This window comes from Pavona decussata, unplaced genomic scaffold, assembly GCF_977016875.1.
Source record: "Pavona decussata unplaced genomic scaffold, jaPavDecu1.1 SCAFFOLD_29, whole genome shotgun sequence".
NCBI lineage: Eukaryota > Metazoa > Cnidaria > Anthozoa > Scleractinia > Agariciidae > Pavona > Pavona decussata.
This window is the reverse complement of record NW_028145452.1, coordinates 166,199-237,969: the sequence shown is the minus strand read 5'-3', so window position 1 is coordinate 237,969 and position 71,771 is coordinate 166,199. Positions and strand designations below refer to the sequence as shown.

Here is a 71,771-nt window from a genome sequence, read left to right as displayed (position 1 = left end):
TCATGTAATATTCCATGAGACCTGATATATGGTTGCCAACCAAATAATCGATGGAGAATAGCTGTTAACCATCCATCTCCAGGTCCAATTAATCCGATTCCATCATGAATTAACTCTTTGTAAACTTCATCAGGTAAACCTGTGTTGTAATATTTTTCATGCAAATATGTGAATATTACGATACTTTTTATCTTGCATTCCTGTCTGGGCAATATTGGAAGACTCAATTTACGGTGAAAATCTATCATCGATGTTCGAATGTGTTCTTGCAATTCTGACAATTCTTTCATTATACAATTTGATTACAATATTTTTATTTAGTTATTTTATAAAATAAAGTAACGGAGTCCACGACCTAGTGGTTATTATCAGGTAATTGTATCCTAATATATTCAACAAAATACTTCATTGTCCAATCAGATGGATGATTGTTGAAGTAGCAATAATAGTTTTCAAATGACACATCAAAGAAGAATTCCAATTGATCAAATGATGATGACACCAAATCGGATTTGGAATGATGATATCTGTCATTTCTCCTGATATATGTGTTTGTCACAATAATCTCTTGCAATGTATTGATTCCTTTAATGTCATCTTTACTCAATAATTTTATCCAAGTGTAATTTGTTTTTGGTATTGTACCACTTTTTCTTCCTATTCTCATTGCAACTTGATTGTTGAGAAACGTTACAGCTTCCTGAGCTTGTTGAGCTTTAAACTGAGCCAGAGCTTGTTGTATTTGTGTTTCAACATATGGTTTGATGATGTCTTCATTGTTGTTTATTAATTGTTGGAGTGAAATTGCATGATTTGAATTAACTCCATCTTTTATCACCAAATGTCTGTTTTCTGTATCCAAATGACCATCATCATTCAGATGTATTGGTTCTCTATATTTGAATCCATCTGGTAAGTTGTCATAAGTTACTGTGTATTCTATTTTATCTCCATTTTCATCTTCAATGTATGGCATTATATTAATAGTGTTGATAAATAAATTTCAAAAGTTCTTGTGACTTGTCGGTTTATAACTGGATTATTAAACCCTGGATTTCTTTTAGCAATCCCCATTTGAATTATCATGGGTTTGATTGTTGTATTTGTAGTTACAAAATTTCTCCCAATTTTCATATTAAATTGTATTAAATGGGAAAATAAAGTTTTACTGTTAGCAATGGCGACAAAAGAAACTTGGTAATGATTTTTTGTATTAATTACAATATTTTTTATTTTAACCGGGCCTAATTTTCCAAATTTGAAACCATGAACATTTTCAAAAACTCCATTTTTTATGTTGCCGTTAACAACACTTGAAGTTTCAATATTTGACAACCAACTTTTATCGTCAGCATGATATCTTACAAAAAAATCAGAGTATAATACTTTCAATTCAAAAGTTCCATTAACAGCAGTTCCTGCTCCAATATTATCCAATATTGACATAGAATCAATACTGACAAATTTTGTTGATTTGGGCAAATCAAATGTATTGCTTCCACTTATTATGTTCCCGATTCTGTGGTATGTGTCAGTGTTGGTTGTTTCACCTTGTTTTTTCCCATTTATCAAAATTTGTGCATTTGCAACTTGAATATTGCTTACCAAAACAATGGAGTATAGATTGAAAAAGTTATTTCCATCAGCAGCGATTTGAAAATTATTTGTTGGATTTGTTCTTTGGAAAACACCACTGGCAATAGTTCCAGTGTATTTCGTTTTGAATAAGTTGGTAAAATAACCCAAATTCATTGCTTCAGAATCATATAACGGATTTATTAAACCAGAAATAATCTTATTATTCATATCCAAATTGACTTTCATCTCCATATCTCCATTTTTATATTCAAACATTACATTGTCCAAGCCATCATACACTCCTGGATAAACGCTATCTGACCAATCTTTCACCCCATAAACAACCAGATGACATTGTACTGGAGTCGCTGTAGCTGTTCCATGCATCGTCAAATAAATGTAATTTGGAGTTTGTTTGCTGTTGTTATTGAATTGAACCAATAGCTTGCTATAAGCAGTGAAATCACGCTGTACAGCTTTGTGGATGTATGCTTCAGATGCAGTACATGATAATTGAATATTAGTCATTTCTGGTGGGTAGAATTCAAACACAATTGTGTATGTTCCAATAGCAAGAGTATAAATATTGAAACCTATCCTTGATCTGTAATCATTACTTCCACTGTCTTTAATCAATGTGATATCATAAGCTTTTTTATTCTGATGTGGGGATTGATTGAAAGCAGCTATTCCATTCACTGTGATATTGTATTCTGAACTGCCTTCATCGGTATCTGTAAGATATTTGAATTCATTTGTTTTATGGCTGCTGACAAGATGACTTTGCTCCAATTTGTCATCAAAATATTTTTTGGTAGTAGCATCATTATCATCAGTTGGTTGAGCCATATCTTTGATTTGTTTATTATTCATATCAAGGTTTCCAGTCATTGCAACACTTCCATCTTTTTTCAAATATACACTCAAATCACTTCCAACAGATGGTATTTTAGCTATTTCTGTATCAACATATGCTTTAGTGGAAGCATCATTGGGATCGGAAGGATTTCCAAGAATCATTATTTTATGACCTCTCATATCTAAATCACCACCAATAGCATTGGGTGTTAACCTGTTGAGAAAGTTATGATCAACGTAGTGTTTATTAACAGCATCGTTATCATCAGTTGGTTGAGCCATATCTTTGATTTTATGATTGTCCATATCGAGGTCACTATTGGAGACTTTTTGCAAATATTTAGTATCACAGAAACCTAAATTAACGACATCATATGTATTTTGTATATTGGCTCCAAGATTAGTAATTTGTTGATTACCCATATCCAGATTTCCAGTCATTTCAACAGTGCCATCTTTTTTCAAATATGTAGATAAATCAGGTGATGGTATTTTTTTAATCTCATCATCGACATATTTTTTATTCGCCGCTTGATCGTTATTATCGGGTTTTAAAACACTAATATCAAAAAATGTTTTCCGTCCAGTAATATGTTGTTCTGTTGATGTAACCATTATTTCACTTTTAGCTCGTCCACCATGGCCATCAAAGTTTTTCAAATCTGGTATATTAAGATGAATGTTTTCATAAGACTGATGCTCAGTCAATAATCGAACATCATTGGAGCTGCCAGCACCGTCTGGTGTGTCTTGTAGATAAATACTATTGGTATGAACACTACCACTGTTGCTGTAAATTACTGCTTTATTAGCTCGCACATCAGCAGGAGCATTATCCAACAATTGTATTTGGCTCTTTGTGACAACATCATTGGGATCAGCTCCTTGTTTAACATTAACAAGTTTTTTGTTTTGTATATCATAATTTCCATTTTGGGTCAATTGAAACCCTATTCCTTGAGGCCCAGCGGCTCCTTGAAGAGGAACCGTTGTGAAAGAAGACAATGAACTATGTTCGTTGAATATTCCCATTTATATCATTTGGTTATATTGTTCCATAAAAATTCCTGTTAATTCTCTTCATGGGTTTATCAACATATAGAAATGAAAATGGCTCTTTGGTTGCTTTGATGTATTTATCCTTGTCGACTCCCAACTCACGGGATATCAGACCTCTTTCATTGCTGCTAGGAAAGTCATAGACACAGAAATGAGAGCAATTGAGTCGAATATCTTTTGGTGTTTTGTAGAACGATTGGCTCAGATAAATAACAGAGCAGTTTTTGTGTCTGCCACGAATGAAATAATCAATCAATGGTTTCTGGTTTTTTTCACAAATAAAGTCATCAAATATTACTATCTTCTGGGCATCATCATCCTTCAATTCCTCTCCTGGAATTATATCATCATTGCTACAAACAAGGACATTATACCCGACACTATTTGATATATCAGTCAATGTTTGTAGCATATCCTTGTATTTTGTTGCTCCAAATTTTTGGCATATAAATGTATTCTATCATAATACAAAAGTGGTTTCATCAGCATATGGTACAATAAATTTGTCTTTCCAGATCCTGAATTACCACATATTAACATCCGAAACGTGTCACTTGGCATGTAACCATACAATCTTTTGAAATTAGTGTTTTTATCATGTCTGTCATAATTTGGGATTTCCATGTATATCAATACATTATATAAGTTGAGAAAAGTTAATATAAGTTAATAATATAATGGATCTACAAAGATTAAAACAATTATCTGAAGCCAAGATTAAGGCTGGAACAATAACCAAACAAGTTAGAGATACATTGAAGGAGTACAAGCATGATAAACAAGATTTACAACAAGGTTTATCAGAAACTTTCAAACCAATTATTAAAGCTCAAGAGGAAACAAGACAAACTGATTGAACAATTGGAGAAAAACCAAAAAGCGTTGACTTCAGGTTTGGAAGACATTGCTATGTTAACTTATCAACCAGAAACAAAACCACAACCACAATTACCAGAAGCAAAGCTACCAATTGGCTATCAACCAGCAATGATGTCACCTGATGTTGAATCAAATTTGGATGCTGGTTTTGATGATGATGAGTTCCAAAAATTGATTCAATACGATCTTGCACCTCCGAGTTCTGTTCTCCAAGCTTCTATGCAAGGAGATATTGACATCAAGGATTATGATGAAAATATTGGCAAAATGTTGAAAAAACTTGGAGCAAAGAAGGGCCCCTTATCCAAGGGGCAAGGAAAGACCAAGAATAAAGACAAAATTGATAAAATAGATGAAGATATAAAATTATTGCAAAAATACAGAGGGCGCATTAAAATAATCCCAGAAGGAATGAAAACCATCAAACAAGGTTCTGGTTATACTCAACCAAAGAGAAATGCATACAAAATATCATCTTCTGGGAAATATGGTGGACTCTTGATCGATATTCCAAAATTAAAGGGACAACTCAGACTTGTGGCAACAAAAGATAAACGCAAAGTTATGGACAAAAAGGTTGATTTCGATACAATCGATTTATTGACCAAGAGATTTAATTCAAAGAAGAAATACAGTGATATTGCCAAAATGGTATTTGATGAATTGAACCAACTCAGTGAGATTCCAATCCATAAATCCAGCAAAAAATTCAAGAAATTGGGCTCTGGTGTTGTTTATTTCAATGATCCTAATGATTTGATTGACAGAATGGAATTGCTCGGTGGATCCATTTTGGCTGGCAATAATGGAGTCAAAGATGAATTTTCACAAATAGCCCATAAATTGAATCAACTTGGCTTGATAAACAACAAACAACTCATTGATTTATTGCAACAATATATAATCAAATAATATATGCAAGAAAGGGCGATACATATTTCATCTGTTAACCGACAAAAAATAGGCCGAAGTCGGCCTGAAGACTTTATTATCAAATTTGATCCACCATTGAAGCTTGACACAACAATGAGACATGAGCTAGCTGTTGATCGAGTTTCAATGACATACTCGTGGCATAATGTCAATGCAGGATACAACAATAATACAATAAAATACAGCCCAGATAATGGTACAAAATGGAAGACAATCACATTCGTTGATGGAATGTATTCATATGATGATCTTGATGATTATATCACTCAATCAATAATTCAAAATGGAGATAAACCATCTTCCAGCAAGGGCATCAATCTATATTTTGTGCTTTCATCATATAGAGTTGTCATTGAGCTGGACAACCAATGGAAGCTTGATATTAGAAACTCTGATTTTGGAGCGCTTATTGGATTTGAACCAAAGTTAATTAACCAAACTGAACATGGGACAAAATTGCCAAATATTACCAATGATATTGACGTTTTGAACATTAATTGTGATATAATAACTGATAGCCTCAGTGATGGACGATTCACAAATACACTGATAATGATACCCACTGACAATTTAACAAGGAGTTATCCATTTACTTTTGAGCCAAAAAGAGCATTATTCAGCCCAGTTTCCAAATCAATTATTTCAGAAATGGGGATAACAGTGACTGACGCTTTGGGTCGGCCAATTGACTTGAATGGCATTGACTGGTTCATGAGCTTGATTCTCAGGTCTAGTTTAATATAATATATCAATATATGGTACGACAAAGTGAATTTAAGCCACGTTTTGACCCAGAATTGGGTCGTTATGCGATGAAACATATCCATGGTGAAGGAATTATGGATGTTTTCAGATCAGTTGGATCAAAACTTTTCGGAAAAACAGCAAAAGAATTAGCTAAGAAAGGAGCCAAAACTGCAGCTGAAAAAGCAGTCACCAAAACTGGTGAGTTTGCTGGTAATAAAGCAGGTGATAAAATAATTCAATTATTGAGCAAAAAACAACCTTCCAAAACAAAATCAGTGACAATGAGCCAACCAAAAATGGAGCAGCCACTGACTGATTTTCAAATAGCTGAGAGAGTCAATCAGATGATATCCGGTGGAAAACTCAAAAGAAGGAGAAAATGAAAATAATGTAACATATCTGTATAAATGAAATCATTCAGAAATCCAAAATACATTGAGAGATACGAAGATGTCTTCTTTCAATTGGAGACACCATTGAATACCGGTAATCCAGGGAATAATAGGTCACAAAAGAAAGATGGTTATCGTTTTGTTGTCGATAACACAGGAGAAGTAACACCATGTGATTGGTATAATGCAAGAATATCAGTTGGTTTTAAAGTCCAAACAATGGAGAATGCAAATCTTGCAGATGAAGACCATAATGGTATTGTTAATGGTTCACACAGTCTTTTACATGATTTCGATGTAAGATTGAATGGTAAAATGGCATATGATTGTAATGATGCAAATCATTGTGTAAATATTAAGAATCTATTGGAATATAGTCCAGGATATGCTCAATCGACAGCAACAAATGAGTTTTTCTATCTGGATACAAACCGAAGTGCTGAAGAGAGACCTGCACAAGCTTTGTTCAACAAAGGATTTGCTGCAAGAAAAGCACTTTTGGGTCTATCAGTGGTTGTCAATACAGAAATACCATTGAATCGATACTCATTCTTTGAAGCATTGATGGATGAGTTATTACCATCAACAAGATTGGAATTAAATTTGCAGATTGAATCTGATACTATTCTAATATGGCAAGCTGGGGCTGATTGTCGTGTAATTATTACCAGAATGGAGCTTATTGTACCACGAATCACTTTCAATTCAGAGGGGCAATCACTATATATGAGTCAGTTTTTGAAGCCACATAAATGGGTTTATTTGCGAGAAAATATTGAGAGAAGTAATTCTTCAACACAAAGAAGTGGCCATTTTCAGATAACAAGTGGGATTTCAAAGCCAAGACATGTGTTTGTTTTCATTATCAATGATGCAAATCTTGCTGCACAAACAGTAAATCCATTTTTGTACAATACATTTAGTGTATCAACAGATCCCAGAACATTGCTAAATTGTCATTTATCTGTGGCTAATGGCAATGAATATCCTGATGTACATTACACTCCAGAGGCTGATTTGACTCGAGTTTACAGAGATGTCCTCAAATATGTGCATGCAAATAATGAATGCAGTCAGGGGACTTTGTTGAATATCAATAACTTCAAAACACTATTCCCATTCTTGTATTTCGATTTAACAAAACAAAAAATGGATATCAAAGATGGTACCACAAAGCTGACATTCCACTATGAATTATCTGGCACAACTGCAACTGCATATTCAGTTTATGCATTGACATTATACGAGCAAGAAGCTGAACTCATCCAGAAGGATGGCAAACTATTGTTTCGATAAATGGAACAAATTTTTAATGTAACGTTAGTTATATAAAAGATATGACAACTTATCATTCACATGGAGTAAACCTATCAATTGGGCAAAAAGATAAACTAGCAAAAGCATTAAAAAACAATTCAGCAATAACAATAAGATTATCAAATTCTGAATTAACTGGACCGGATCAGCTGATGTTAACCAAAACACAAATAAATAGGTTGAAAAAGGCAATGCAAAACAAAACTGGAGCAGATATTAAAATAAGCAAAACACAGATACGAAAAGCTGTACAACAAGGAGGCAGTCTTTGGTCATCATTATTCAAAATTGGCACAAAATTACTACCAATGGCAGCAAAAGCAGTTGGACCATTAGCTACTGGAGCACTTTCTGGGCTTGCAAATGTGGGTGTCAATAAAATATTTGGTAGAGGACAAGTTGGTGGTTTCCTCATTCCTCAAAATAAAATTGATCAATTAATTTAAAATACAAAGATTGGCTCACTGAAGCACAAAAGAAGCAAATTGTCAATGCAATACATACTGGTGGACAGATTGTAATTAAACCAACTAAGACACAATCAGGAGGTTTTTTGGGTACTTTACTGGCTTCAATTGGCATTCCAATGGTTTTGAATGCATTAATGGGTAAAGGCTTGCAGGTGGATAGAAGTAGATCCAGAAGATCGGTCCCAGTTTTTGTTCCAAACACAACCAAAAAAGATGGTGGTTTGGTCCTACCAGTTAATTATAGGCCGCCTCCATTTTTCGGTACATGGGATCAATATGGTAAAGGTAAAAAAAAACCAAAAAAGGAAAAGGTCTGTTGTTAGGCAAAAACAGTCCATTCAAGGGGATTCCATTAATCGGAGACATTCTGTGAAATTCATAAATAACCCACTCAGTAACTTTGAACTCATTGATTGGGTCAAAAAACTCAAAATAAAACACTTCAGAGGCATTTACAGCAGAGATAATCTACCACAAAAGATGAAAAAAGATGAAGTTGGTATCATTAACCTGGATTCACAGATTGGACCAGGTACACATTGGGTTGCGTATCGAAACGGAGACAAATATGTAGAATATTTTGATAGTTTTGGGTTAATTATGCCAAAAGAAATCATGCAATTCATGTCAACAAGTGGCAAACGATTAATGTATTCAGGTGATGAAATCCAGGAAAGAGATTCAGTATTATGTGGCTATTGGTGTTTGTATTATTTATTTGAGAGACAAAAGGGTACAAGTATATTGAAAACAATCCACAATGCACATTTTGACATGAACAATCAAAGTGTCAATCATAATTTTATAATCCAATATTTTAAAAAATTATCTAATTAATTTGTATAATGGTTGATATAAGATATTGTGAAGAGTGTGATGAATACACAGAATTTTCAGGAAAATTATGTTTATGGTGTACATTGGTAACAGATTCTGAGTCAGAGGATTATGAGACGGATTATGAGTCTGACTCTGAGTCTGACTCTGATGATAATTAATCTAATATAGTGATATAAAATGGTCAAATCATATTGTGTTAAACAAAAGAAAGAAACTGAATGTGTTCAGCCTTCAGGTTACAAGCAAGCCAAAAATGGTCGGCTCATGTTCTTCTGTACATGTGCTGAATGTGGTATAACTAAAACCAAATTTGTTAAAAAACAGGGAAACTAAATAGCCCCTCCGAAGGGGGGGGGGGGGGGGCATAATGGATACTTTAGCATCAACTGGTGCTGATATGTTAATTCAACATGCATTACCATGGATGGGAAAGAAAGCAGTTGAAATGGGTCGATATTATGGGTCTGAAGCACTTAGAAACCCTAAATTGCAGAAAAAAGCTATTGATTATGCTATCTCTAAAGCAACTCCGTTTGTTCAAAAGACTGGATCAGAGATGTTTGATAAATTATCAACCAAAGTAAGACCAAAAAGAAGGTACAAAACTGACCGAAAAGAACTTGATGGTGGTAATTTGAATACAATTTTGGAACAACTCGGTACACCAGGTAAGGTTGCGTCGAAGTCAATGGATGTTGTTGGAACATTAATTCCATCAACAAATGAAGTCTTTGATAGATACAAATCTGGAGACATTGCCAAAAGTGCATTTAGCACAGATACTGGCATATTGTCGAGTCAATTTTGGTCTGGCAAGGCTGGGAAAAAGACATTAGAAAAATACAAAGATTATCCTTGTGAAAGCATGGTCAAGATTGGAAGCAAATATCACAACACACCGAAATGCTCAAGTTATGATTCAATTGGTTGGCACCCACCAAATTGGGATGAGTATGAAAAGGGAATCAAAGGACGACCCAAAAGCGGTGGTTCAATTGATATACACAAAATGATTGGTAAGCTCCCAAAACCCAAAGCTGGGTGGGTATTACCTGGTCATAAATACACTGGTCCATACAATGATTTGGAAAATCAAAGCAAATATAACCCCAAAACAGGGCAAATATTGGAAATATACGATAAACCAACAGGCAAAACAGATGCAATAGCCATGCAACATGATGTTGATTATTCAGTCTGCAAAGATGACAAAAAATGTAAATTAAAAGCTGACAAAAAGATGGTAAAGTCATTGGATGCTGTTCCATATTCTGAACGACAATGGGGACATTGGTTGGCAAGAAATGCAATAAATACAAAACAGAAACTGGGTCTTGGGGTTCCAAAAAACGTCAAAAGCCGTCGGGTAAAGAGGAAAACTGGCAAGAAAAATTAGCTAATGAGCTGCATAAACCCATAAGACGTAACTTTACTCGGCGGCGTGTTATTGTAAATAATATTGATGAAATATGGGCTGCTGACCTTGTTGAAATGCAACAATTCAGTAAATGGAATAAAGGTAATAGGTATCTTCTCACGACTATAGATGTTTTCAGTAAATACGGTTGGATTGTTCCATTAAAAGATAAAAAAGGTGAGACTATAACTAAAGCATTTCAAAGCATATTCAAAGAGGGTCGAAAACCAAATCTGTGGACTGATAAAGGCTCAGAGTTCTACAACAAACATTTCAAAGACTTGCTCAATAAACATAACATTACACTGTATTCGACTGAAAATGAAGAGAAGTCATCAGTTGTTGAGCGCTGGAATCGAACGATTAAAAATAAAATGTGGAAACGATTCACTGCTCAAGGCAATACAATGTATCTGGATATTTTGCCTAAAATATTGAATCAGTATAATAACACTAAACACAGTTCAATAAAAATGACACCGACAGAAGCATCCAAGAAAAAGAATGAAGGGACTGTTTACTTCAATCTATTTGGCAATTTAACACAATCGTCATCCCAAGCAAAATTTAAAGTTGGTGAAAAGGTTAGAATATCAAAGTATAAAAGAAAGCTGTTTGATCGAGGTTATACAGAAAACTGGTCAGAAGAGGTCTTCATTATCGATAAAATACAATACACGAATCCAATCACTTATAAACTGAAAGATCTCAATAATGAAGAGATTAAAGGGGGTTTTTATGAACCAGAATTATTGAAAGCCAAACAGGAGATATTCAGAATCGATAAAGTTATCAGGAGAGATTACAAGAAGAAACAAGCTTTGGTAAAGTGGAAAGGATACAATGATGCCTTTAATTCTTGGATCCCAATCAAGCATTTAGTCGATGTGTAAAAATAAATAAGCTCATTCTATCATACAGTCACGGTTTCACGAATATTCGGTAGCGAGTCGATCCAATAAAAAAATCTATTGTTGTGTGCAAGATAAATGATATTCTTACCTCAAAAAGCGTCTACAAACATCAGAACGATGAAAGTGGAGAAATAAATGTTCAAAAATCCCAAAACAGGAACCATAAACATGAAAACACAAGCTCTTCACAAAATGGCAACAAAATGGCCGACACGTGTATTAACAAACTAGTGTCCAGTCCGCTTTGGGTTGTCTCATCGTGAACATGCATGAAAGCGCATGCGTGTTAATCCAAATCAAGCAATATTACGCAATATACAGAAAAATAGCACCACAAGTGTAAAAATTTCAGAACTGAGTGTAATATATAGGTAATCGGGCCATTATTATATTAGTTCACAAACTCTGGTGAAGCTTTAGGGTGGTGTCAGTTGGCCCCTGACTGAAACCTGTTTAACGGCTTGTGCAGATGGTGAATTACTGAGTAGTGTGGGATGTCTTCCAGTAGACGGTACCTCCAGGGTGAGCCCGCTCAGGCCCTACTGGTTTACAGCGGGGTGCTCAGAGTTCGTCCCAGGACTCAACCTCTATCCCAGAGGTAAACTGGGAAGGGACAGGCGCCTTGTCAGCGGCGGGAAAATGACCTGGCTGGGGCCAGGCAAGTAAACAGCCAACCGAGCACCCCACGTTCAGGGTTTTGTCCATTTTCGTGACAAGTCACACAACGTCACGCGTGACAGTAACGGCATCCAGTCACACAACATCCATAAATTTGAATTATTTATGATTATTTTTTTCTTCATTACAGGTTAATTATATCCAAATTGGTGTTCAAAAATATTGTATTCATCATTCAAATCAGCGATTGATGAGTTGGTTGGATTTAATCGATGATTGTTTGTGAGTTGGGGGTCAGTTGGGTGTCATTTATGAAAAACGTAAATTTAGGTTTTTGAGAAACCGAGGATAAAAATTTAGGTTTTTGAAAAACCGAGGATTTAGGTTTTTAGGTTTTTGACGTCTCCGTTGCAGGAGTTAGGTGTTGAATTCAAAGACTGAAATAGTATTTTATGTAGTTATTGGGGTGAGATAATGTGTGGTTTATGGGGGTTTGGAAAAATATTGAATTTATAAGGATTTGTATGGGATTTTTTATCATTTTTTGCAACGTGAGTTGATACCCTCATATATCTAACTACTCAAGTTAGTGTCTTTAATAAAAAAAGCAAAACAAAAAAACTTCTGTTTATCACAGGTTTAATTACGTCATAATATATTAATTTCGAAATTTTAAAATTCTAGCTCGTTTACGAGGCTTACGGAAATAAAACAAAATAAATTAATTATTCATCTCTTAGCCTCAATTTTATTTCTGTCGTTTTATTCCCTTAAGCCTCTTAGCCAGGTACGAATTTTATTGCATAGAAATTGGTCTATTCATTACTGTTACAACTGCCATTTCCTCCACTCTTTATCAGTTGATACTACAACAGTGCAACATGAAGCAGACAGCTCGGAACATTCGTTCAACGTGAGTCAGTCATATTTCCACCTGTAGCTGACCACTACTGATTGGTTTCAATTGATCACGTGATGTGATAGGTTTCATCCAAGGAGAGATACTGTCAGTCCAGAGTGTCCGGCGGGAGAAAATGTCTGGATGGATACTGACTCGTCCGCGCAAACATCTCCCATTTATTTTTTCAGTTCACTAACAAACAGGCTGTTTTCATGGCATTTTATTCTGTATGGTGTTCATACGCCTTGTTCTGACCATTTTAACCTTTCGCCCTAAAGTTTCAAATTGTTGAGCTGCAAATTCGAAATGCCAGTCTCAATGACTTCTGTTCGAAAGAAAATTGAGTGATGAACGATAAAAACAATAGAATGCTTCTGTCTTAGGAACATCGGTCTGATGGTTGCCCCTCGCAGGGCAACTATCAGCCGATAGTCGCTCGACAAAAACACTCGATTATTTAAATAGTATCACTGTAATGATCTGTTATATGAAAGGAACAAAGAAATCGGGTAAAAGCAAGATACAACGTATTTGTGAAAATATGTTTAGTTGGCGAGGACTCGAACCTCAGTATCCTGCATTCAAGACAGAAGTGACAACTGATCACTACACTGCAGGCGAATCTACAGTCGGATGTGAGCGAAATAGAACAGCTAAACCTTATTCCTTCAACGAGAAAATTTAAGTTGCGTTGTCTGTCCCCACCCTGGGAAACTGCAACGGCAACCTAACGAAAGAAGATAAACCGACCGGCATTTCATCCAGGAGGGGGAGGGGGGGGGGGGGGTATTCTACTTTCTTTATATACGTAAAAAACTGAAGATAAAATGCCGGAATCTCTTAGCCTCTAAGGTTGAGAAGTCAGTTGTTTCAAAGACGTTATGAATCCCTTGCAGTAAAGCCAAATGATTTCTTTGATCAAAAGTTAAACAATGTTTTGAAATTCAACAAAAGTTTTTTTTGTCTGCGAATGGAAGTGGATCAAGATCACCTAATGCAATATTATATCATCCTCAACTGAAACTGAGGCATATTAGCTTTTATCAAGCTAATAGCCAACGAGGTGCGTAACACCTAGTTTGCTGTAATCATCACACTTTCAACGAACGAACGGACGAACGGTTGGCTCAGTTGGTAGAGCACCGGGCTCCCGTGCGGGAGGTCGCGGGTTCAAACCCCGGCCGGACCAACACTGAGGGTCTTTAAATAACTGAGGAGAAAGTGCTGCCTTTGTTTTGACATCTGCAAATGGTTAGACTTTCTAGTCTTCTCGGATAAGGACGATAAATCGTAGGTCCCGTCTCACAACCCTTGTTCATGATTAATTTGTGGGACGTTAAAGAACCCACACAATGTTCGCAAGAGTAGGGGACGTAGTTCCCGGAGTTGTGGTCTGGCCTTCTACCTTTCACACTCATGCTTGGGTTAAGTGGGTGGGTGGGTGAGATCTAATATGGACCGATAGCGGCTGCCAGAGGCGCCTTCACATGCTGACGTCCGATCTCACCCCATAGTAATGTAAACCGCCATGAGACTTGGTGATATGTGCGGTATATAAGAATTCATTCATTCATTCATTCATTCATTCATTCATTCATTCATTCATTCATTCATTCATTCATTCATTCATTCATTCATTCATTCATTCATTCAACTAGACGACGAGTAGTCCTGTATTACGCGGGATGCTCTCAGGGCAGACCATGTCGAATTCCTTTTTTTTTTCCTTCATCGTAGTCGCAAATGTGCATCTTTCAATTATTAACTCGGTGAACATGTATCAAATTCAGTTTTCTCCTAGAGGGGATATTTTTGTCTCCTATTGTCCTTATTGTCTTTAACGAAAACGGTCCAATAAGGATGCAATATCTTGGTGTATGTCACTGAGGAGGGAGCAGATGGGTTTTTTTACTATTGTGACGTCAAGTACCTGGAACTGAGAAGGAGCAAGCGGCCATATTGTTGTAATGTTTTAGATTCAAATGTGCTGTTTGCAGAAAGAATAATAACCCTTTTGAAGCGGTAAATCGAAAGGATAAGTTCTAAGAAGTACTCGACAGTTTAACTGATGGAAAATGGACAGCTCGCGTCGAAGAAATTTGGTATTGACTGCGGACAAGATTGTGTTTTGCAGTGCGGAGAGGAAAGGTCAAGCTTAAGCTTGAAACATTACCTGCGCTGCAGACTTTTTGGAACTGATGCCTAAACGTTACTGGAAATCCACTTCATAAAAAAATTAAAGGTTTAATTATAGATTTGTACTAAAAGTTTTCGTGTTCATTTAGGAAAGCTTTATAAAGGTTAATTTTCTTTCTGTAAACAGCACAAAATTTAGGGATGGAACGGGGTCACCCAGTAAGAACATTGAAGTAAATACTTTAAATTTTGTCGTTCTTTTCCCTTTTCTGAAAGAAATATTTGTAAAAGATAACACAGATTGATCTATTCCAGCGGATGCCTTAGCCTAGGAAACAGAAAGAAAACAGGATTTTAACCTTCAAATTGCCAGCTGTTGTTTGTTGCTCGAAAATGTCGAAAAGAACTAGCTAGTTTTCCAGGGTCACGAAATCTTCCACTGATAATTTGCCGAAGAAAACTGTAGACTTCAGTAGTGACTAAATCCGAACTTCTTCGTTGATTGAGGCCTTCTGAACAGATATCCACTGAAACAAACTGTTGGATTCCCCTGATGGAAGAGGGTTTACTGTGGGAAAAAGTGAGGGATGTCCGCAGACAAACATCCATCTACATTTCAATTACTCAGTGCAAAAACCCTAAACGGGCATACGCCAAGTTACAAAAAACAGCTGATAAGAATTCCCGACACTTGAATTGTATTTTCGTATCATTTACCAAGAGATAAAAATTGTTGAGTCCGGCAATGAGTATTACTCGAGCTCTGGCATGCAGCATAAAATCTTTGTTATGTATGGATATTCTGATTGTATGGCTTTACTGAATCCAAGTCGGCGTTTTTACAAACGTTTATGTTTAGTGTCTTTAGTCTATATTATTTCTTTCAGTTACTTTCAGTGCTAAACAAATTTAAAAAAGAGAAACCAAGCTAAACCTAGCTTATCGGATATCCGATAAGTTTATGCATTACTGGTTCGAGCCTGTAACTGCAGTCAACGCGGAATACCTGATATTAGTAAAGTTTATTTTAGATATCCGACGCAAATATCCCAGTGTAATGAAGCGGTAGTCGTACTGTTTTTTCTTCGTACGCTGCCGAGAGAGTAACAATCGATCCGATCTGTGTCCAGAAGCAGGACGAACAACAGAAAATAGCAACACCCTGTGAACTCGAAATCAGTGAGCGAGATGGGAATCAGAATTCTGGCTGGCGTGAGGAGAAATTTTAACAGCTGTTAGCGGACTTGAAAATGTCGGTTTTGGACTGTCTTATATTGCATCTTATCCGTGACGGAAGGATCTAGGGAGAGCAGGAAGATAACGTCATTTCTCTCGCCTCGGTGGCCTCACCCGGCTTTTTCCTACAGATTGGCTACACTGACTCGCAATGCAAGATGCATTCCCGCAGCCCAGAGACGAAAGAAATGAACACGCGCGAGTGAACATGAAAATTGACCAACGTTGTTTGCGAGGTTTGTTGTCCCGCGCGACAGACGACTTTCGCGCGGGTACTCGCGTGTTCTTCACACTAGGCCATATCTAAGCGGAAGGATAGATTACTCTTTGTTTAGCTCTGTCACGTTTACCTTGCTTATTTCGGTAACCATTTTTGTTTGGCGTTCCGTTCACTTGGTAGATTGAGGAAAGTTCCCCTGGATAATGAAATGCTGAATTAAAAAATTGCTCGCTCGTAAACAAAGTTTTTAAAATAGTATTGCCAAGCTCTCATTTGTGTAAAGTTGTTCCTATTCACCATTTCCTGTCGCTCTTTTAAAGTTTTTCTGAGAATTGTAGTTAGGGATATTGCTTCCGTGCAGAACGCCCGTTTTCTGGCTTCTAATCAAATAATTCTTCGGACATTACTTTGATACCCCGGATAAATAAAAATCGACATCCCGTGTTAATTATAATGTTTTGGTATAGAAGTTGTTGATTCTTTGTCTAAAGGAACTACTAGGCAAGCAAAAGTCACTTTGCAGCTTTAATGACAGTTCATACTTTCTTTATAACTGACCTTGAATATAAAAAAGAGATCAGTCACAAAATATAACTGAATAATCAACTGGAATTAGTGAAAAGTTTCCGCTCCTTAAGAAGTCCTTCTTCTTGGAGCGTTCGTTGGCCTTCGCCTGCCTGCAGGGCTCATACTCGCCGGAAAAATCCTTTTAGGAGGTTTTCCGTAAGGTAAAAGAGAAAAGTTCAAACCGAATCAGCGAAAATTCTCTTGCAGGAAACTTGGAGTAAACGCACAATAAAAGACGACAATTGAGGAAACTGAGACGGCAAACCGACCCTGAAAGCTGCTTATTTACGAATTTCTTCAACGCTTGTAGTCCCCTGCATAAATTGCTTTCTTCTGGTCATTTGCAGCATAGAAATAACACACGGAGGCGACCCGATGCACCCCTTTTATCTCCATATGGGAGCGCCCTCCCCCCTCCCCCTCTTCTTCTCCGGTTTCCCCCTCATTGTCCAGTTTCCTCGTGGTTAATCGGCGTACCCTTCATCATTTCTCAGTTTTAAGGAGTTTCCTCTTGGCTAATCCCCATTCAGAAGTGTGTACCTTACACTTTGGGGACCGAAGAGAAGGAAGATGGCTGCTTATTGTGTCATTCAACGCACCTCAGTTTTTTCAGTAGGTAGCCTATGACCATGGACACAAATGTGACGGCAATATTCAGTACAATCCAAAACAACATTACATCCCACAGCATGTCTCTGATCATCAGAAGGTAACCTAGGGAACAAAAATACAAATCGTATCAGCTCTGGCTTTGCCGTCATATAGCGTTTTACGTTGGGTAGAAGAACATGACGTATCCCCCCTTTTTTACGCTTATGGAGCACTCCCCTCTATTTTATTTTATTTTATTTTGCTTCGCCTACAGGCACAGGAAAAAGAAGGATAACAACTCGCGTGTACTGACAGGGAGCTCACAACATTTTAACCAATTGTAGTGAACCCATTGTAAAACAACCCTGAATATAAAAGCCAATTTATAAGTAATATAAATTTAAGTTAATGCAAACAACCATGAAAGGGAGGTCAGAGAATTGAGATGAGCTACCCTTCTGAAACAAACTGTTTGTCACGCAATATTCCACCGTGACAAGATTCTCTTTTTCCCCTCGTGACGCGTTAGCTCTAGACCAATCACATTCATGCTTTTCCTTCATGTCAGTCAAAGACCATGCGGCCGTATCTTCACACTGTAGTTCACTTCAAGTTCTCTGACCTCCCAGAGACTGTTTGAGAAATTGTAGCTAATTGTGAATTTTTGCCGTTATTACTCGTCTGAACTTCGCTCTAGCGGAGTTTTTTAGTGTGTTTTGGTTCGTTTCTACGAACTTCCGTTCAAGTTTACGTACACAGACAAGGACAATGCCGCCGCTTCGTCGAAAGTCCCGCGTTCAAGAGAGGAATGTGGTCGCCGATGCCGCACTTCTGAACAGTTTTTCGGTCCAAAAACTAAGAAACTTGTGCCGACAAAAGAAGATTGCTTCCACCGGCAACAGGGCCACTCTTTTGAACCGGCTAAGAGGGTCTGGTCCCCAAGTCACGGCTTCAAACGCAAATCTGCGAGAACCAAATCTACCAAACAACGTGGGGGTAAATTCCCAAGACCATGTGGTCAACGCAAATGCGAACGATGCCACCTTCTCGCAAGGACAATTAAATACAATTCGCCAACTGGTTCAGGAGTCTATCGCTGCTGCCTCGAGGGAACTCGCCAACGAAGCAGCTCTGGCCGCTGTTCAGGTTTTGCAGCCAAGTTCCTCGCAAACAGCTTCAAATCCCATTCCCGCCACAGCAGCCATCGAGCCTGTCACACTACAGCAAACAGCAACTCCATCGAATGTATGTCAACATGCGGCGCCATTCCAGGACATCCCTGCGCAATACGTGAAGGATATACAGTCCGGTGAGTTCTTTGAGTTATCAAAGCTCCTTCCAAAAAGTCTAGCAGAGTTCAATGAGGATGATACTCTGGTGCTCACCCTTGACAATTCAGTTGTTCGAGTCTCAAAGAAAGGCAAAACATCCACCTCTATCACAGAGATTGATCAGTGGACCACCGCGTTCACGACGTATATGATCGTTTTCACGCAGAAGTTCCCTCTGCGTTCCCAAGAGCTATTACAGTACCTTAGCTTGATTAGGTATGCTGCACGGGTACATAAGGGTCTAGGATGGGCAATTTATGATTATAAATTCCGCCAAAAAGCTGGTCAACATAAGACCCGTGTGTGGTCGGAAATTGATCAGCAGCTATGGCTTACGATATTTACGGTGGCACCATCTGTGCTAAAGGAGGAGTATCCTCTTTTTTCAAATGGACCCCAAACTAGTAGTGTCTCAACTGGGGCCGAGCGCAGAGGCACTTGCCATAACTTCAACCGTAGTGGGTGGTGCAACAGGGACCCCTGTAGTTTCAAACATGTCTGTAACAAGTGTGCAGGGGCACACCCGGGACGTGACTGCCCCAAACTTCCAGGGAAACTACGAGAGCCCAGGGAACACGATCGAGACACTGCAAGGGATGGACACAAGGGAACCCTTCACTCCAACCCTTCCCGGAGAAAGTGAAGCATTCACTGGGTCCTTACCCACTCCTATTAATGTCAATAACCTAGAGAGGGTGCTTATTGACCACCCAGACCATTTATTTGTCTTGAGTTTATGTAACAGTCTTAGGTATGGTGCAGATATTGGATACAAAGGGGCCCGGGTTCCAAGATTTTTCCCGAAACTTACCAACAGCATTAGTCGGCCACTTTCCGATGGCCGAATTCCATTTGCAGTCTTGTATATTCTAGATTGATTTTATGAGCTTATTTTCTTCTTATTGTTCGTCTATGGGGAATACACTTTGTGTATTTTTGGGGATGAAGTGCTCCATACAGGTCGCCCCTTTGCCCCATAGACTCACATGGTCAGTTTTGGTGGCAGAATGGGCCCCCCATATATCCTTGTTACCATGGTAACAATGAACTTCTTATCATGGTAACAATGAGCTAAACCTTTGTTGTTGTTGTGGTTGTCCCCAGGGGGCCTGGGAATTAGGATCCCAGAGAGAGGATTAGGACCTCTCTGTAGCCTGGGGACTTGATGGACTCATGAAAAAGAGGGAGAGGATTACCACCTCTCATGGCCTGGGGATTAGGACTCCAGAGAGAGGATTAGGACCTCTCTTTAGCCTGGTTGTTGTTGTGTGACAAATGTTATTATTGTGTGAGTCCTCTCGTTCCCAACCACCTTACATTGTACCTGTCTCATCTTGTAAGATTCCAATAATATTGGCAACTCGAGCACTTCATCCCCTACCCCCTTTCTCCCATACATTTGTTGTTGTTATCTTGTTCGATATTTTCATGGGTTGGGAGCATTAAAGCCAATTTATAAGTAATATAAATTTAAGTTAATGCAAACAACCATGAAAGGGTGGTCAGAGAATTGAGATGAGCTACCCTTCTGAAACAAACTGTTTGTCACGCAATATTCCACCGTGACAAGATTCTCTTTTTCCCCTCGTGACGCGTTAGCTCTAGACCAATCACATTCATGCTTTTCCTTCATGTCAGTCAAAGACCATGCGGCCGTATCTTCACACTGTAGTTCACTTCAAGTTCTCTGACCTCCCAGAGACTGTTTGAGAAATTCCCACCCACCCAACCCTCTTAGGCTTTCCAAGGGCCTTACCTTGTAAACATTTAAGTATGGCATTTACTGTATTGGAAAAAACCTACTGTTATGTAGAGGGTTCCTTTACCTATCATTCTGGTTTCAAGTATTATAGTTATCAAGCCCAGTGCTGTTGGTCTTGGGCAATGTCTTTCCTTATTGAGACATTTTTCTAATTAATATTGTTACTGTTATCGTTGGCTCTATGTGAGCGGTGTAAATTTTTAAGTAGGTATAGTTTTATCAACTAAATACTGCTAGACATAATTCATACCGCTTTGTAGTTGGTTCTATCTTTATTGGTACAAATTAATGTTCTAATTATCCAGCCCAGTGCTGTTGGACTTGAGCAGTGTGTTTGCTCATTGAGACATTCTATAATTGTTATTGTTATTGTTTCGCTCTCTGTGAGCAGTGTAATTTTTAAGTATAATGTTATCAACTATATTGGTAAAAACTGTTACTGTTAGTGTCAAGCGTAGGGCTGTTTGAACACTTGGACTCTGTTAGTAGCATTAGCTAATTCAAATATTTTGTTGTTCACTTTTGGTTGCAATAGACATGGCCGCCCATCGGCTAGCTCACATGCCTAGAACAACATTTATAATTGTTTCTCGTTTGAAGTAAATAAACTGTGGGAAGGGGATGAAGTGCTCCATACAGGTCGCCCCTTTGCCCCATTGACTCACATGGTCAGTTTTGGTGGCAGAATGGGCCCCCATATATCCTTGTTACCATGGTAACAATGAACTTCTTATCATGGTAACAATGAGCTAAACCTTTGTTGTTGTTGTGGTTGTCCCCAGGGGGCCTGGGAATTAGGATCCCAGAGAGAGGATTAGGACCTCTCTGTAGCCTGGGGACTTGATGGACTCATGAAAAAGAGGGAGAGGATTACCACCTCTCATGGCCTGGGGATTAGGACTCCAGAGAGAGGATTAGGACCTCTCTTTAGCCTGGTTGTTGTTGTGTGACAAATGTTATTATTGTGTGAGTCCTCTCGTTCCCAACCACCTTACATTGTACCTGTCTCATCTTGTAAGATTCCAATAATATTGGCAACTCGAGCACTTCATCCCCTACCCCCTTTCTCCCATACATTTGTTGTTGTTATCTTGTTCGATATTTTCATGGGTTGGGAGCATTAAAACATCCAGAAACTACAGAACAGTTAAAATTAAACAAGTCAATTAACGATCGAGGGTTAGAGCCATGTTACACTTGACGCATGTATATTACATGCGCGTGCTAGATGGACCTAAAGAAAGTCTGGATTAATTGGAAAAATAGGATATTTACTGAAAAGAGCCGAACTTAATTGAATAGAATTCAATAGATTGGGTTGGATTAGATTCAATTCAGCTGGTGTGAATGGATTTAACGGCCAGAAGATGTATTAGGCTGAAATTACCGACTGTTTTTTCACCCATGAATGGAATGTTCAGCACACAATCGGGATGACACAGAATTAGACAATATCTTAATTTTACATCAGCTGACGATGCGCCACTATCCTTATCAATGGCTCTGTTTCTGGAGCGAACAAAATATGTGATACAGACTTCACAAGTTGTTTACTTACCCTCGATGTGATCTGTATACACCATCACAGCAAAATCCCTCAAGTAAATCAATCCATATATCGCTATCCGCGACAATTTCCATCCAAAATCCAAGGCCATATCCACCACGACCTTTCCTCCATCAAACACTTCATCTGCCAACCAGTTCACAGTTTCAATCGTTGTTTCCACAATTGACATTCCTGTCCCTACAACCATCGCTACAAAATCCAATACTTTCACAGTAACCATCTTTCCTGTGTTCCAACCCTTTCCTGTTATCACTCTTAACCCGTACAACACTTTTCTTGCCACGATCCTCCTTGTTTCTTTACCGAGCGAGCCAAAGACCAAACTTTTGAGATGAAGTCAGGAACCCTTGGTTTGCAGGTGCCATTGTTGGTTCGTGGGCTGGTTGTATGACGGGAGACTAAAGGACACGTTCCGATGCTGTGGATCTGAAAATAGCAAATGAGAGAAAACAAGATGCCATTATAGTGTCAATGGCAGGCTGTGAAGGTATTAAATACGGCGTGAGTTTTTATAAGCAGCTGACTGACTGATTAACTAACTGATCAGTGGTTCTGACTTGTTGATTGATTCAATTGACTGATTGATTGAATGATCGATCGATCATTTAATGATCCGTAGGTTGGTCGGCAGGTCCGCTCTTTGACTGACTGACTGACAGACTGACTGACTGACAAACTAACTGACTGATGACAGACTGACTGACTGACTGACTTACGGACAAACTGACTGACTGAAAGAAAGACTGACCGATTTATTGACTGATTTACTGACTGATTGACTGACTGACTGACTTACGAACTGACTGACTGATTGACCGACTGACTGATTGACTGACTGACTGACTGACTGACTGAGGCTGACAAATCATAGCGCCAGGCTAATAATTAACACACCTTTTCACGTTTCATGTCGTCGTTTGGTGTCCAGATGGTGCCCGTATTCGGTATGCCGTTTCCCTTTTTTCCTTTGTCACCACTTACATCAAGGTTCATCGTTAAACTGACTTGCTCCGACTCCACACTTAATAAAAACTGATTCTGTAAAAAGGATATAACAAAAATTTAAGTGAAGATTTTGTGAGGATCCCAAATATTTTTTATCCAGTGGAAAATTCAATTTTTGAAATAGGGTTGATTCTGAAACAGATGCTGAGGCATTTAAATATAAAATAACAAGCCTCAAAGGGGCGCGAGCGGATTAAACGAAAACAAAACAATAGCGCAAAAATTAAACAGTCTCAATTAAGAAGAAAACTTGTCTATTTGTTTGTTTTATTTTGTTTCCAGTTTATTGTTGTTTGGGCCTCGCTTAAAACATTTTTATATAAAGCATAAAAGTTACACCAACCTGAGCTAGCCAGGTCCCAGTCACCGTGATATCATTTCTGCTTTCCTTGAAGAACAAATCGTTCTCAATGACAATAGTTTCGAACTCTGGAAATTAAAGTGGCAGTTAATTTTTAACATTCGCGTAATTTTTAAGAGCGGATGTCTGTAAATATCAACCAGAGGTGTGCAATAGCGAAAAATTCAAAATTCTCAAAAAAATTCACAACATAGCCCACGGTAAACTATTGCAAGAAATACATGTTTTACTTCGATCCGATAATTATTTTTGATGTGAGGCTATGATCTTGAATTCACCGCTCCTGAACCGGTTTTTCGGTGTCTGACACCACATGTTGCGAAGACCTTGTTTTAAAAATCAAACCAGTTTTGTTCCAAACAAAAAACATCCAGTCTGATAAAGTACATAATTATGGACATCATGAATGGTATCTTACTCATCTGAAGTGAAAATTAAATATTTAGGAGATTTTTCAATATTTACAATTTTTTAAGCGATTTCTCGTGATGCCAAATTGACAAATTTGCGAGGCTAAAATCATCAACTGGTACATGGTGTTGAGGATAAAGATTTACACCACGTGAAAGAGCATCATTTCTTCTTATAAAATCCGCTTTCAAAACTATGGGCAACACAGAAGGAAATTTTTGAGGTCGCGAATTACAAGTAGCACTTTAGTGAAATTTGAGCTTTTCTGTCACGGCATTCCGTTGCTAAAACTCAGATAAACACAGCATGAAAACGTTTCAAGCAACAATGGTTTATTAATTCTTGCTACAGGGCACTGCCTGTGCATGACCTATGCTTGTAAGACTATTTTCCTTGGTTTTCTATCTTTTAGGGGCAGTGTCAAAGATTTTAGCGGAGTTCAAAAGTCGTACACAGGTCAGTTTACGCTGTCAACCGGTCGCAACACTAGTAAATATGGAATAAAAATGGAGCAAATAGCTAAGAGTGCTATATAATTCATACCTTTGAGCGGCCACACTGGATGTTTAAGAAATATGGGACATCTATAGGAAACATCGTAACACTTTAGGCCGTTTTATACATTTGGTCACAAAGATTGTGTTACATACATTTCACCGGTAGACCGCTGACCTTGCACTTACGTACGCCCTTGTCCACGGGATAGAAATCGATGTTTCGTCCAGCTAGACCCCAAAGACAATTAGATAATCAGTTCAAACTGAGATTACGGTTTTGGGTTATCACAATTTTATCTGGTTGCGTCTACACTCGCGCAGTTGTTTTGATTTTTGATAAAGTTTTTCAAATTTCAGTCTAACGTAGCCTGCGAATACAGCCGCCCCTCATCGCTCCCGTCCCCGTGGGGCGTTTCGCGAGGTTACCATGAATGCTACTCAAGGAGAGTTAAAAGCAATGTGACTGTCTAGTTCATCTGGATAAGACCCAATTTTCAATTTATTGTTCACACAAATTGTCTGTTGTATGATAAGATAGTTCATCCATCAGTAATGGAATTTGAGCAGACAAAGTTTGGTTTCTTTGGCCTTAATGGGTCAAAGTAAGAACACGATCCAACAAGATCATGTTGCCTGAATATATGGTGCTATGTTCTGAATTTTTAGAGTACTTACGAAAGCCGACAGGCACTAATATCGAGGTCATCTTGTGGATAAGTCTAGATTGCACAAATGTGATGCCCCGATCTCCCTTCGTTTGCTTGAAATGATTAGCTGCCCAACTGGTGGGACCGGCGCAGAATCGGTTTAGGCAGCGCCGTCTGATGCCATAAGCATCTCGATGTCTTGAGCAAATAGACCTCTTTAGATGGCTGTCATCGATTTCGAAGATATCAAGGGAAATTTTGCCCTGAAGTTTAGTCAGTTAGTTTTGTCACTTTGTAGAACTGGCTTTACAGCCAAAGGAGCGTAAAAAAAAAAAAAATAAAATAAATAACTTTTATTTACCCTCGGCAGTCTTTATAGCACAAGTGCTAGTGGGGCCGAGCATTGAGCTTCATAAAGAAATAATAGCGTAGCAGTGCCGTCCAGGCTGTGAAACCCTGGCCCTCTTTCTGACAAAAATTGCTCTCCCTACCCTCCTCCCTTATTCCTACTGACAATGTACTGTGGTCGACTGTAGCAGGTGTGAGTCGTACTGCAGGAAATATTGGGGAAAATAGGGACGACAGTGGTGACGCAACCCCGTTTCCCTCCTCGCTCTTACCCTGCCGCCTCCCCACTAAGCTCCCCATTCTTTACGTCGGGAAACTGTAACAGTGACAAAGCACAGGGCCAAATAACTTTTAAAAAAAAATCACTTAATGTAAATGTGTGTGGATGTAATAACCAGTAATTCAGAATCAAATTGCAAGCGTTATTAAAGGTAATTCTTATTTAAGGTCAGGAGTTTTGCGTTACATTAATTCGATACCTGCTCTGCCTACGAGAAGCTCCGCCTCAGTTTTCAGTGTTCAGTCAGCAAATCCCGTGGCCCTTAGATAGTTTCGAATGTCTGTCGTACAATCTCTGATTGGAATACATTGGGTATTCGCTGGATTTCCAACACTTTGTCCACATTGTCCTCCAACAATCGAGGCATACTCACACGATGCCATTTCGGCTCAATTTGTTTGAACGCCGTGAAACCAGAATCGAGCATTAAAGTTGGATTGCAGAGCAAAATAAACAAACTGAAGCGATCTGAATACCAACGTGGGCTAACTGCACGTTTAGAAAGTTCAGTGGCAGAAAATACAGCTCACAAGTAAATCGCAGTTACAGTTTGTATCGAAGGAGCAGTGAAAAATTACCCTTGGCACGCGCCCGGGGGGTACCATTCGAGCAGAGGCCCTTTGATCTTCCTAGATAAGTTGAAGGGCCTCTGCTCGCAGGGCACCCGGGGGGTGAACCTTTATATAAAAATTGACGGGGGTGATCGTAGCTTTCGGGGGTTAAAATTCGTGGTTTGGTACCTGTCAAAGGTATGGCGGTACCTTTTAGCCAGTTTTAGGGTATTGAGCGAAAACATATAAGAGAAAGTTATTATAAATATCAGTCAACTGTCACTAAGCGTATTCATTTTAGAATTGGTACCACTAAGTGGGAAAATTATACAGACCACGGCTACAAAACAAATTCTGGTACCTTTTAGTTGTACTTTTCAAAATTTATGACGATCAACTCGTCAATTTGATATAGGAGCCCCCCTCCCCCTGGGGGCAAATGGTCTGCGCAAACTGTAACGCAATCTCTGCCGTTAAACGTATTTTTAAATCGCGGCAAAATGCATGTATCGTTCCTGATTGATGTGATGGTTTCTACAATGTACAGAAAGCTCGCTAAAAAGGTATGAATTACGTAGCACTTGTAGCTATTGTTTCATTTGTTCTAAAGTAAGATTCAAAGCAAAACATTCTGGTCCGAATTCAAAACGTTGACTACGTAAACTGACCTTTGTGACCTTTATACGCTTTTGAACTCGGGGTCTAATAAAACTGCTACAATCTTTTGTGCCTGCCCGAAATGATTAAAAACCATTGAAAGTAATATTATGAACCTGAGCCATAACCTCTAGCAAGTACCAACAAACAATTGTTGTTTGAAACGTTTTCATGTTGTGTTTATCTGAGTTTTAGCATCGGAATGCCGTGACAGAAAAGTTCAAATTTCACTTAAGTACTACTTGTAATTCGCGGCCTCAAAAATCTCCTTTTGTGTTGCCCATAGTTTTGAAAGCGGATTTTATAAGAAAAAATGATGCTCTTTCACGTGGTGTAAATCTTTATCCTCAACACCATGTACCAGTTGATGATTTTAGCCTCGCAAATTTGTCAATTTGGCATCACGAGAAATCGCTTAAAAAATTGTAAATATTGAAAAATCTCCTAAATATTTAATTTTCACTTCAGATGAGTAAGATACCATTCATGATGTCCATAATTATGTACTTTATCAGACTGGATGTTTTTTTGTTTGGAACAAAACTGGTTTGATTTTTAAAACAAGGTCTTCGCAACATGTGGTGTCAGACACCGAAAACCTGGTTCAGGAGCGGTGAATTCAAGATCATAGCCTCACATCAAAAATAATTATCGGATCGAAGTAAAACATGTATTTCTTGCAATAGTTTACCGTGGGCTATGTTGTGAATTTTTTTGAGAATTTTGAATTTTTCGCTATTGCACACCTCTGGTTGATGTTTACAGACATCCGCTCTTAAGTTCAAGTACTGTTGTACACGACGCGATAACAACCCATTTTGAACCTCATTATGAAAGCGAAGCTAAGTGTATAGTTTTTTTTTTAATGAAAATTAGTTTTTATTCATATGCAAACAAAACAAATTTTCAAACTTGACCTCACTTTCATAATGAAGTTCAAAATAACTCAGAAAAAATTACAAAAAAAGCATTGGGTGCATCCCGACCTCCAAGGCAGTGTTGACTAGCAAAGTGAAACTCGGTTCTCTTTTCGCAAAGATTGCGTAGCCTGCCTAGCGTAAGTAATTTTTTGGACGTGATTGTGCTTTGACTTATCACTCGCATCACCAGGAGTCTCCAGCGCGCACTCTTCAACGCAAATCGCGCCCGAAATTGCAAAGCGATTGCTGCAAGGTTGCACACGAGTTTGCAAACTTTACGTAGTTAGCAATGCATTTTTTGCAGCTTGTCTTGCAATTTTGAGGCGTAATATTTTCATCCCTTGAGATAAAAGTTGCAGTAAGCGTCGCCTAGTCACATTAACATACGTACTGGCCATAACCATCCAAGAAATGTTCAACGGGCAACAAATGCAGCGTAAAAGGATGTAGTAGTATCAGCGAGAGGGACAAGACAAATCAAAACACAAGCTGTAAGTTTGCTGGGTGCAATGTTGCATCAAACTTTTGAGCCTTAAAATGTGTGTTTCTTCTCTTTTCGGCCACGCAGGCGCAGACAGTGAAGAATGTGCGCGCTTAAGAAAATAAGAAAGAGTCAGAAAGCACGCGCGCTAAATGTTTGTGGAAATTTCCATGGTAACCAGAAACCTGCTCGTTTGTTTGTTGAGTTCTCTTTGCGCAAAATAAAAATGGATTTTTCAAATGTGAATTGGTAAAAAATGTTTGTTTCGTCAGAGGCTGTCGTTCTTCCAGGTTTGATTGCGGGGAAAAATGAAAGTTGACTTTTTTTAGAAAACTATACGCATTTCATAATGAAAGAATAAATTTTTCTAACATTCAAAGAGTAACTTTACGTGTGAGCGAAAATTAAGCGAAAAAGATGTTGAAAACTTGAGTAACGCTTACCTTCTCTGTATGCACGTTGCTTTAGGCCTTGCAACATACAGAACGCGAATATAAACGCGACAAGCAGAGGTAGAAGCCTCATACTTATCACAAACTTTCCAAGTTCTCGAAAACCTGACTTGTTTGATTCACAAAATCAGCGAACTGAATGTTTGACGTCACATAGGGAGTTTATAACGCAGGCAGCGCGTGCGAGATCAGACGATTCCTCATTCCCATGTTGCACTGGGAAATAGGATGATGAGGCGAAATTTAAAGCTTGATAATGAAGGTACATCTATTATTTTTTACCACAACAGTGGTCCCAGTGCAAATACAGTCAACTTCCTTTATTGTGGACACCCTCGGGACCGCGAGTTAGTGTCCTTAATAGCGAGAGTCCGTGATGCAGTCAACTCACACCTTTCGGACACCTTGCTATTACGGACACCCCGATAATACGGAAAGCAGCTAAATCCCCGGCAAAAATAAATTACAGACGTTTGACTGAAATAAAGAGTTGACTGTACCTGGGTTCGTAAGGATCGGCACATAGGCAACAGTTGTTCCTAAGTATATTTGCTGTTGTCATTCCTGTAACTAAACCAGGACTTAAGTAATAGGGCGGTTTTCAATTGAGTGTCGAAAGTAATTTCGCGCCATTTGCTTTGGTCTTGCATTACTACGCTCTGTGATTGGTTAACAAAAATCACACCACTTTCTCAACCAATGGAAATACAAACCAAAAGCAATTGTGTTTTCGCCGCATGCGTTTTCGATCCTGTGCTTGGCGCCGGTTACATGTATTTGCTTCGAATTCTGATTGGTTCGTTGTGTTGTTTACATGCATCTGTTGTGATTGGCCAGAGTAATTACTTTCGTTTTGGTGTTACGACGCTTGATTGGAAACCGCTCTATCACCCATGCATGCGTTATAATGGTCCCCCAATTCGAAGTATGTAGAGGAAGGACTCTAGTGTGATCAGATATAGAGGAATTCTTTCATGCGGTGCTGACAAGAGAAAAAAAGGGTACGACTTGGTGATGATCATAATACTGAAAAAGATGCATGGTTCTAACTTTTGAGTCTGTAGATGAAATCCTAAAGTGTGACCATTCAAATGAAAGCTACTGAGCAGTACTTTCTTGTGGTGCTGTTTATTATGCTATACAAGGTGGTTCTTACTTTTGAGTCTGTGGATAAAATCCTAAAGTGTGACCATTCAAATGAAAGCTGTTTATTGTGTTGTAAAAGACGTTTCTAACTTTTGAGTATGTGGATGAAATCCTCAAGTTTGACCGTTCAATTAAAACTGCTTCTGAGCAGTACTTTCCTGTGGTCCTCGTGTTTATTACGATCTTCAAGGTGGTTTTAACTTGACGCGTTAACTTAACTTTGGTCCCAGACGATAGGGGCAGGTTCCCAGTGGTGATTGCGTTGAACATTTCTTGGATGGACACTCGACTAAGATTACGGGTAGTACATTTATTAAGGCGAGTAGGCGACGCTTAGTGCAATTTTTATCTCAACGGATAAAATTATTGCGTCTCGACGTTGCGAGGCAAGTTGTAGAAAATGCGTTGCTAACTGCACAAAGTTTGCAAACTCGGTTGCAGCCTTGCCGGAATCGTCTGCGTAACGGGAAATCCTGAAACCTTAGGTCATGTCGTTAAAAGAATGATAAGAACACGAAGCTTTATTTGCCTGACCGTACATTTATACAGCTGTGTTGCAAAAGCACAGAGATAAACTTTGGTGTGAACCTAAATTGCAGCACCGAACGAAAACATTATAGCAAACTATAATTAAATGTTGTCTCATGCACTCCAATTTCATTTTATCACGGTCCTTTAAAGAAGTAAATTTGCCTGACATAACACAAATTTTTTTCTTTTTTTCTTAGGGAACGGAATCATATGCCCGAATTTAAGAGCTACTGTTAGCTTTCCGAAAATGCTACTTGACCTTTTTTCGTATTTTCAACGATGTATTTGTCCACCGAAAACAAACTGGATATTGGTTTTTCAGCGATATCATTGGACGTTCACTAAAGACGCTAGTTTTTCTTCAAAATTTATTCCGATTTTCCGAAGCGGTTAATGTCTCTCCGAACATGCAAAGATATACATTGAAAGGAACTGCTTTGGTTTTCCTTTTCAGTGACGATTGATAAAGATTTTTCACGCAAACAAAACAAGATGAATTAAATTGAATTAAATTACCGTATTCGATAAACCGCCCTGGGCGCTTATTTAATTTTGGGCCCATGAGGATCGGCGCTTATTCGAGAGTAGGCGCTTAATATAATTTCCAACATCTTCAGTAAGCGAGGACATTTTGAGAGAATTGCAAAACAAGGCATGACAAGTTTATTTCGCTTCAACAAGACAAAGCAAAGTGCAAAAGCTATCATAAAGAAGGCATAAGCAATATAAAAGTTCATTGACCACCATATCTAAAACAAATTTTGGAACACAACTGACGCTCCTCTTACTTCGCGATCGGATAGGGCTAGTACAGAAATATGTTTTTTTTATTGGGAGAGGGGTAGGGTGGTCGATTATTCGAGGGTGGGCGCTTATAAACTTTTTGGGATTTCAGGGTGGGCGGTTATTCGAGGTGGGCTCTTAATCGAATAAATATGGTAATGAAATTTAATTTTGCCACCTTCTTAAAACATCTCCAGAAAAAGTTCAGTCTTAATATGTCTCGATCATATCTTCGAATTCCTTTTTCATCAAATTACTTTGATTCCATCCTATTAACATGAACTCATTCGTCTCCTGCATTCAAAGATAGACTTCTTTTTAAAATTATCAATCACAATTTTCAGTCCGGCACTCTCTGCGGTGATACCTGACCTCATCTTCGATCGCCGTATTTCAGTTGTACGCCTTTCATCCTATGAATTGGGGGATGTACTTTTAAAGAGAGAGAAAAACGGCGAATATGGTTTTCCGATCTAGCACTGACCTTGAAATGACTGACTTCTCTAAACGTGCAAACTTTTAACCTAAAAATTTACTTCTCTAAATATGGGGGATGGTTATGCATCGCAACGCCCCCCCCCCCCCCCCACCCAATTTCTTTCCATCTCTTCCCCGGTTCGTCCGCTCATAAAGGCCTCAGTTTAAGGACGGTGCCTACTATTGTCACTGCGCATACGTTGTGCGCATCTCGTGATACTCGGGGGTAACCATGCATTTTCTAGAGATACTAGAGCTTCAATTTGGAAAAAAACGCCACAGATTGCTTTGTACTTTACTGCTTTGTAGAGTAACTGTAGCCAAGTTATCTCTAAAAAATGCGGGGTTACCCCCAATTTTCTTTTGGGATTCCAATAGCCCTTGCTGAGATCTGCTTTTCCCGCATATTCGTAAACCGCGCAAAAATACTTCGGTATTAGTAGCCACCGACCTGAAACAGTTTTAAGATTTGTTTCAACACTCGTTCAACATTTTGTTGAACCAAATGTTGAGACGTTTGAGCAAGTCGTTCAACATTGTCGAAAGTGTTAAAAATGTTGAAAGCGTGTTAAAACAATTATAAATTTAGTTGGTTTTTAAACTTTTATTCAACATCGCTCCAACATTTCCTTTTTTCTCGAAAATGTTGGATGATCAAGTGTTGAATCAGTGAATCAGTTCCTAGAAATATTAGGTCAACTGTTGGCCCGATGTTGAAACCATTTGAACAGCCTCCAAACGGCCTCCACACAACATTGTTTTCGCGTTCAATATTTGACCAACATTATCTTGGTCAAATATTGAGGCTGTCTAGACGGGCTTTAAAATGTGGGAGCTTTTTGATGTGCGTTAGCGTAAGAATAAAAAGTTTATTCACCTTGCAGATGTCCTGGAAATCCATAACCCGGCATTTTTAAATCCGGTTTGGTGATACTAGCTGAAAATACAGTATAAATAAATAGAAATTTCTGAATTCATAACAGTCTCATTGTACTGTGGTTATTGAAGGCCGAAATTCACCTTTCGAATTTTAAAATAAATAATAAATAAAAGTGGTTCGAATCGTTGATCACTGTTAACGTTGATGAATTACGATGTTTTTACCGACATGGAGTGAGACTGTAGGTAGAAAGCTAAGAAACGGAGTAGGCCATTACAAATTCTACTGCCAATAATACTGAGCATGCGTTGGGTATACGTAATCACATATCGAATACATTCGAAGCTGTCGTAAGCCGACCACCTCGGGAATTTGAAAAAGTTGTCGTAACTAGAGCTGGTCGCCTGAATCCTTAGGTCACGCCGTTATAAGAATGATAAGAACACGAAACTTTATTTGCCCGACGGTACGTTTATACAGCTGTGTTGCAAAAGCCAACTTTGATGTGAACCTAAATTGCATCTGTTGAATCACGAGCACCGAACGAAAACATTATAGCAAACTATCATTAAAATGATGTTTCATGCATACCAATTTCATTTTATGTCCTTTGAAGAAGTAAATTTGGATGAGATAACACAAGTTTTTTTTCTTAATTAGCTGGAAACAAAACTTTTAGTGAACGGAATCATATGCCCGAATTTACGAGCTGCTATTGGCTTTCCGAAAATGCTAGCTGGCCTTTTCAGTTTTCGTACTTTTAATGATGTATTTGTCCCACTGAAAACAAAGGGAATTGGTTTTTCGGCGATTGGACTTTCACAGTTAAGATAACGCTAGTTTTTCTTCCAAATCTGGCCGAATTTCTTAAGCGGTTAATGTCTCTCCGAACATGCAAACATATACACCGAGAGGAACCATTTGGTTTTCCTTTTCAGTGACGACTGATAAATATTTTTCACGCAAATAAAACAAGATGAATTAAACTGATTTAAATTCAGTTAACGAAATTTCGTCACCTTCTTAAAACATCTCCAGGCAAAATTCAGTCTTAAAATGTCTCGATCATATATTTGAATTCCTTTTTCATTAAAGTACTTTGATTCCTATTAACATGAACTCCTTCGTCTCCAGCATTCAAAGATAGACTGCTTTTTAAAATTATCAATCACAATTTCCAGTCACTCTCTGTGGTGATACCTGACCTCATCTTCGCCGCATTTCGTTGTACGCTTTTCATCCTATGAATTGGGGGACGTACTTTTAAAGAGAGTAAAACGGCGAATATGGTTTTCCGATTTAGCACTGACTTTGAAATGACTACAAACTTTTAACCTACAAATTTACTACTCTAAAGATATGGGGGATGGTGATGCATCGCAACCCCCCCCCCTCCCCCCGCTCCTTCCACTTCCTTCCCATCTCTTCCCCGGTCTGTCCGCTCATAAAGGCTCGAGTTTAAACAGTTTCAAGATTTGTTTCAACACTCGTTCAACATTTTGTTGAACCAAATGTTGAGACGTTTGAACAAGTCTTTCAACATTGTCGAAAGTGTTAAAAATGTTGAAAGCGTGTTAAAACAATTATAAATTTAGTTGGTTTTTAAACTTTTATTCAACATCGCTCCAACATTTCCTTTTTTCTCGAAAATGTTGGATGATCAAGTGTTGAATCAGTGAATCAGTTCCTAGAAATTTTAGGTGAACTGTTGGCCCGATGTTGAAACCATTTGAACAGCCTCCAAACGGCCTCCACACAACATTGTTTTCGCCTTCAATATTTGACCAACATTATCTTGGTCAAATATTGAGGCTGTCTAGACGGGCTTTAAAATGTGGGAGCTTTTTGATGTGCGTTAGCGTAAGAATAAAAAGTTTATTCACCTTGCAGATGTCCTGGAAATCTATAACCCTGCATTTTTAAATCCGATTCGGTGATACTAGCTGAAACCACAGTACACAGTATAAATAAATAGAATTTTCATAACAGTTTTATTGTGGTTATTATAGGCCGAAATTCACCTTTCGAATTTTAAATTAAATAATAAATAAAAGTAGTTCGAATCGTTGATCACTGTTGATGAATTACGATGTTTTTACATGGAGTGAGACAGTAGATAGAAAGCTAAGAAACGGAGTAGGCCATTACAGATTCTACTGCCAAATATTTAGCATGCGTTGGGTAATCACATAGCAAATACATTCGATTCGAAGCCCTCGTAAGCGACCACCTCGACCGGGAATTCTTGAAAAAGTGGTCGTAACTACAGCTGGTCGTTTAAGGGAATAAGATCTCGTAAGCGACCTATCACTGCAACAATAAGAGGCTGGTCGCCTACAGGAGTTTTTTTTCAGGCACGGCTGGTGAAACTAAACGTCGCGCATCTATTGAGATTAAAACCTTCTAAACGTTTATTCGCGTATTTGCAATGTCTCATGTCTGTACGTGTAGTACTGCATAACAACCATCAAAGATTGTGCCGATGATGCGACTCTAGAGTAATGTAATGTGTCTGACTGCGGTATCATGATCAGTTCACTGTATACAAAGTACAAAATAAACGTCGAAGTTTCACATGACAAAATTTGACTCTATAGAACTTGATGGAAGTATCACGCAAATTTGCTATCATTGCAAATCCCAAATATGTTTGTCTGTCGGCAGAAACAACGAAATAATTGTCAAGTTTGTTATAAATTATCACCCCAGTGCAATAACACTGTCGATTAGTGCCTCTGGTCAGAGACAGAGTAGGCTGGTATGGATTGAAACTTGAAAAATGTTAGGCTAATGTTTTTCAAGTTCTCGCATTCTTGTTTCCAAAATGCGCTAGAACAGATCTCGAGTTGTTCCTTTCAAGATTTGTGTTGATTTCTTTCCTCTCGTAATTCTAGAATTATTTGGCAGCTGATTGAAGGTCTTATTTCATCATTTTTAACAAAAGATATGAAAAACGCCATAATACTTCCCCCTTAAGACATGATTGTTTAAAATCAAGAAGTGTCGACTTTCATTAAAGTGTTGAGTTCTACGTACGGTACATCAAACTCTTTTAGTCAGGTCGCTTAAAAGAGCTTACGAACAAAGCAAAAAAAATCTTGGTAATTCCCAAAAAAGGTCGCGGTCGCTTACGGGAGCTTTTAATTAGAGGAATTTGGGTGAAAGTTAAACCAGGGTTTCATAGCCATTCGGTTGTCACTTCAGAGCTGGTTGCCCAAGAGAGCGATCGCAATGAGAGCTTTGACTGTAAAACAAAGAGAATAAAATTTGAGATATTTCTTAAATTTGTAAATTTACAAAATTAAATTAAATTTACAAACGAAAGTGTGTAGCTTAATACTGAGAGGAAAGAATTAACAGTGTATAATCACCTGGAAGCTGTTCTGAAGCTTCAAAACCCACCGCTAAAATGTCGCTAGCACCGAGTGAATGAAAACTACAAAACCTTACCAATAAGAGGTGCAGAGTTTAAAAATCAATTCTAAATAAAGATAAAATAAATAAGAACTTTCGAAAAAAGGTCTTTGAATGCGCGAAATTCACCTGTCAGATGCTAAGGTATTCGCAAACATACTCTTAGAAAAAGGGTAAATTTCTCCTTGGAGTCTTTGTTCAGCCAACGTGAGGTGTTAACACAGCGACTCAATATAAGACAGTGCGATTCGAAATCGCTTTACTCAGAACCAAGCTGCTGCCTCGTTGAGTTCACAACATGCTGAGTTTAGTTTTTGTTGCCATTCTCGCCTCGCAGTTGTTCGTCTTTGCCGAAGATGATGACAGCACCATGGCTTTGGTGAGTAGCTGGTAATTTTTGTTTGAAACTTTACATCGAAATGACCAACACTTGTTCTTTCTAGTATATACTGAAACGATAGGCCAGATTAGCCTAGTTCCCAAGAACTCTAACTATAGAAGAACTGTGTGGCTATTGGACTAATACATTTGTCCCAATTTTTAAGTTTGGTTTCTATTAAAAAGTAGACTAATAGTTATTTCCATTTTCGAATTCTCTCCTTCCCTTGTTTTTCAAATTTAAAAATCGGCTTAGTGCATGAACACTTTTGATGTTTTCGTCTTTTTGTGTGAAACATAACGATTAAACTAACCCGCCGCCTGGAATAGCAACAGCTACCTGTGATACCTGCAGGCTAGTGTAATCCTTTTCGTTCTTTTCTTACGGAATTAAGTCTCTTTGCTGTTGCTGTTGTCTATCACCTTTAAACGAGAGAGTTGTAAACAAATAGCCTTGGATTTATTTACATGGATACCTGTGAGAATTTTTTTTTTACCTTTTGCGAAAGCAAAAGACATTAATGTTCTCCAATGGCGTATTAAGAGGTGAGATTTCTCTGAGATAAATTCAAATATTACACCACTCGTATATTTAACAATTATCAGTCCTACGAAACCGCGCGGAATATTGCCTGATACTTAGCCTACGAGGCTGTAGGCCGAGTTGGCTAAAATCAAGGTATATTCCGCAAGATTGAGCAGGATAATTGTTCGATTATTCCACGCATTGATAACAAAGCACAATTTTATTGCAGAAGAGCTGGAGACGATCTTGATTTTGCCGTTTTTTCTCCACGCCACCCGAAATTACCGATATCGCAGGATATCTGTTGACTACGGACGACGAATATTCAGAGTGCCATGACCGTATCTGGGCAGTGTTACAATGTGTTGAATAATAACTCAAAATATCTGAAGGAATAGTAAGAATAAGTTTTATGAACTAGATCATGATTTATCGAAATGGCACATGGCATCTAACTATTGGCGCAAACCGCAGTATTCAAGGCTAACTAACAATACATTATCATTTTTTTCGCCAGAAATATTTGAACCAATATCATTACATATCTCCGACTCGTTCAGGAAATCATGATGTGGAGACAGCCATCAGAGGCTTCCAAAGCTTTGCTGGTCTGCCTGTGACTGGCGAGTTGGATGACGCAACCATCAAGCAAATGAAACAGCCTCGTTGTGGAATGCCGGATGTTGACGAAGAAGGCCGCGTGAAGAGGTTTCAGACTGGGTCCAAGTGGAGCAAGACGCAGCTGACGTATTTTGTTGAACATGGAGCTGATTTGCCAAAAGCGACTCAGGACAAGGTGTTCGAGAAAGCTCTGCAGTACTGGGCTGATGTATCTGGACTTTCGTTCTCCAAGGCATCCAGCGCAAGCGCTGCAGATATAAAGATCAGGTGAAAATATTCTCTTTTTTTTTTCAGATAATGATCACTGAAAATCCCAATTTGAACCTGGGAGGGTCTCTTAAGGGGGTGTGGAAGTCCCAACTTTATGTTACAAATCCTTTGCTGATATCGTTGAGCCTTGCGTGATTTATTGTAGTTGTACTTTTTCGTTTTGATATGGAAATGCTATATTTACTCAATGGTGTACTTCATATTTCGATGAGGTTGATGAGGTTGATGAGGTTGATGAAAATAAGGTTCCTTGAACAGCGCTCATGGCCCACAACTCGGCTAATGTCTTGTAAAGTTGTTCTAACGTTTGAGTGCGAAACCTACAATGTGAATAAAAACGGAAAAAATATGGCCAGCTTTAAATGCCAAGTTCTGATACTGTAATGAGAAACCTTTAGTTTACGACAAAGACATAGAGCTATCTTATCTTCAAAAACTCATTATTAATTCATAAGCCCATTGACCTATCAAATGGTCGATAATTCATCACGTGCAGTGATTTTATATCGATAAACCTCCTCCTTATTAGGATGCGGTTTTTTATCAGCTGATAAAACACTCCTCATTAGTATGCGGTGTTTTTCTTGTATGCTAATTTCCAACGTTCACAAAAGCATAATTGTCATGAACTCTATTGACATACGCTTTTTTCAGGAATGTTTTAGTAGCCGTTCAAAAAACTCGCAGCACGTGTTTTATCGGGTTTAAAACCACTCTGCTGCTCGTGTTTTAGACATTACTTATCTAATCTTACATTTCTTTTCATCAGCTTTGGAGGTAGGACCCACGGCGGATCATCTGAGAGAACATGTGCTTATCCCTTTGATGGAAAGGGTAAAGTGCTGGCACATGCCTTCTACCCATCAAACGGACGCGCGCACTTCGACGAAGATGAAACCTACACGGACGGAACTTCAAGTGGTACGAACCTGCTTTGGGTTGCAACACACGAATTCGGTCACGCGCTTGGTATCCGTCATTCAGATGTCAGAAATGCCGTTATGTATCCTTACTATACTGGGTATGTACCGAACTTCAAACTGCAGGCTGATGACGTCGCTGCAATCCAGTCCTTGTATGGTAAGTGAATGAAACAGTACAGTAACAGTATACAGAGCGGTTTTCAATTGAGTGTCGAAATTAATTTCGCGTTTGCTTTGATTTTGCATTACTACGCTCTGTGGTTGGTTAGAAAAACTCGCGCCTTTTTCTTCACCAATGGGAAACAAAGCCACTTGAAACCAATCGTGACTTGCTTGCAAGCTTTTTCACGCCCTTGATGCGCATGCCAATTACCTGTCTTTATTACGAATTGTGATTGGTTCATGCGCTGCTTATTTCTGTTGTGATTGGCTAGAGTAATTACTTTGGCTTTGGTTTGACGACACTCAATAAAACCGCTCCACAGAACATACGTTCACCCTAAGTGGGATGACTTTCCTCCCGGTTCAGTTAAATAACTCATCAACTTGCGCACTAGTTCCTGAACAGAGCATCTCTTTTATTATTCAGTAAGACACCATCACAGTTTTGTGCACAGATTAAGCAATTGCGAAAAGAATGCCTCGCAATTCAAATCATTTTCTTTGCAAATATGCTACTCATAGACATTCCAATCCCAGCAGTATGCAGGATGTTTGTCCCATAAACCTAGTTTATGGCCTTATCTCCCACGAGTCTCCTGTAGCTCAGTGGTAGAGCATCCGAACTAGTAATGGGAAGGTCTTAGGTTCGACTCCTGATAGGAGCTACCCCAAGCTGGTTTATAAGCTTTGCACTTAAAAATAACGGGAAACAAATAATTAACCAAATTAAATGTAACAGGTTAAAAATTCCAACTGGCAGGAGGCAAACCAGCTGGCCATATACAAACGTGGCCGAGGACGGGGCTTGAACCCGGGACCACTGGATTTCAAATCTGGCGCCCTAAACAGCTGGGCTACCCCTCCTCCTAATATTTGATACACTTCACTGACGGAATCTTTCTTCCTTTCTTTCTTTCTTTCTTTCTTTCTTTCTTTCTTTCTTTCTTTCTTTCTTTCTTTCTTTCTTTCTTTCTTTCTTTCTTTCTTTCTTTCTTTCTTTCTTTCTTTCTTTCTTTCTTTCTTTCTGTCTCTCTCTCTTTCTTTCTTTCTTTCTTTCTTTCTTTCTTTCTTTCTTTCTTTCTTTCTCTCTCTCTCTCTTTCTTTCTTTCTTTCTTTCTTTCTTTCTCTCTCTCTCTCTCTCTCTCTCTCTCTCTCTCTCTCTCTCTCTCTCTCTCTCTCTCTCTCTCTCTCTCTCTCTCTCTCTTTCTTTCTTTCTTTCTTTCTTTCTTTCTTTCTTTCTTTCTTTCTTTCTCAGGATCAGCCAGTGGAAGCGGAGGTGAGTTATGCGCTACTCATGACACTAGGGGAGTGGAGGGTGGGGGTGGGGGTTTGCTTTTTTTCCCAGAGTGGCCTATACGTTGAGGGTCTCCCTACAAAGGGGGAGGGGTGGGGGTGTGGGGAGCGAAATTTACAATCCTAGTACAGTCAACTGCATTTATTGCAGACACCCTCGGTACCGCGAGTAAGTGCTCTTAATAGCGAGAGTCCGTAAGAGCGTAGTCAAACGTGTGTAATTTATATATCTTTGCCGGGAATTTAGCTGTTGTCTGTATTGTTGAGGTGTCCGTAATAGCAAGGTGTCCTCAAGGCGAGAGTTGACTGTAAAAGGGTTGCAAAACCGACAAGGAGCCTAAATCCACGTATCAAAAAGAGCAGTAAAAGCAGAGACGACAACGCGAAGATTAGTATGAATGGTGTAAACTTCGCTGTTCTGATTACGCCCGGGAGTCTTCGATGTATTGAAACAAACACTGACACCTGGGTGACACCTACGTGGTTTGGGATTCATGCGTGTAACCTTGGTTTTTCTTTTCAAACCGGTCGGTATAATTATTTTTTATTAGTATTTACCACACAAGTGAATAGTGCTTTTCGTGCGCTAGGCTAGCTCGGAGGTGATTAGCCAAGTACAAGAGAGGATGAAGGTAAGAGAGGTAATCCCCCATATAGGCCCTATTCCCATCGTAATCCCTCTGAAGTTATTTTTAGATCTCCCGCGAGATCCAGTGTCCCAAGAGGGTTAGGTGTTAGCCAATCATATATCCTGAATTTTACCCACGTTGACAGCTGAGCCGATTCCCACGCAATGCTACGCGTCTTTCGCGAATTGATCTAAAAACAAAATGGCGGAACATGCATACAGAAAGCGGGGCCTGCATATGTTTTGTGGAGGAATGCGAGTTTAAAGTGGCTGTATTTGGGCAACGCAGATTGGAAAAGAATCGCTCCGGCATGATTTGTTTTAGAGCCCAGCTGTGCGGAAATTATGCAAGAATATTTAGCTGGCGAAAATTGAAAGCCGTGATTGAACAGACAAATGCAAACATCTCAACCTAGGCACGAATTTCGATATTTTTATCGCAGTGAGTACAAAATCCCTTCAGTCATTGAAATCTACGTTCTATTTACTTTCTAATTACGTATATAGTTAAGAGATTCGTTGGAAGCAACGCGAAAACAAATCTTTTTCTCATGCAAGAGTATTACATTTAGCTGTCGAAACATTGAAACCCGCGATTGAACAGACGAGTATAAACATCACAACCTCCGGCAAGAATTTTGATATTTTTATCTCAATTAGTTCAAAATCCCTTTGGTCATTGAAATCTATATTCCATTAGCTTTCTAATTACGCATGTAGTTAAGAAATTCGTTGGAAGAAACGCGAGAAACAAATATTTTTTCATGCAAGAGTGTTACATTTTAATAGCTGTCGAAACATTGAAAGCCGCGATTGAACAGACGAGCATAAACATCACAACCTCCGGCAAGAATTTTGATATTTTTATCGCAGTGAGTACAAAATTCTTTCAGTCATTGAAATCTACGTTCTATTTACTTTTAAATCACGTATGTAGTTAAGAGATTTGTAGCAAGAAACGCGATAAATAAATCTTTTATTTCACGCGAGAGTGTTACATTTAGCTGTCAAACCCGCAATTGAACAGACGAGTATAAACATCACAACCTCGGCACGAAAATTTTGATATATTTATCTCACTTTGTTCAAATCCCTTTGGTCATTGAAGTCTACCTTCCATTAGCTTTCTAATCACGCATGCAGCCAAGAGATTCTTTAAAAGAAAGGCGAGAAACAAATCTTAGCTTATTTATGCAAGAGTGTTACATTATATTTGAATTGAAGCCGCGATTGAACAGACGAGTATAAACATCACAACCGCGGCACGAAAATTTTAATATTTTTGTCACAGTGAGTTTAAAATCTCTTCCGACATTCAAATTTACGTTCTATTAGCTTTCAAATCACGTGTATTACTAAGAGATTTGTTGGAAGTAACGCGAGAAACAATTTCTTTTGTGGAAGTGTATGATGGTGATTAGCCGTTGTAAAATTGAAAACGGTGAAAGACACGTAACGCGCGAGGTAACATTATCCGCGAGAAATCGATACCTTCTAAAAATAACTTCAGAGGGATTATGATGGGGATAGGGCCTATAAGGGGGATTACCTCTCTTACCTTCATCCTCTCTTGCCAAGTACTATTCACCTCCGAGCAGCCGAAGAGAAACAAGATGGCTCCCCGCTTCGCCACAGTCACTTAATAGGAAAATATTTCGATAAAAGAGACGGCTATTACAAAACATACAGTGATGGGAACAAAGTTTGGTTTGACGGCATTGCATGGTAAGTTATTTAATCTTTCAAACCTCATATTCTAAGGCGAAAAATAAAAATGCAATGCATTGTTCACGAAAACTGTCCAGCACTATAATTACAACGTAACAATGAAACATCTAATGTTTTGCAACATGGTTTTAACAACAGGACAAATTTTACACAACGATTGAAGAAAAGACACGTAGCAACTAAAGTGCGTCCAGTAGTTTTATTTGTCCGCAAGAAAGCGAGACGGAACTTTCTACAATAAGAAATTGCGTACCGCAACTTACCGTGAGGAACGCGAGATTTTAAAATTTCCCACCATTTGTCAGTATATTGTCAAAAATAAAGTAATTTTTGGTCCACTTCTTACTCAGCTTGTATGGTATATACTAAAACAATTATTCACCTCAGTGTCGGTGAAAGTGATGGATGTTTACCTCCACTTTGGTGAATAATTGTTAAATAATAATTCCTTTTTTGATAAAGAGGGGGAAATAACGAAAACAGATTACAAGATACAATTAACCTGTCCGTATTATCGAGGTGTCCGTAATAGCGAGGTGTCAGCAAGGCAAGAGTTGACTGTCATTTCAAAGAGGTCCTTGTTTTCAACGTTTGCTTTGTTTTATTTCAGCTTGCAAGGATAACAATGAAAATTGCCCGGGCTGGACAAAGTACTGCAGCTATCACAATTATGTGAAAGCTAATTGCAAGAAAACTTGCAAGCTATGCTGAAGGTATGTATCTATCTACATGCAGAGTAATTTACATCCTACTTGCTTCACTTTTACCTTTCTGCCTTTTTTATTTTAGTAAGATACTAATGGAATTTCATAAAGTGATGCATTCAGGCCGTGCGATTACGCGCTTTTTAGCGCTGTTATATCTCCAAATTTTAACCGGAAAAATCACTTTTGATCGGGGAGTTTGATTTTAAAATTACGTTTAGTTTTCATAACGGTATCATTAAATACTCAAGTGTTTTAATTTGCTATTAAAGTCTCTCTTAGACTATTCTCAGATATTTCTACAGGCAGGAGCTCGTTACTTTACTGCACAGAAGGTGTTTGCGCAGAATTATGCATTAATCACAGCTAATCGAGTCGGGTGCCCGGGTATAAAAAAGATAAATACACCAAGCAAAGACTTTCAAAAGCAGAGAAAAGAAAAGAAAATTACAGTGCAATATAATTATACAATACAATATAGGAAAATAGACAAGTGATTTACTGTAACGGACGCTTATTCTGATGTTATTTTGGTTCAAATCGCTTTCTTCAAAAACTGAGTTTTTAAGATAAAGAAAGTAATCCAACCAAACTTCTCGTTTGTTTCCTTTTTATTCACAGATTTGCATTCAGCAAAGCAACAAATTAAATTGTGAAGTTATTGAATGTAAATCGTGTAGTTAAGTGAAGTGTCAATAAAGCATCTTCCTCTATCAAACTGACTTGTTGTAACGTCTAATTAAGGTGCAATGTGGGGGTTGGGGGAAGAATTAATGAAGAAAGTTCATTTTGCAAAGAAATTTATCTTCCTACAATGGTCGGGGTGACATTTTAAAAAATGGAGAATGACGTGTCATTCAGTCAGCGCCACAGGCATACTCGACAATAAATAAATAAATAAATAAAAAAATAAATAAATAAATAGATAAATAAATAAATAAATAAATAAATAAATAAATAAACAAATAAATAAATAAATAAACCCCCCAAAAACAACACAAACACTTTTAAGGATCGTGAAATCGCCACTTTTTATACTTTCTAAAATTGTTACTCTTAAAATCTTCTTAAAATTGCTACTTTTAATTTAAGGACGGTGCCTACTAATACAAAAGCATTTTCGCGTGGATTATGACTATACAGGAAAAGCAGATCTGAGCAAATTCTTTTGGAATCCGAAAAAAAAAAAACTCTGGAAAGCTGGTTTACTAACTTAGAACAAACGCCACTCAACCGTTGCCTACAACTACCTGCACCATACAAACGACTTATTGACAACAACAACGAAACAGACAAACAATAGACATTTTACTAACAATAGACCCACGGACTTTTTGACTAACAAAAGACGGATCGAAACGCACCAATCACTTTTTACAGTCTTCACAGCCAATACTGACAAACGACCAATAACATCTGGACTTCGTTGACCAATCAGGTTAACAACCAGAGACGTATATACTACCTACTGACGTTCCACAATTCACTTGACTCTGAAGATGACTTCCGCTCAGGTTGTCGAAACGTCAGTCAAAGTCACCACAAACAGTCCTTCTCAGGACTACACTCACCCGGATGATCATAATTTACGTACTTATGACATGACTCCAGGGTTCAAACCGTTTACAAATAAAAATCGGGGGTAACCACGCATTTTTTAGTGATATTTAGGCAACAATAATTCTAAAATGCTGTAAAAATATAAAGGAATGTATGGAGTTTTTTTTTTTCAAAATTGAAGCTTTATTATCTTTGAAAAATGCATGATTACCCCCAAGTTTCTTTTTGGAAACCCAGAGCACTTGCTAAGCTCTGTTTTCTCCACATAGTTTTAAACCGCGCAAAAATATCCCTTTATTACTAAGCGCCACCCATAGGAAATCCGAGTATCACGAGATGCGCAGAACGTATGCGCAGTAACAAAAGTAGGCACCGTCCTTAAGACTCCTTTAAATTGCCATTTTTCAAACATCTTAAATTGCCTCACAGGAGCACAGGAGTTGCTGCACTATGCCGCACGCACTTTGAGCTTGACAGAAACACCTAGTAATGGTGAATGGAGTCACCAGCAACACAAAAACACAAATTGTTTTCTTTGCTTTCCCTTCTCAGTAGTTTTTTTCTATTTTGTGTTCATATTCCTTTTGTCGTTCTTGTTTTGTTGTTGCATGTTCTTGACCATCTTCTCCGGCTTTGTTGTTGATGATGTTTTTGTTGTCGTTGTTCCATCTCAGAAATATTGAATGACGCATAAGTTAAAAGTTGTTGGATATATATTTTACCTTATTGGCCAAATATTTCTGTCAATGATTTTAGATTAATACTTGAAGAAAACAAGGCGAGGGCCGCAGAAAATTGATTTCTTGGGTACAGGCTCAAGGACAGTGCCTCCTAATAGAAAAATATTTTTGCAATATGCGGGAAAAGCAGATCTTAGTATGGGCCACTGAAATCAAGGAAGAAAGAAGGGGTAGCGGGGCATTTTTAATTTAAGAGATAATTAAGCAAAAATTATCCTAAAAAGCAATAAAATTAAAAGCAATGTATGGCTTTTTTTTCTCAAATTGAAGCTTTATAATGAAATCTCTAAAAAATGCATGTTTACCTCAATTTTCTTTTTAAACACAAAGAGCACTTGTTGACGTCTGCTTTAATTTACCCGCCTAGTTTTAATCCGCGCAAAAATATCTCTGTATTTTAATAGTAGGAACCACCCAGAGGAAACCCGAGTATCGAGAGATGCACAGAACGTACTGCGCAGAAACAAAAGTAGGCAAAAGGAGATGGGATTGTAGGGGCACACGACGGGAACATCAAACCCAAACTAAAATGTTGCTTGTTTACCACCATTGCTACATTATTTTATGGCCTTTCAAAAGCAAATTTGTGTAAGCTAACACAGTTTGATCTTTCCATCGGATTCTTTAGCTGAAGATTTAAGGACGGTGCCTACTATTGTTACTGCGTATACGTTCTGCGCATCGCAAGATACTCGGGTTTCCTATGGGTGGTGCATACTAATACAGGAATATTTTTGTGCGGCTTAAAACTTTACGGAGAAGGCAGAGCTTAGCAAATGCTTTTGGTATCTGAAAAGAAAATTGGGGGTAACCAAGCATTTTTCAGAGATAATTAAGCGTCAATTTAGGAAAAAATCCCGTACATTGCTTTATATTTTGGCGCTTTTTAGAGATATTATTACTCAATTATCTCTGAAAAATGCGTGGTTACCCCCAATTTTCGTTTCGGATTCCAATAGCCAGCTTGCATTGCTAGGATCTGCTTTTTCCGCATAGTCATAAACCGCACAAAAATACTTCGGTATTAGTAGGCACCGTCCTTAAACAGTTCCTGGAAATTTTAGGGACCGGAATGTTCAGTTCCCTGACTGCCTCGGGGAGGGGGAGGGGGAGGGGGAGGGGCAGGGGCAGAGGAACGTTTAAGTTTCATATTTATTATATGTTATAGGACAAATGGTAAATGACCTCATGCGATCAGCGTGCACTATTGAGTTACAAATGCACTTGGGAGGTTTTGCTAAGCACTCAAGAAGCTGCAGTCGCTCCAGGCGAAAATTGTCAAATACTCATTGTATTTCCATATGTAAAAACCTTCTTGAGCATAATGTACTTGCTAGATGCCAGGTGCTTTCTGTTGATATTTTTTACTTCTTCACGGCTTGTTCAGTTACAAGTTGAGTAATCGCGACAAAGAAATCCTTCGCAGCTAAAAACGTTATATTTGTTTCGGAAGACAAACTAAACTAACACGGAAAGAATTTAATCGTTTCGTAAGCACGTGGTGTTTACTGGCTAACTCGGCTTTCCTAAGTCGAAGAATGCAGCAGGTCTAAAAGGAAGTCTCAGAATTTTGACGGCGTTCAACTAATTTTAACCAAACGGAAGGAAACTTATTTCGGAAGATGAACGGATCAGTACATGAAAACGCAACTAATGCTTCGTTTCTGACGGCCATTGTTACCGGTGCTTTCAATGTTCCATTGATGTTGTCTTCCATTATTAGCAATAGCTTTGTATTGGCGGCCATTTTTACTACTTCTTCCCTTCGGTCGCCTTCCATTATTTTGCTGTCTTGTCTCGCTGTCTCAGATGTTGCTGTTGGCCTAATAGCACAACCACTGTATATCGCCAGACCGTCAATTTTCCTCAGCTGACTTCCTCGTACGTTTATCGGGAACAATGGCGACTGTGTTATGTGGAATTTCTCTGTCTACAATGGCGGTGATAAGCGTGGATCGATATTTGGCCCTTCAATATCACATGACTTATAACAATGTAGTTACTACATGTCGTGTTGTTTTTACTATCATTATTATTTGGCTCTTTCATGTTTTCATCTCAACTCTTAGACTTCTTAATATCTCTTCAAATTTTTATGCTGTCTATGTGTTAATAATCCTTTACACTATCACTGCCAGCATTTCGTACACTGGTGTTTATCTAATCGTTCGTCGACATCAGTTACAAATTCATGTTCAACAACAGGCAGTTCAAATGGACACTGAACATCATTTGAGAGTGGTGTCATTAAAGCGCACTGCTGTTAATACCTTTATATTTTACATTTGCTCGTTGCTTTGCTATTTTCCTTGGTTCATTTGTAGAATTTATTACAGTGAGATTGATGTCGCTAAAACCAAGTTAGTGCCGAAAGCGTGGTCATTTACAGTAACTTTGGTATTTGCTAATTCGTCGATAAATCCATTTCTGTACTGCTGGCGTGTTCGTGAACTACGAGTAGCAGTTATAAAGAAAGTAAGAAAGATAACTTGTAAAAACGTTGTTATTGAAGAAAACTAAATGATTTGACCACGTTAATCCGTAGGTGGGTTAGTTTGCAAACGTAATTTATCATATTATTTAAGATGCGTTCGTACATGTTTAATATGTTGATGTAGAAATTGCGTATTTTATTGTGATTTGCCTAACCTCTACGACCGACGTTTTATTACATATTGTAGGATAAAAATTTGCAATATGACTGATTCAGCTAGGTGAAGGTACATGGTCCAAAAATTTGGGAGTTAAATAGCTTCACGAGATATTGTTAGACAAAATGGAACCTTTTGAAAGTTAATTAACAACCATCTCCATAATATGAAAAAAATAAAAAATAAATGTATAAAATAAGACATTTAAAATTGATAACGAATTTTAAGTTAATATTTTCAAAAACGAATGATTTTTTTCTCTTTTTGTAGGTAATGAAACTCAGTACTTATTTGGTCAATCACAATACAATTAGATATTTTCAGAGCTAATAAATAGTTTCATCTTTTTTTCGTATGTATAGGCTCAGCTTTTCGAAAATATTTCAAACATTAAGGGGTAATGTTAGTGCCATTTCGAGGAGAAACAATCAGCATTGAAAGTGGGTCCAATTGTTTGCTTTAATAAATTCTCTTGCGATATACCAAAAAACGTTTTTTATCGGAGTGCGTCACAGAAAGGAAAAAAAAAATTAGGACAAAAAAGAAAACTCGCATACAAAGGAAACCTGCCAGCTCGTCCTGTCCGCTACATTTGGTGTACTTTGACAGACTCTGGAGAAAAGATTCGTAACTACATCTAATTTCTTTCATCCAAATTTTGCATCTTTCTGAAAAACCAATGCTAAGATTCCGCCATTACTTAACAAATAGATTTCATATTTATTATATGTTATAGGACAAATGGTAAATGGCTCATGCGATCAGCGTGCACTATTGACTTGTAAATGCACTTGGAGGTTTTGCTAAGCACTCAAGAAGCTAGAGTCGCTCCAGGCGACGCCTCGGAGACTCGTACGCGTCTTTCGAGTTTAGCAGAAGCTGAATCTTTTACCTTTCGTTCATAAAGCAATCTGGATATATTAAAATTCTAGCTTGGTTAAGAGGCTTAGGGGAATAAAAAACGAAAAACATAATTATTCATCTCTGAGCCTCCGAAGGTAATTTCTGTTGTTTTGCATCTCTTAGCTCGAAGCCAAGGACGAATTTTAATACATCGATATTGGTCTATTACAGGCCAAATATTTCTAGATTTTTAGATATGAGAAGAGGAAAACAAAAGCCGCAGAAAATAAACTTCTTGAGAATAAGCTGGAAGGTTGTAAAGGGGGAAATTGAAGGGCGTCCTGCATTTCCATTTTATTTTTGCGTTCGACGAAGGAAGAACGCTTTCTAACCTTCTGGGTTGCCTGTTATCGCGTAGGTGCCCTGTGCACGCAAGCGGAAGCTGACCCGTGTTTTTTTGTTCCATAGTTCACCTTTTCGGCGCCATTTTGAATGACGTCACAATTTGGTTGCGCAACGTATTCTGCCTCGTGCTTCGCTATTTGTCGGACGTGTTGGAAGGTTCAAGCTTTATTGCTGTTTGGTCGCTTGTTATTGCGTTCGCGGAACGCCATCCTAATCTTGGTGAAGCCTTTGAATCCAGATTTTTTTGTAGGCAGCAACAGGTTGGAAGACAGACACAGCGGATCACATTTCAACTGCAATGTTCATCAATATTCACTGGATGGAAATATCTCTGCAGAATCTTTTCCTTTTCTTCCAGAAATCTTTTTTGTGAAAGATTGCATTGAAGAAAAAAATAACACGTTTTGTGGCTGCGGTAAAATAATTTTCCGTGGGAAATAAATCCATCGAACACGACAGCGCTGCACGCCCGTTGTACATTTCCTCTGGTCGGAAATAGATTTCAACCGCAAAGTAGCCTGTGGAACTATGAAAAGACCATCCTCATCAAAATCGTTGCTATGTTCAGAAACCTTTTACAATACGAGTAAAGAGGGCTTTTCTCCCAGCCCTAGGTTCGCGAGGTTTTGCGAGTCACGTATTACGTTAGTATAAAATCGAAATACAAAAATATCTGAAATATACACGCATCAGAAACTGACATCAGGTCCCGGTTGTTCCAAGAGCAGATTATTTTATCCAGCGGATAATTCGCTCTCCAGCGGATAAAATCTATTGGTTGGAGAACATTCTATCCACTGGATAGAGTTATCCGCTCTCTGGTTAACCTTGGCCCAGAGATGTCTTTCAAAACTGTATGCAAATTAGCTTGCTTCAGTTTGACATTTTTACGGCTTTATAGTCGCGTAAGTTTCGCGGCATTTTGGTAAAAAGCGTTTTACCGAAAATAATGTGCATTATTTTAAAGTTCGGCAGTGTCACGCAACAGGCGGACTAAAAATACTTTCTATTATTTTTAAGTTCAACAACGTAGCCGCTGAAATTTTAAACTCAGCTTTGTTTATTGCAAATATTTCACCTTGGTAGTTACACAATACGTAAAGATATAAAAGGACGAAACTAAGCTACCTAAAAAAAGTCACGCAGCAGGCCGTACAATCGCACAACTTAGGGCTGTCGAACGCACTCTATAATCTTTGATTACTACTAGTATATCCTTTTAAAAGGCGAACTTGTGTAAAATAACACGGTTTAATGGTATTGGATTCTATCCTCGGAGACCCAGAGGCAGATGGTTGGGTAAAAAGGAAGTCAAAGCGAGTACGTTTACAGTTTTGACTTCCTCCTGACCCAACTTAATCTGCACCTGGGTCTCCGAGTATGGTCGGATTCTTCGGGTGAAATTAAAATTTAAACAGTCGCCAAAAATCTTAGGGAAAGGAATGTTATTTCCCGACTTTACGAGCTGCTGTTGGCTTTCCTAAAATGCTAGGTGACCTATTTTTAGTGGTTTTACGGATGACTTTTCCTCTCCGAAAACAAAAATTACTAGATTTGTAGCGTTGCGAAAGTTTGAGAAGGCGCTAGTTTTGAAATGCCCTGGAGGATACCCTGTGGAGAGGGATGTTAAAGTTTCGAATTTATATGCGCATTATTCGAAATAATGAGAAGTTCAGGTGGGCCAAAGTAAATCACTCCCGTACTTTTATAACATTCAAGGGAAACGAGTCAGTTTCGAGATAGATATACAGGGCCTTGTCAGAATCAAACATACTAGTGAACACAGCTGTGTTCGAGATAAATGCAAAGGGTATCCTTATGTTTTACGAGTCGTTTGTTTTTCCAATGTTTTTATATTGAACCTACGGATGGCAGCTTTAAAAGGAAACGGGAGTGCTAAGATCAGCACCAAAGGATATCTAAAAATTTATTTTATCTAAAAATACTAGAAATACGTGACTCGCAAATGGGGCTGGGTGGAAAGCCCTCTTTACTCGTATTGTAGCATCAAATGAGGGGATTAAAAGGTTTCTGAACATAGCAACTATTTTGATAAGCATGGTCTTTTTGAGGTTCCACAGGATAGTTTGTGTTTGAAAATCTATTTCTGACGTGATGAAATGTACAACTTGCGTGAAGCGCTGTCGTGTTTGATGAATTTATTTCCCACGCAAAATTATTTTACCGCGGACACAAAACGTGGAATTTCTTCAATGCAATCTTTCACAAAAAAGATTTCTGGAAGAAAGGGAAGAGATTCTGGAGAGATAGTTCTGTATCCAGTGAATATTGATGAACATTGCAGTTGACATTTGATCCGGCACGCAAACTTTCCCGATGTATGCAAATTTTGCTCCAGACGACGCCAGACAGTCTGACGTCATTCATACTTTGTTTTTCACTGTTTCTAGGCTACAGTGCGGAGGTCTTCAACGAAATATCTATATATATAAATTTATTTTTCGCTCGAATTCGCGCGGCTTAGCTCCGCTCGGGCCAGCTCGGCCCGACAAATTTGTTAACCTCGCTTCGCGAGGAAAAAACAAGCTATACCATAGTTAGGCGCCATTATTTGTGGGCCTTTCCTGTAATAACTTTATGACATAAACAGTCACTCTTTTTTGCAAGATAATTTAATAGTTTCAGGTGAAAATTGTCGCTGACTACTTATTGTATTTCCATTTGTAATAACCTACTTGAGCATAATGTATTTGCTAGCTACCAGGTGCTTTCTATTGATATTGTTTATCTCTTGACGGCTTGTTTTTACAACTTCCTACTTATCGCAAATTAAACGATCGCGACAAAGAATTACTTCACAGCTAATCACATTAAATTTGTTGCAGAAGACAAAATAAACTATTACGGCAAGAAAATCTGTAGCAACTAATCTGTCATTGGGCAATCAACACCACGACTTTAGCGTTGCCAATTGCATTTTCATTGCGCTTAATTTACGCCCTTCTGGCGCGCCTATTCTACTCATTAGCACCCTTTAGCGTTTGCTACACATTTCTCCCATAAATAGTCCTGTTTAACTGTTGTCGGCCTCTTTTTTGCGACTAGTTCTGCGCTGTTTCGGCGAGTCGTAGACGTACGCTATTCTCGGTATATTTAATATTATTTGCTGTTCTCGGCAGATTTTCATCTCTTATGTTTCTAGCCGTTCCATAGTTTGTAAGTATTTGCTATTTTCGTTTCTGTCGTTGTAGGCTTCGTTCCGTTTATTTTGTTGTTAATTAGCTTATGTAACACCCGTATATTTTGCTTGTTATTTTTCAGTTGAATCGTTTACTTCGTTTACCCCGTTTACTATGTTTATTTCGTTTACATCGTTTGCTCCGTTTTCTCCGTTTTCTCCGTTTGAGCGTTTTCGCCGTTTGGTTGTTTCGCCGTTTTTCTTCATGACTTTATTGTATTAAACGAACTCAAAATGTGGAACGTTTGATTGTTGTTGCGGTCATTAGATTCATTCAAAAACTATGGCTGACTGAACTGTGCCGTGAACAATGGAAGCTAATGTTGGTTCTGGAAAAATTGGTCGTGGCGTTGACGAACCGTTCTCAGAAGTCCCGACAAGTAAAGAATATCACGCTTTGAAAAGATCGTGTGCAGCATACAAAGGACATTTGACCAGAATTTGTCAAGAAATCGAGCCGCTGCTAGTGAACAGTGGAAATTTAAAAATCGTTGAACTGAGGTTTCTAGTTTTGAGTCGGCCTTCGATAGATTTGACGGGCACATATCGCGTGTGTTGACGGCGCGGATAGTCCTGAAGAGTTACAAGCGTTGTCTGCTAGTTTCGAGGCCGAATTTCAGAAATATTACGAGTTTGGAGAGCGCATAAAAGAATGGCTAACCTCTGCAACAGCCGATCAGATGGCATCTGCCGTTCAACCAGGTGACTCTGTCAGCCAACACAACGCTCCATCAGCCGCCAATAAGAGTCATCTTTCTGATGGAAGCTCTTCTTCACGCTTAAGTGTCAAAATCAAGGTAGCGAAGGCGGAAAAAGCGATCGCCCAACTCAAGTTACGTAACTCGGGAGAAAGCTGGAGTTGCAGCTGTACATCGAGAACGAGAGCTACTAGAAGCAGAAAACCAATTGGAGCGAGCGACGCTTAAAGCCCATATCCTAGAAGAAGATGACAGTCAAAGTCAACTCTACCGCCATGAGAGGGATAAGGGATGTGACCCGACACCGGTATCGGCTCCACAGGAATCACCTTGTCCCGATAAGCGTCCTCCTTTGCATACGTTCTCCAGTGACTCTGAGGATACGAAAACCGTCCCGGACACTCGTGTCTTCTTAAATCCTGCAGCTTCCGAGTGGAAAGGAGTTCCTCATCTTAGTATTCCAGCTGCTAAACCTCACGAAGACGTTCCGTCACATGACGAAAAGATTCAAGAGTTATTGCGGCAGCAACAACGAACAATACAACTTCAGCAGCAAACATAATAAGACAAGGATTTGCCTTGCCTAAGCATGAACTAAGCAAGTTTGATGGAAATCCCCTTAAGTTTTGGAACTTTATTAGAACCTTTGAGGGCAACATAGGAAGAAATACAACAGACGAAAGTGAGAAGTTATCGTTTCTTCTTCAGTATTGTTCTGGGGCTGCAAGAAACGCTATCAAGAGCTGTGTTTCAATGGATCCACTTCTTGGTTACAAAAACGCTAAAGTCTTGTTAGAAGATCGATTTGGAAACCCATTTAAGGTCGCTACGGCCTACTTGAATGAAGTGACCAACGGACCGCCAGTGAGACCCCATGACTCGAGAGCATTGCTGGCTTTTGCAGACAAGCTCAGAGACTGTACGAATGGCCTGGAATCTATTGGATACTTAGAGGAAATAAATAGCGCCGACAATCTGCGACGAATTGTTAATAGGCTCCCGTTTCACTTGAAGACAAAGTGGCTTGAGGTTGCAGATAGTATTCAGCAATCCGGGCAGCGACCCAAAATCAGTCATATTTCCCAGTTTGTCACTACTAAAGCTCGAGTTGCCAATAATCCAGTGTTTTGAGTTTCGCTAAATGACGGAAAGGAGAAAGTAACCCCAGTATGAGGCATCCAAGCACAGCGACGAAGATGACTACCCTTGCGACTCAAGGAAGTCCCAGAAATCTAGAAGCTACTACTCCACGTTATGAAAGAGTAAGGGAGGAGCAGAGACTGCCTATCAAAGACAAGACTACTTCCACTCCAAGAAAATGTCTCGTTTGCAACGGGACGCATCAGTTGTGGAACTGTGAACAATTCAAGAGGAAGTCGTATGTTGATCGTATTAAGATAATACGGCGCTAAGCTCTGTGAGAATTGCTTTAAAGTCGGTCACATGGCCGAGGGATGTATGCTAAGAAGTGGCTGTTACGTCGAAGGCTGCAGTATGAAGCACACGACAGTTCTACATCCTCCAAGTCCTCCCTCGGCCTCTTCGCCTTCCCAAGCAGCAGATCATCCTGCAATAGATCCCAGTGGTAGCGACAACGTCCGTTCCGATATCATTGCTGCTCAGAATCACGTGATTGGGGCCGGCGAGCACGATTCAAAGAGAAATTCAGCCAACAGAGTACGTTTAAGGATCGTCCCCGTTAGAGTACGTGGAAAAGGACAAGGTGATCGAAACCTACGCGTTGTTGGATAACGGATCGGATGTGACTCTGTGCGACAGAAGTTTGGTTGAGCAGTTGGAGTTAGAGGGAAAACCAAGAAACTTCTTCTTGACGACTCAAGAAATGAAGAACAGTCCGAAAAATGGCCTAGAAGTGCAGCTGTCTATCGAATCAATTCGCGGTGACTTAAGTCTGGATGTACCAAAAGCCTGGACTGTCGACCACCTAAACATATCTGAAAGCAGTATTCCTAAACATGGAGACGTGAACTCCTGGCCCCATCTAAGTGACATCGAATTCCCAGAGCTCAAAAGCAAGGAAGTCAAGTTGCTCATAGGATGTGACGTTCCTGAAGCGTTCTGGGTGATGGACGAAAGGCGTGGCGGAAGAGGAGAGCCTGTCGCTATCAGATCCCTGTTAGGTTGGACTCTCATAGGACCGGCCGAGAGAGTTGAGCGACAGAGCATTTTTCATATGAACTTTGTGAGATCGGAAGTCGGGAGTGAAGAAGATCCTTTACTACGTCAAGTGAAGCAATTTTGGAAGAATGATTTTGCGGATTCCATATCCAGTTCCAAGGTATCCATGTCCATTGAAGATCAGAGGGCGCTTAGGATCATTGAGAATTCTGTTCAGAAAGTGTCAGGACGTTATCAAGTGGCCCTTCCTTGGAGACACATACCTCCCTTTCTCCCTAATAATCGCGTTGCAGCTGACCAAAGGTTGTATCCGTTGAAGAAGAGATTCTTGAGAGAGCCTGGGTTCTTTGCATCGTACAAGGCATCCATTAACGACTACATCAACAAGGGTTATGCTAGAAAAGTTCCGGAAGAACAGCTTCACCCCAAGGGAAAACCGTTGTGGTACCTGCCTCATCACGCCGTTTAGCATGCTCACAAGGCCAAGCTCAGAGTTGTGTTTGATTGTGCCCCTCGTTATCGAGGTGTCTCCCTGAATGACCAACTGTTGCATGGCCCAGATTTAACCAATAACATCTTTGGGGGTACTTGAAAGATTTCGCCAAGAATCGGTGGCCCTGGTTTCTGATATAGAAGCTATGTTCCACCAAGTCAGAGTAGATCCGAAAGATCATGACGCCTTGAGATTTTTATGGTTGCCTGATGATGATTTATCAAAGCAGCCAATCGAATATCGGATGGAGGTACACCTCTTTGGGAGTACGTCTTCACCAAGTTGCGCTAGCTTTAGCCTCAGAAAGACTGCTCAAGACCAGAGTGGAGATTTCTCCTCAGAGGTTATCAGCACTGTACTGAAGAATTTTTATGTGGACGACTGTTTAAAGTCCGTGGCGTCTTCAAGTGTGGCCAGAAATTTGAGAAAGGAACTCACAGAACTGCTGTCCAAGGGAGGATTCAGGTTGACAAAATGGTTATGCAACGACAAAGATGTCTTGGATAGTATCCCAAGGTCCAAGAGAGCGTCGTCAGTCTTGGACCTCGATTTGAATGCTGGGGTCCTTCCGGTTGAACGTACCCTAGGGGTCCAATGGAATGTGAATGCAGATACGCTAACCCTCAAGATTACTGCAAGAGACAAGCCCCCACCTCGCAGAGGCATTTTGTCCGCAAACAGTTCTGTATATGACCCGCTTGGTATTCTGGCACCGTTTATTCTTCTAGCGAAGAAGCTGATCCAAGACCTTTGCAAGAAAGGCTATGACTGGGACGAGCACATAGGCCAAGACGAAAGCTTACGCTGGAACGGATGGCTTTCAGAACTGCAACAGCTCTCGTACATTGCGATTCCACTCAGCTTTAAGCCGATATATTTTGGTTCTCCAACAGTTACAGAGATCCACCACTTCGCGTATGCGTCCCAGATGGCGTACGGTGCGGTTTCGTACTTGAGATTCATCAACGAAGCCAAAGAGATCCACTGCAGTTTCGTTACAGCGAAAACACGTTTGGCTCATGTCAAGCCCATGACCGTACCTAAGCTCGAACTATCAGCAGCAGTACTTGCAGTCAGACTGGACCGAACGTTGAGAGAAGAATTATAAATAAGCATCGACAGATCAGTCCTTTGGACGGACTCTACAGCAGTGCTCCAGTACATCCGGAACGAAAACAAAAGATTCCAAACCTTTGTTGCGAACCGATTAGCAGTTATTCATGATGGTTCGAAGCCTTCTAAATGGAACTTTTTGGATTCAAACAGTAACCCTGCTGATGATGCAAGTAGGGGGTTGACTGTTGAAAGACTGCTAAGTCAGGACAGATGGTATCAAGGATCTAAATTCCTGTGGAGTGAACAAACATCTTGGCCAATCTTCCCAGATCCTTTGGCACCATTTTCGGATCAAGATCCGGAGATTAAAAGACAAGTTCAAGCGAATCAAGTAACCAAGGTGACAGACGTGTGCATATTAGACCTGATGATTCAGCGATATTCCTCGTGGTATGCCCTTAAGAAGAGGGTGGCCTGGATCTTGCAATTCAAGGATTACATCCAGAGGAAACTCCATTTCAAGGGGGACCCCACGGTTGAGCTCGATGTTCCGCATCCGCCTGGAGAATTATCCCTGGAGAATTTGAAGTCCGCTGAGAGGTCGATCATAAGCTACGTGCAGAAAGTGTCCTTTCCTGAGGTAATTGATGTCCTCCGAAGTGCAAAGTCTACAAGGCAAGAGAAAGTTATGCTGAGGAATACCGGTTCGCTTGGTTCTATTTACAAGTTGAAGCCATTTCTTGACAAGGAAGGGATGTTAAGGGTTGGCGGAAGACTTGAGAACGCACCACTGGCCTACGAGTCAAAACACCAATTGTTGTTGCCACACAATCATCACATTTCCAAATTGCTCATTATGGAACATCACAAGTCCGTCGGCCATTTTGGACAAGAATATGTTCTCTCGCGTTTGCGGCAGAAATACTGGATCGTCAAAGGACGAGCAGCCGTTCGTAAAGTGCTGGGTGGTTGTTTAACGTGTCGAAAGCAAAATGCAGTTCGTGGCCAGCAAGTTATGGCAAATCTTCCCGCAGATAGATTGATTCCTGGGGAGCCACCATTTTCCAATGTGGGCATCGACTTTTTTGGTCCGCTGTACGTAAAGCAGGGAAGAAGTACCGTGAAACATTACGGATGTCTTTTCTCGTGTCTTACGATGAGGGCCACCCATATTGTAGTAACCGAGTCTCTCCAGACAGTTTCACTTATTAATGCCTTACGAAGGTTTATCAGCCGAAAAGGAAACCCCAAGGTTGCAAGAAGCGACAATGGAACCAACCTTCGCGGTGCAGAAAGAGAGTTAAAGGAAGCGTTAGAGAATTGGAACCAGAAGAAAACGAAGACCTTCCTTCGCCAGAGGAATATCGAATGGAAATTCAACCCCCGTGGGGCCTCTCACATGGGAGGGGTATGGGAACGAGTCATACGCTCCATACGAAAGATCCTCAGAAGTCTCCTACGTGAACAACTGATTTCTGGAGAAACCCTGCCTTCCCTGATGGCCGAAATCGAAGGGATCCTTAACAGCCGCCCGTTAACTCCTAACAGTGACAACCCCACTGATCTAGAACCTTTGACTCCGAATCGCCTGCTTCTTCAGAGATCAAATCTTAATTTGCCTCCTGGTGTGTTCGTGAAGGAGATTTGTATTGTCGGATTCGCTGGAAACAAGTCCAGTACCTCACTGATGTCTTTTGGAAGAGATGGCTAGCAGAATACTTGCCCTCTCTACAAGAACGACAGAAATGGATCAACCCACGTCGGAAGTTTGCTGTTGGTGATCTTGTACTTATTGCAGACGAGAGAGTTCACCGAGGTCAATGGCCTTTGGGGCGTATCGTTGAAGTCCACCCAGGAAAGGATGGATTCATAAGATCTGCCAAGGTTGCAACGAGGTCTACCATTTTATCAAGACCTATTACTAAACTGTGTCTCCTCGAGAGTGGAGTACTACCGTGAAATGACTGAACATTGAACTTGGATGATTTAAGTTTCATGACTCTTTGTTGAACATTTTTAAGGAACATTTTTGGGAACCTATTTACAGTATTAGGTCTTCTAGTTGCTCAGTGAATTTATTTGTGAACTTTCCTTAAAGTTCAGGGGCCGGAAATGTAGCAAGTAATCTGTCAATGGGCAATGAACACCGCGACTTTAGCGTTGCCAATTGCATTTTCATTGCGCTTAATTTACGCCGTTCTGGCGCGCCTATTCTACTCATTAGCACCCTTTAGCGTTTGCCACACATTTCTCCCATAAATAGTCCTGTTTAACTGTTGTCGGCCTCTTTTTTGCGACTAGTTCTGCGCTGTTTCGGCGAGTCGTAGACGTACGCTATTCTCGGTGTATTTAATATTTTTTGCTGTTCTCGGCGAATTTTCATCTCTTATGTTCCTAGCCGTTCCATAGTTTGTAAGTATTTGCTATTTTCGTTTCTGTCGTTGTAGACTTCGTTCCGTTTATTTTGTTGTTAATTAGTTTATGTAACACCCGTGTATTTTGCTTGTTATTTTTCAGTTGAATCGTTTACTTCGTTTACATCGTTTGCTCCGTTTTCTCCGTTTGGGCGTTTTCGCCGTTTGGTTGTTTTGCCGTTTTTCTTCATGACTTTATTGTATTAAACGAACTCAAAATGTGGAACGTTTGATTGTTGTTGCGGTCATTACGAAATCGTTTCGTAAGCACTTGGTGTTTACTGGCTTACTCGGCTTTCCTAAAGTCGAAGAATACAGCAAGTCTGAAAGGAACTCTCAGAATTTTGACTGCGTTCAACTAATTCAAACCTAACGGAATTAAACTTGTTTGAAGAATATTCAGAAAATGAACGGATCAGTACATGAAAACGCAACTAATGCTTCGTTTCTGACCGCCATTGTTACCTGTGCTTTCAATGTTCCATTGATGTTGACTTCCATTATTAGCAATAGCTTTGTATTAGCAGCCATCTTTACTAATTCTTCCCTTCGGTCGCCTTCCATTATTTTACTGTCTTGTCTCGCTGTCTCAGATGTTGCTGTTGGCCTAATAGTACAACCACTGTATATCGCCAGACAATTTTCCTTATCTGACTTCCTCGTACGTTTATCAGGAACAATGGCGACTGTGTTATGTGGAATTTCTCTGTCTACAATGGCCGTGATAAGCGTGGATCGATATTTGGCCCTTCAATATCACATGACTTATAACAATATAGTTACTACATGTCGTGTTGTTTTTACTATCATTATTATTTGGCTCTTTCATGTTCTCATCTCGACTCTTAGACTTCTTAATATCTCTTCAAATTTTTATGCTGTCTATGTGTTTATCATCCTTTACACTATCGCTGGCAGCATTTCGTACACTGGTGTTTATCGAGTTGTTCGTCGGCATCAGTTGCTTATTCATACTCAACAACAGGCAGTGCAAATGGACACTGAACATCATTTGAGAGTGTTGTCATTAAAGCGCACTGCTGTTAACACTTTTATATTTTTCATTTGCACGTTGCTTTGTTATTTACCTTGGTTCATTTGTAGAATTTATTACAGTGAGATTGATGTTGCTAAAACCAAGTTAGTGCCGAAAGCGTGGTCATTTACAGTAACTTTGGTATTTGCTAATTCGTCGATAAATCCATTTCTGTACTGCTGGCGTCTTCGTGAACTACGAGTAGCAGTTATAAAGGAAGTAAGAAAGATAACTTGTAAAAACGTTGTCATTGAAGAAAACTAAATGATTTGACCACGTTCGTGGATGGGTTAGTTTGCAAACGTAATTTTTATTTTATCATATTATTTAAGATGCGTTCGTACATGTTTAATACTGTTGATGTAAAAATTTGATTTGCCTAACCTCCACAACCAACGTTTTATTGCATTATTTTAAATAAAATTTTGCAATATGACTGATTGAGCTAGGTAAAGGTACATATGATTCAAGAACTTGAAAGTTGATGTCACGTCATGTTGGCAGACAAAATGGAACCTATTAAAAGTTAATTAACAACCACCTCCATAATATGAGAAAAATAGATCAGTAAATTAATGGAACATTTGGCACAAATAGGATTTTTATGTTTCATGCCGATTCACGTGTATTATCTTAAGTTGTAAGTCACGTTTCATCTTATCTCTTATGTAACAATATCTTTGTTATTTGGAAAACATTTTTCCATTAATTAAATCTTAAGTTACAATTCCCTATACAGTTTATCTGGTATATTATCTCGGAGAGGCCCAGTCAGGCGCCAAGGACGGGCCACGTTATAGTCCCATCTGGCAACGAATGTTAAATTAATATTTTCAAAATTTCAATGCAATCCAATCAATCATTAATATTTTTCAACCAATTTAATTCACTCAGATAGCCAAACAGTGTATTAGTTTGACAGCAAAACAATAAATATCATGTATATCTTAGGAGTTGGTATCTTGACATAAACTCTTAAAGTTCAGTCATAACGAATTTGCATTTTAGGCAATCTAATCGTTAATATTTTCAACCAATTTAAAATCCTTCAGATAGTCAAACAATGTATTAGTTTGACAGCAAAACGATAAATATTTCATAAAAGTAAGGAATTACCTGGACATAAACTCTTGAATTTCAGTCATAACGAATTTGTGTTTTAGGCAATTTAATCGTTAATATCTTCAACCAATTTAAAATCACTTGGATAGTCAAACAATGTATTAGTTTGACAGCAAAACAATAAATATTTCATAAAACTAAGGAATTACCTTGACATAAACTCTTTAAAGTTCAGTCATAACGAATTTTAAGTTTTAGGCAATCTAATCGTTAATATTTTCAGCCAATTAATTTAAAATCATGCACTCAGAGAGTCAAACAATGTATTAGTTTGCCATCCGAACAATAAATATTACGTAGAACGTATGCTAAGAAACAAAAGTAGGCACCGTCCATAAAAAGGAGGGAGATTGAGGGGCACCCGACAAGAACATTAAATTAAAATAGTTTAAGCTGTTGCCTGTTTACCACTATTCCTACATTATTTTATGGCCTTTAATCCTTTAATGACTTTTTGGCAATAAATAGTCTGAACCACTTAATTTCTCCATAAATGGAGATGAAATAAAAATATCTGCGGTCTAAGGAAACTGTGGGCTCAGGCTAAATTGTCACGTGATGCAAGTGACGGTTGTTGTTTGTTCAAGCGAGTGCACAAGCACGAATCTGGTAAAATCATCGCTTTATAAGTATTTTTCGAGCTATTTTCCTCTGCAGAAGCCACCATTCTGGTATCATTAAGCTGGAATGTGGGTAGAGGCAATCCTCTGAAAGAAAACAGAGGTGAGAGGTGGTTTCATGCTGACTGAGTCGCCAAACATGCTGTATAGCAGACATGGAGGCCAACGAGTGAAGTTGTCTCTCTGGCCGTTCAGTTGTGGCTGGATTCCAGGACCTACCAAGGCAATTTAGGCGAGTTTGGAGTAGTAAAATATTCAATGGATTCGAAATTTTGCTGGTAGTACTGGGTTGCTCGACACTTATATAAAAAACTATGAAATGGAAAGAGCAGGAGTTATACGCCCGCGCTATGGCTGAATTACCCAGAATTCTTTTCGGGTGTAAACGAGGCAACGTGAGATACGCAAGGCTGGGTCTGATAAAATGGCTGAAGTATAGCCCTCCGAAAGCGTTGAGAGGAAAACTTCAAGTCAGATACCAAGGTCTGACCTTGAGGTTTGCTGTAAATGTAGAGTTTTCCTTTTTGAACAAATTATTTGGATTAAAAATTGATGATAAATACGTGTAATTTTTCGTGTTATTATTTAGCCGAAAAATTGGAATTTAGGACTTTGTTGCCAAACGAACGGTGATATGCAGCGAAAATCGGGAGGTGTAGTCGGTTTGCTGGGTTTGATGATGGCAGTATACATCAGCTGGTGCCATTCACACATTATCATGACGTTGTAGCTTAAGTTTAACAAGGAGCAATTCATAGAAGCAACTGAGAACGGTGTTTTCGTCGCAAATATGTCTTGTTGCATGGGATGAAATGGGTTAAAAGCAAATTTGTGTAAGCTTACACAATGAGCTAGTTAGTCAGTTGTTCGGATTCTTCAGCTGAAAATTTTCGATTATTTGTGGGCCTTTCCTGTTATAATAATTATGACATAAACAGTCATTCTTTTTGCAAAATAATTGAACGGTTTCAGGTAAAATTGTCAACCACTCAAAACGTTTCAAAACAAAAGTCAAGTTAAACATCTTACAGTCTTACTGTTCATGAGTTTTCAACTGGTATTTATTTAATCATTTATTTATTTATTCTTTTCCTTTTTTAATGATTAATCAATTGCTTTGCTCAAGCTTTAGTGCCAGCCCACCTTCTATATTTAAACATTACCACTATTCTTACATTATTTTATGGCCTTTAAAAGCAAATTGGTGCAAGCTTACACAGTTAGCTAGTTAGTCAGTTGTTCGGATTCTTTAGCTGAAAATTTTCAAAACATTTGCTGGAAATTTTAGGGCGACGGAATGTGATTACCCGCGACTGCCCCGGGAGGGGGAGGGGGAAGAGAACTTTGAAGTTTCTGATTTATTATATGTTATAGGACAAATGGTAGATAGCTCATGCGATCAGCGTGCACTATTGAGTTGTAAATGCACTTGGGATGTTTTACTAAGCACTCGAGAAGCTAGAGTCGCTCAAGGCGTCGCCTCGAGCGACTCTTACGCTTCTTTTGAGCTGAGCAGACGATGAATCAATTACCTTTTGTTCATAAAGCAATTTGGATATATTAAAATTCTAGCTTGGCTTCGAGGCTTAGGGGAATAATAAACGAAAAACAGAATTATTTATCTCTGAGCCTCTGAAGTTAATTTCTGTTGTTTTGCACCTCTTAGCTCGTAGCCAAGTATGATTTTTAATATATCGAGATTGGTCTATTACAGGCCAAATATTTCTGTCAACGATTTTAAGATATAAGAAGAGAAAAACAAGAGCCGCAGAAAATAAACTTTTTGGGAATAAGCTGGAAGGTCGTAAAGGGGGAAATTGAAGGGATTCCTGCATTTCCATTTCATTTTATATCCTTTTAAAAGGGGAATTTGTGTAAAATAACACGGTTTAATGGGCTCGAATTCTATCCTCGGAGACCCAGAGGCAGATGGTTGTGTCAAGAGGAAGTCAAAGCGGGTAAGTTTACAGTTTTGACTTCCTCCTGACAAAACTTAATCTGCCCATGGGTCTCCGAGTATATGGTCTGATTCTTCAGCTGAAATTAAAATTTAATCAGTTGCCGAAAATCTTAGGGAAAGGAATGTTATTCCCCGAATTTACGAGCCGCTGTTGGGTTTCCGAAAATGTTAGGAGGCCTAATTTTGGTAGTATTACGGATGACTTTTCCTCTCCGAAAACGAAAATTACTAGAGTTGTAGCGTTGCGGAAGTTTGAGAAAGCGCTAATTTTGAAATGCCCTGGAGGAAACCCTGAGCAGAGGGATGTTAAAGTTTCGAATTTACATGGGCATTAATTATTCGAAATAGTGAGAAATCCAGGTGGGCCAAAGTAAATTACTCCTGTACTTTTATAACATTCAAGGGAAACGAGTCAGTTTCGAGATAGATAAACAGGGCCTTGTCAGAATCAAACATACTAGTAAACACAGCTGTGTTCGAGGTAAATGCAAACGGTATCCTTATGTTCTACGAGTCGCTTGTTTTTTCAATGTTTTTATATTGAACCTTATAAAGAATTGGGGATGGCAGCTTTAAAAGGGAACGAGAGTGCTAAGATCAGCACCAAAGGATATCCAAAAAATTATTTAAAGTAAAAACAAGCAAACTATACATAATACTCTGTTTCTTTAAGTAACGGGACGGGGGGAGGGGGGGGGGGTGTAGTTTTGTTTAACCATTTTGCTAAGCCTCTTCAGTTGTTTTAGCCTTGCTGCGGGTTACCACGTGGTGTTTACTGGCTTACCCGGCAGTTTCCTAAAGTGGAAGAATACAGCAGGTCTGAAAGGAAGACTCAGAATTTTGACGGCGTAAAACTAATTTTAAACCTAACGCAAGGAAACTTGGTTGAGAAGATGAACGGATCAGTACATGAAAACGCAACTAATGCTTCGTTTCTGACTGCCATTGTTACCTGTGCTTTCAATGTTCCATTAATGTTGACTGCCATTATCAGCAATAGCTTTGTATTAGCAGCCATCTTTACTACTTCTTCCCTCCGGTCGCCTTCCATTATTTTGTTGCCTTATCTCGCTGTCTCAGATGTTGCTGTTGGCCTAATAGCACAACCACTGTATATTGCAAGACTATTTTCCTCGGCTGACCTCCTCATGCGTGTAGGGGATACAATGGGGAGTGTGTTTTGTGGAATTGCTCTCTCTACAATGGCGCTGATAAGCGTGGATCGATTTTTAGCCCTTCAATATCACATGACTCATGACAATTTAGTTACTACATCTCGTGTTTTTTTCCTAATCATTATTATTTGGCTCTTTCAGGTTCTTATTTCGACTCTTAGATGGCATTTAAAAAGAAGAAAATCCAGCGCTAAAAGAAAATTTTACCGGGAGCACCGCTCTTTTCATAAAGAAAAGGGTGTTCTTTGGAAAACATAACCCGTGAGGGCAAAACTCTTATTTAGGCTAAACACGCACATGAGAGTCGCGTAGGCCTGTCAACCCCATTATGCCATGTTGATTAATTACAGACAGGCCCCGTCTCATGTCGTGAAAGACATACTGTACATGAACTCCGAAAAAACAAAGACGAAAATCGCACTCCTGGCGGTGTATAGAGCTTTATACAGTCTCCATAGTGAGCTATATGCTGCAACACATATGCACAGTTCTACGGAAACACCTATCCGCGAACAAAACGACAGTTCATGTACAAAATTTAACGTTTTAGCCATCATAGAAAACACAGCGTCAAGCTTAGCCCCACCATGGATCGAACTCGCAGCCACCAGATTGGCTCAAACCAAGGAGCCAATTGAATTGCAGGGTTTTCGATCCGAACAATGGGTTTATAATTTGACAAGAGAGCGCGTTTGTTGAAATGATACCGAGAACTCATCTCTATCATTTCTGAAGAATCGGCAACTGATGAGATCCACAAGATTAGGATCGAAACCGCGGTCTTGCCTGACCATTGCCTTAAATGCTACAGAATTTACTTACGGCCGAAGGACTAGAAGCAGCCCCTGGCCAGAGCACGTAAACACAGGAGGAAAATACTAAGCTCCCGCAACACAAACCTCACAGTTACAGAGCTTAGCGGAGCGACAACAAAACACACAGCCGTAACTTAAGCGGCCTTTAGCCCTCAATTTAACGCATTGCATAGCTTTCAAAGAAGCTACAATGCTTAAGAACGGATCAAGGGACAAATAACCGTGATAAGAAGCACAGCATCTTGCACCAAAAGCAAATAGCCGGGCCCGGCAATCTGACAAAAGCTGCAAGATAATGTATAGTTATTACACGGTTCAACTCCTATCCTTACAACGATAAAAAGAGAGGCTATACTGCCACCAGACGCACTGAAATGAGCCATACCAAGCCTAAACTAAATGCCACAAACGGCATAAGAACGACAGTCGCTAAACGGAAACGTAACAACAAGAGGTCAAAATGACCTTTGAGATCAATTACAACACATGCGACAGTTAAACACATAGCTTTGTTCAGTGTCTATCGCGCAAATCCTCCAAATCATAGATGGCATTTAAAAAGAAGAAAATCCAGCGCTAAAAGAAAATTTTACCGGGAGCACCGCTCTTTTCATAAAGAAAAGGGTGTTCTTTGGAAAACATAACCCGTGAGGGCAAAACTCTTATTTAGGCTAAACACGCACATGAGAGTCGCGTAGGCCTGTCAACCCCATTATACCAATGTTTAGATTTTGCCATTACTTCACAAATAAATTTCATTTTGAGGTGCGTCTGTACTCCGATAACGCATAGTACTCCGATAACGCACAGATGAAGACAAAACGTGGTGAGAAGAACGGGAAGTACGCTACGAGCTGCAGGCGAGTAGCGTGGCTAATTTTCTTACCACGTTTTGACGTTCTCTGTGCGAGTACAGACTCAAGGTAAGAGCCGCAGAAAATAGGTTTCTTGGGGAGAGGCTTAAGGACGGTGCCTCCTAATACAGAAGTATTTTTCCATAGTTTATGACTATGCGGGAAAAGCAGATTTAAGCATGGGATACTGAAATCCAGAAAGAAAATCCGGGGTAGCAGGGCATTTTTTTGGTGATAATTAAGCAAAAATTATTCTAAAAAGCAGTAAAATACAAAGCAATGTATGGCGTTTTTTTTTTCAAATTGAAGCTTTATAATCTCTGAAAAATGCATGTTTACCCCCAATTTTCTTTTAAAACACAAAGAGCACTTGCTAACTTCTGCTTTATCTGCCTAGTTTTAAACCGAGCAAGGAAACCCGAGTATCGCAAGATGTGCTGAACTGACGAATACACAGAAAGAAAAGTAGGCAAAAAGGAGGGGGATTGTAGGGGCACACGACGGGAACATTAAACCAAAATAGTTTAAAATGTTGCTTGTTCACCACCATTGCTACATTATTATATGGCCTTTAAAAGCAAATTTGCGTAAGCTAACACAGTTAACCAGCTAGTCAGTTGTTCGGATCATTTTAGCTGAAAATTTTCAAAAACATTTCCTGGAAATTTTAGGGTGACGGAAAGTTATTCCCCGACTACCCCGGGAAGGGGGAAAGGGAGGGGGAGGGGAACGTTAAAGTTTCATATTTATTATATGTTATAGGACAAATGGAAAATGGCTCATGCGATCAGCGTACACCCTTGAGTTGTAAATGCACTTGGGAGGTTTTGCTAAGCACTCAAGAAGCTAGAGTCGCTCGCATAATTATTCATCTCTGAGCCGCTGAAGGTAATTTCTGTTGTTTTGCACCTCTTACCTCGTAGCCAAGTATGAATTTTAATAAATCGGGATTGGTCTATTACAGGCCAAATGTTTCTGTCATTGTATTTTAAATATGACAAGGGAAGGACAAGGGCCGTAGAGTGTAAACTTCTTGGGATAAGCTGAAAGGTTGAAAAGGGGGAAATTCAAGGGCTTCCTTCATTTCCACTTCATTTTATGGCCTTTGAAAAGGCGCATTTGCGTAAGCTAACACGGTTTAATGGCGTCTGATTTCATCCTCGGAAACCCAGAGGCAGATTGTTGTGTTAAAAGGAAGTCAAACCAGGTAAGTTTACAGTTTTGACTTCCTCCTGACCCAACTTAATCTGCCCATGGGTCTCCGAGTATTGTTGGGTTCTTCAGCTGAAATTAAAATTCAAACAGTTGCCAAAAATCTTAGGGAAAGGAATGTTATTCCCCGACTTTAAAAGATGCTGTTGGCTTTCCTAAAATGCTAGGTGGCCTATTTTTAGTACTTTTACGGACGTCTTTTCCTCTTCAAAAAAAAACAAAACAAAAACATACCAGAGTTTCAACGTCGAGAAAGTTTGAGAAAACGCTAGTTTTGAAATGCCCTGGAGGGTACCCTGAGGAGAGGGATGTTAAAATTTTTAATTTATATGCGCTTATTCGAAATATTGGGAAGTTCAGGTGGGCAAAGTAAATTACTCCTGTACTTTTACAACATTCAAGGGAAACAAGTCAGTTTCGAGATAGATAAACAGGGCCTTGTCAGAATCAAACATACTAATGAACGCATGCGGCTGTGTTCGAGATAAATGTCAACGGTATCCTTATGTTCTACGAGGGATTTGTATATTGACCCTACTGGAGAATTGGGGATGGCAGCTTTAAAAGTGATCAGGAGTGCTAATATCAGCACCAAAGGATAACCAAAAATTTATCTTAAAATAAAAACAAGCCAACTATACATCGTTAGGTACGATTATTTGTGGGCCTTTCTTGTAATAACATTTATGACACAGTCACTCTTCTTTTCAAAATATTTTAAAAGTTACAGGTGAAAATTGTCAACTGCTTATTGTATTTCCATATTTCCTACTGGAGCATAATGTATTTGCTAGATGCCAGGTGCTTTCTGCTGATATTGTTCATCTCTTCACGGCTTTTTTTTAAAAACTTCTTATTTATTACAAGTTAAGCGATCGCGACAAAGAATTACTTCACAGCTAAACATATTACGTTTCTTGTAGCAGACAAACTAAACTAATACGTGAAGAAAATCGTTTCGTTATCACGTGGTGTTTACTGGCTTACCCGGCAGTTTCCTGAAGTCGAAGAATACAGCAGGTCTGAAAGGAACTCTCAGAATTTTGACGGCGTTCAACTAATTTTAACCTTACGGAAGGAAACTTAGTTCAGAGGATGAACGGATCAGTACATGAAAACGCAACTAATGCTTCGTTTCTGACTGCCATTGTTACCTGTGCTTTCAATGTTCCATTGATGTTGACTTCCATTATAAGCAATAGCTTTGTATTAGCAGCCATCTTTACTAATTTTTCCCTCCGGTCGCCTTCCATTATTTTGCTGTCATGTCTCGCTCTCTCAGATGTTGCTGTTGGCCTAATAGCACAACCACTGTATATCGCCAGACAATTTTCCTCGGCTGACTTCCTCATGCGTTTATCGGGATCAACGGCGACTGCTTTATGTGGAATTTCTCTATCTACAATGGCGGTGATAAGCGTGGATCGATATTTGGCCCTTCAATATCACATGACTTATAACAATGTAGTTACTACACCTCGCGTTGTTTTTACCATCAGTATTATTTGGCTTCTTCACGTTCTTTTCTCGACTCTTACACTTCTTAATATCTCTTCAAATTTTTATGCTGTCTATGTGTTAATAATCCTTTATACTATCACCGCCAGCATCTCGTACACTGGTATTTATCGAATCGTTCGTCGGCATCAGTTGCACATTCATGTTCAACAACAAGCATTGCAAATAGACACTGAACATCATATGAGAGTGGTGTCATTAAAGCGCACTGCTGTTAACACTTTTATATTTTATATGTGCACTTTACTTTGTTATTTTCCTTGGTTCGTTTGTAGAATTTATTACAGTGAGATTGATGTCGTTAAAACCAAGTTGGTGCCGAAAGCGTGGTCATTTACAGTAACTTTGGTATTTGCTAATTCGTCGATAAATCCATTTTTGTACTGCTGGCGTCTTCGTGAACTACGAGTAGCAGTTACAAAGAAAGTAAGAAAGATAAAGTGTAAAAACGTTGTCATTGAAGAAAACTAAATGATTTGACCACGTTCGTGGATGGGTTAGTTAAGAAACGTAATTTATCATATTTTATTATTTAAGATGCCTTCGCGCATGCTTAATACGTTGAAGTTGAAATTGTATATTTTACTGCGATTTGCCTAACGTGTACAACCAACGTTTTATTACATAATGTAGGATAAAATATTGCAATATGACTGCTTGAGCTAGGTGAAGGTACATGGTCCAAAAATATGAAAGTCAAATAGCTTCACGACATATTGGTAGACAAAATGGAACCTTTTGAAAGTTAAGTAACAACCTCCTCTATCTATAATCTGCGAAAAATAAATGTATAAAATAAGAGATTTAAAATTAAGAAGGAATTTTAAAGGGGCGACGTCACAGCCATTTTGAGGAGAACGAATCAGCATTCAAAGTGGGTTCAATCGTTTGCTTTAATACTTTCTCTGACGATATAACAAAAAACGTTTTTACCGGAGTGCGTCACAGAGAGAAAAAAAGAAAAAAAATTAGGACAAAAAAAAAAGTAAACTCGCATACAAAGGAAACCTGGCCTGGCAGCTCGTCCTGTCCTTTATATTTGGTGTACTTTGACAGACTCTGGTGAAAAGATTTGTAACTACATCTAGTTTCTTTTATCGAAATTTTGCATCTTTCTGACAAACCAATGTGAAGATTCCGCCATTACTTAACAAATAGATTTCATAGTCATTATATGTTATAGGACAAATGGTAAATGACCTCATGCGATCAGCGTGTACTATTGAGTTGTGTGAATGCACCTGGAGGTTTTGCTAAGCACTCAAGAAGCTAGAGTCGTTCCAAGCGACGCCTCGAGGGACTCTTACGCGTCCTCGAGTTTAGCAGAAGCTGAATCTTTTACCTTTCGTTTATAAAGCAATCTGGATATATTAAAATTCTAGCTTGGTTTCGAGGCTTAGGGGAATAAAAAACGAAAAACATTAATTATTCATCTCTGAGCCTCCAAAGTAATTTCTGTTGTTTTGCACCTCTAAGCTCGTAGCCAAGTACGAATTTTAATATGCCGAGATTGGTCTATTACAGGCCAAATACGTCTGTCAATGATTTTTAGATATGAGAAGAGAAAAACGAAAGCCGCAGAAAATAAACTTCTTGGAAATAAGCTGGAAGGTCATAAAGGGGGAAATTCAAGGGCTTCTGGCATTTCCATTTCATTTTATATCCTTTTAAAAGGGGAATTTGTGTAAAATAACACGGTTTAATGGTATCAGATTCTATCCTCGGAGATCCAGTGGCAGGTTGTTGTGTCAAGAGGAAGTCAAAACTGGTAGGTTTACAGTTTTGACTTCCTCCTGACCCAACTTAATCTGCCCATGGTCTCCGAGTATGGTCGGATTCTTCAGCTGAAAT

At 39.1% G+C, this 71,771-nt stretch overlaps 6 protein-coding genes across 8 annotated transcripts; 5 read left to right on the top strand and 1 right to left on the bottom strand.

Moving 5' to 3' along the window:
• Window positions 1–17,681: 17,681 nt before the first annotated feature.
• Window positions 17,682–29,065, bottom strand: LOC146484771 (uncharacterized). 3 transcript variants are annotated; one of them, XR_014863519.1, is made up of 6 exons: window positions 28,938–29,065; window positions 23,685–23,770; window positions 23,231–23,374; window positions 22,803–22,815; window positions 22,325–22,713; window positions 17,682–17,796 (listed from the first exon to the last, which is right to left on the bottom strand). XR_014863519.1 is itself a non-coding variant. In XM_085104214.1 (4 exons), exons 1-4 carry the CDS (start codon window positions 29,017–29,019, stop codon window positions 22,592–22,594), a joined length of 483 nt encoding a protein of 160 aa, XP_084960340.1. In that variant the 5' UTR covers window positions 29,020–29,065; the 3' UTR covers window positions 22,178–22,591. The 3 variants fall into 3 exon arrangements, 1 of the variants encoding a protein (XP_084960340.1); XR_014863518.1 differs by lacking the exon at window positions 22,803–22,815 and having other exon boundaries at window positions 22,325–22,762; XM_085104214.1 differs by lacking the exons at window positions 17,682–17,796; window positions 22,803–22,815 and having other exon boundaries at window positions 22,178–22,762.
• A 7,410-nt stretch (window positions 29,066–36,475) lies between these two features.
• LOC146484770 (matrilysin-like) lies at window positions 36,476–43,417 on the top strand. The gene is made up of 5 exons (XM_085104153.1): window positions 36,476–36,556; window positions 37,599–37,969; window positions 38,742–39,052; window positions 40,313–40,333; window positions 43,317–43,417. The coding sequence occupies exons 1-5, from the start codon at window positions 36,476–36,478 to the stop codon at window positions 43,415–43,417; spliced, it is 885 nt and encodes a 294-aa protein (XP_084960279.1).
• A 9,701-nt stretch (window positions 43,418–53,118) lies between these two features.
• On the top strand, window positions 53,119–54,637 carry LOC146484769 (uncharacterized). Its single transcript, XM_085104204.1, has 2 exons — window positions 53,119–53,188; window positions 54,012–54,637. The coding sequence occupies exons 1-2, from the start codon at window positions 53,119–53,121 to the stop codon at window positions 54,635–54,637; spliced, it is 696 nt and encodes a 231-aa protein (XP_084960330.1).
• A 65-nt stretch (window positions 54,638–54,702) lies between these two features.
• Window positions 54,703–56,114, top strand: LOC146484768 (uncharacterized). The gene is made up of 2 exons (XM_085104203.1): window positions 54,703–54,895; window positions 55,210–56,114. Exons 1-2 carry the CDS (start codon window positions 54,703–54,705, stop codon window positions 56,112–56,114), a joined length of 1,098 nt encoding a protein of 365 aa, XP_084960329.1.
• Window positions 56,115–56,283: 169 nt separating this feature from the next.
• On the top strand, window positions 56,284–57,246 carry LOC146484767 (uncharacterized). The gene has a single exon (XM_085104202.1). The coding sequence runs from the start codon at window positions 56,284–56,286 to the stop codon at window positions 57,244–57,246; it is 963 nt and encodes a 320-aa protein (XP_084960328.1).
• Window positions 57,247–57,621: 375 nt separating this feature from the next.
• On the top strand, window positions 57,622–58,905 carry LOC146484766 (uncharacterized). The gene has a single exon (XM_085104201.1). The coding sequence runs from the start codon at window positions 57,622–57,624 to the stop codon at window positions 58,903–58,905; it is 1,284 nt and encodes a 427-aa protein (XP_084960327.1).
• Window positions 58,906–71,771: the final 12,866 nt, after the last annotated feature.

Coding starts and splice junctions, on each gene's coding strand:
- LOC146484768 (XM_085104203.1), top strand. CDS start 54,703: ATGACTACCCTTGCGACTCAAGGAAGTCCCAGAAATCTAGAAGCTACT. Junction 54,896..55,209: donor GAGGAAGTCGTATGTTGATC/GTATTAAGATAA, acceptor CGTCCCCGTTAG/AGTACGTGGAAAAGGACAAG.
- LOC146484769 (XM_085104204.1), top strand. CDS start 53,119: ATGGAAGCTAATGTTGGTTCTGGAAAAATTGGTCGTGGCGTTGACGAA. Junction 53,189..54,011: donor GTTCTCAGAAGTCCCGACAA/GTAAAGAATATC, acceptor CATGACGAAAAG/ATTCAAGAGTTATTGCGGCA.
- LOC146484771 (XM_085104214.1), bottom strand. CDS start 29,019: ATGAGGCTTCTACCTCTGCTTGTCGCGTTTATATTCGCGTTCTGTATG. Junction 23,375..23,684: donor CTGGGACCTGGCTAGCTCAG/GTTGGTGTAACT, acceptor TCCTTTTTACAG/AATCAGTTTTTATTAAGTGT. Junction 22,763..23,230: donor ACGACATGAAACGTGAAAAG/GTGTGTTAATTA, acceptor TGCTATTTTCAG/ATCCACAGCATCGGAACGTG.
- LOC146484770 (XM_085104153.1), top strand. CDS start 36,476: ATGCTGAGTTTAGTTTTTGTTGCCATTCTCGCCTCGCAGTTGTTCGTC. Junction 37,970..38,741: donor GCTGCAGATATAAAGATCAG/GTGAAAATATTC, acceptor TCTTTTCATCAG/CTTTGGAGGTAGGACCCACG. Junction 40,334..43,316: donor ATCAGCCAGTGGAAGCGGAG/GTGAGTTATGCG, acceptor GTTTTATTTCAG/CTTGCAAGGATAACAATGAA.
- LOC146484766 (XM_085104201.1), top strand. CDS start 57,622: ATGATTCAGCGATATTCCTCGTGGTATGCCCTTAAGAAGAGGGTGGCC.
- LOC146484767 (XM_085104202.1), top strand. CDS start 56,284: ATGTTCCACCAAGTCAGAGTAGATCCGAAAGATCATGACGCCTTGAGA.